This window comes from Quercus robur, chromosome 9 (assembly GCF_932294415.1).
Source record: "Quercus robur chromosome 9, dhQueRobu3.1, whole genome shotgun sequence".
Classification (NCBI taxonomy): domain Eukaryota; kingdom Viridiplantae; phylum Streptophyta; class Magnoliopsida; order Fagales; family Fagaceae; genus Quercus; species Quercus robur.
In genome coordinates, this window is record NC_065542.1 from 15876611 (window position 1) to 15948191 (window position 71581).

Genomic DNA, 71581 nt, shown 5'->3' on the forward strand with positions numbered 1-71581 from the left:
ACATAAAAACAAACATAAAACACATACCCAAAAAATTAAAATAAAACCAGCACAACATAACACTTCCACGGTGTCCAAGTCCATTATTTGTCTTTGTTTTTCTTCCAACACAACATAACATTTCCAGATCTTTCTTTTCAGATCCATGACTCTCTCTTTCTCTCTCAAATATCAACACCTTAATGTTCAGCATATGGTACGAGGGGATTTCGTGTCGCCGACGACTGCAACGGTGCCGGAATCTGAAGCTTCTCTTCAAGTCGCCTTGGTGAAACTTGGGTTTCTCGGTGAGTTGGATGGGGACCACCCAAGGACCGATGGGTGTACTATGACTCACTTTTCTTCGGCGGGAAGCCAGTTTAGTGAAGGATCAGACCCCCACGGTTCATCCGAGAAGCCTTTGATGGTGTTTCCGGGCACCGACGAGATGGGTGGTGTCCTTACAAGGTTCGATGGGTGCGGTGGTCAGGGTGGGGCTGTCGATGGTCTTTCAGTGGACCCTAAATCAAGCGGGGCTGAGGTGGGTTGTATGGGTTTTAGTGTGATGGTCGCTGATGATCCAGTGGAGGACTTCTCAAACTTCGGGGATGTCTTTTCCTCCGGTGGGCAACCTGTCAATGGCAAACCCTCTTCTTCCCCATCTTTATTGGTTTCTGGATTTTCCGATATGTTCCGATACCACCAGTTGCTAGGTAAAAATTGTGTTCTTGTGTTCTGGGTTTGTGTACTTAAATCTGGGTTAGTGTTCTTGTTGTTCTTGCTCAAGACACAAACCCAGAACACAAACCCAGATTTAATTAAATTTAAAAATAAATGTGATTTTTTTTTTCTGTTTTTTATTTTTTTTATTTAGTTAAATTTAATAAATTATTTTTTTAAATTTAAATGCTGACTTGGCATTTTTTAATGACAAAATAAATTTTTTATTATTATTTTAATAATTCCGTTTGCCACGTAGGTCAGTGCCCTAACGGCACTGACGGAAAGGACTAAAACAGAAGGCGTTTTTCTAAACAGGGACTAAAAGCGGTAAAAATAAAACTTAGGGACCAAAGTAGGAATCGTGCAAAAATATAGGGACCAAAATGTGTTTTTCGCCATAAATTAAAAAGATTCTATATGTCCATGCTGAATAATTGAAGGTGTGTTTGAAATAAATAAGAACCCATTCCGCACAAAAAATTGTAGAAGTACTGGAGGGTGAACTTTGCCACCTCCATGACCCATGTTATCATTGCCTCCACGTATGAAATGACAAACCAATAATTAAGATTGTATTCTTCTAAATTTTATTATTATTATTATTATTTTAAATTTGAAAGTAATAATGAGAAGGAAAGATTTGAATTCTGAATATTTTGCAAATATTAAAAAGTATTAACTAGTTGAGCTACATAGCTCTTGGCTAAATTAATTATTTGAATTGGCATTTTGATTCTTTGAATCCTCCATATATTTGCCAATTTGATGAAAATTCAATATTCAGAGCATTAGCATTGAAAAATGCTAATGCTATATCTAAGCCTTTTTTAGCATTTTATGGCTTAAAATGTGCTGCATCAAAGGATGCTAAACACAACTATTGTAAAAATTTTTACAATAGTGCTACAGTACAATTCTATCTTTAGAATTGTACTGTAGCACAATGGTATAAAAAATATATATATTTTAATCCACGCCATTTCTCTCTCTTCAGTCTCTCTCTTCAGTCTCTCTTTCTCATTTGCTCTCTCCGCTCTCTTCACATTCTCTCTGCTCTTTCCTCTTCCAAACCCAAACATCATCTGCTCTCTCCGCTCTCTTCAATCTCTCTGCTCTTTCCTCTTTCAAACCCAAACATCATCATCTCTTTCTCATCTGCTTTGTGATGTTGGGCTGTGACCGGTGCTTAAAGGACGTGGTGGGTTTCAAACCCAAACATTTTTTGGCAGTGACCGGTGCTTAAAGGAAGTGGTGGATATGGCTGAGGTGAGTTGTGGGTCACGGAGATCGGAGTGGGTCATGGCGTGGGTCACGGAGATCGGAGATCGGAGTGGCTGATGAGGGTCACGGCGCGGGTCACGGCATGGGTCGCGGAGTCGGAGATCGGAGTGGGCTGAAGTGGGTTGTGGGTATGGCTAATTGGTCACGGCGTGGGTCGCGGAGATCGGAGATTGGAGATCGGGTTCTGTTGTGATGCTGGTTTTTTTTTTTTTTTTTTTTTTTTTTTTTAATTGGGATTTTTGTTCCGGTGGGATTTTAGAGAAACTCATTTGTACATGTCGCCGGAATCAGTTAATCGAATCGCCGGCGGATATTTGGATTATGTGTGTTTGTTGCTCTGTTTAAGGTTTGATGGTTGTGTTTGTGCGTGTGTTTGTGCGTGATGGTTCTGTTGTGATGCTGGTTTTTTTTTTTTTTTTTTTTTTTTTTTTTTTTTTTTTTTTTTTTTTCTGGCTATGACCGGTGCTTAAAGGGGTTGTGGGTGGTGGTTGGGTCCGGGGTTTGGGTCGTGTTTGGGTAGTGGTTGGGTTGTGGGTTGATCGGTGGTGGGTTGATCGGTGATGGGTCTGTGTGGTTTTGTGAGAGGAGCTGGTGCTAGAGGTTGAGGGAGGCTGAGGAAAAAAAAAAAGAAACGGTTGGAAAGCCTAGGAAAGTAGGAAAGTAGAACTGAAAAAAAAAAATTGGTTAAAAAGAAATAATAAAAAAAGATTAAAGAATAATATTTTAATAAGAATAGAGTTTTAGGATGTGGGAGGTATTGTAAAATGGGATGGTATAAGTAATAAAGTGACTTTTTGGGATGGTATAATAGTATAGGATAGCATTTTTCAATGCTAGTGAAGCTGGTTAAATGAGCAAGAGCGGTCCAAATTGAATCTATTAATTTGATAAGTTAATCAATTAAATGACTATGACTTTTGAGTGAAATTTGTGATGCTATTGCTAACCACAACCCCTGAGAGAGAATTATAAACAAATAATGGTACAAACTGGAAACATGCAGTGGTGGTCATTACAATTTCAGCCCCATGATCAAACACAAATTTAAGAGTACATAATAGAAGCTGTAATTTCCAGACAAAAGATATGTCCCTTGTAAAACAAAAGAATTGTTATTAAACTATAACATTCTAGTCATGGCCCACATGTACATATCAAAAAAATTTATTGGTAAGCTCCGTATATATGTAAGAACTTTACCTTATAATATATGATGATACACTTGGTATGTTACTCACATAGCTCATGTCTTGCTTAAAAGATGCTAGATTTCAATGCTTGCATGCTTTTGTTTGCAGAGAGAGGAATGCCATGCATGGTGATGATGATGAATTTTTTTTTTTCACGTACTTGGAATAATTTTAGAAGCCATCTAATCTAATCATTTGTATGCTAAAATAGAAATCAACATGTAGTTGACATAAAAAGAAGAAGAAGAAGAATCAACATGTAAACTGTAGAAATGTTTACGGTACATCGGCCATATGTATTTACCATAAGATTAAAAATCCAATACAGGATTATCCAAATACTTGAAATGCACGAGTTATTTAGAAATGTTGTAGATATATATATATGTAAGGGCGGTTTTTGGGGCCCAGGCCCAGCAGGCAAGCGATTCTGACCCAAAAGACCCTCAACAATGAATTTATAGAGAGTAGGTCACAGAATTAGGTCTTGACAGAGTAAACGTAGTTATAAGCAAGCCATGCAACCATTTGAACGTGGGGATATTCCATTAAGCTTTTTGGGATAACAGTTCGTGGGGCTGTATCTTATGCTTTGTTTGCAGAACTCCTTTCTCTTTCTCTCTCTTTTTTCCTTTTTTCCCTCCTCCTCCGATCCCCAGGCCATGGGGATTTTCTTCTCTTATATAGCATCCTTCGAACGATAATGACCCTACACCTGTTAATCATTTGGGCCTCTACTTGAGTGCCTGTCCCATAGGACATCCTCCTTCTTTTCTGTGAGTTGCACTGACCAAGATAATTCTGTTCTCCTGTCCTTTCCACATTAATGCGGCTGGAAAAGTAGCTTCCTTGCATTTAATGCGGCAGTTGTGGTTGCCCCCTGAACGTCCTGCACTTTCCCTTGATTTTGGATGACCTTTCACCATGTAAAGGGTGTGAATCGGACTCCCATTTGGTGCGTCCGACGCGTAGGGTGTCATAGAACTAGATTCCGTGGGGAGGACCTTAGTTTTGAGCTCCCCTCCCCCCTTTTTTTATTTTATTTTAAACTTGTTGGTTTGGTTGCATGCCTCTTCGGATTAACGTAAACCCTTTAACAACCTTTGCAGACAAGGAGCGAACATCCCCTCGGCTGAGCTTGGTCAACGTCCCGGCTCTAAATTACCTCCTGAGGTCTGAGATTTTCGTAAGCGAGGACGGACAACTACGGTCGGCTCCTTTGATTTTGGACTACGTTCCCCTCACTCGATCCTTGGTAGACGCTGGCCAAGCTATAAGGGCTGGCAGTCCAAGATTGGCACGCATTGACGTATCCATACCAAGGTTCCTCGCTGCAACAGACTTACCTCCTATTCAACTGCCTCCCCAACATGCCTTTCCCCCAGTGGTTATCCCGGAGGAGGAGGCTGGTTCTTCGCATTCATCCTTAGAGGAACAAATAGACCAGTTCCAATTTACCGAGGAAGGAGAGGTGTCGGTCAGAGTAGTAGAGCTCTCGGACTCCGACGCCGATTTAGACCATGCCTCAGCGGCTCCTGATACTGGTTTAGTCATCGCACAAGCTGATATCAGCGAAGAGACTGAAGAAGAAGGAATGGATTTGCAGCCAAGGACTGGCCTCAGGGGCCTTCTATCTAACAGGAGCAAGGGGCAGTCCTCCAAGGACGTCTCGAAGGAACAAACTGCCCCTAAGGCTCCTGCCCCTCCTCTCCCTCTCTCATCGGATGCGGTGCTACAGCCTATGCCTAACTTAAGGCGAAAAAGGCCTGTAGAAGAAACGGAGGAGGGAGAGATTGGCCGTGAAAAGGCCGAGCTTAAAAAGAAGGGCAAGGAGACGAAAGAGCCCCGAGAGAAGAGGACTAGGTTCACTGATAGCCGAGACGAGGCAGCCATTCGTAGGGAACAACGAACATGGTCGCCTCGGATCGAATTAGACGGCGCCCCGATCCCCTGGGATGCGACCCTATGGGAATCCCAACGAGGGCAGGCATCATTCTTGGCCGAGGCCCTGTAGTAGCCTCTTCTCTTGCCTCGTGATATGGAGGGCCTCAGAAAGACTCGTCAGCCAGACCTTTACATGTCATTGAAGAGGGACATGGCCATGGTAAGTGGGATCTTCTATCTCGTCTCTATATTGTGTACCCTCTTATCGTCATGTTTTAATAGGGTTTTTATTTCCTTCTGAGTGCAGGTCACTCAACAAATTTTGTTGCTGAGGAATGGGCCAAGAAGGCTCGTGAGGATTTGCATAGGGAGGCTCAGTCCCGCTCTGCCGCCGAGAAGGCCGCTGGCGATCTCAAACTGGATTTTGATCGCCAGAATAATGAAATAAAGGAGGTGAAGAAGGCTCATGCGAGTGCAGAAGCTGGCCTTAAGAATGCCAAAAAGTAAGCTGACGATCTGCGCATACAGCTCCGCTAATCTGAGGAGAAACTTACAGCGGAGTAGCAGGCGGTTTCAAAGCTCAAGGCTGAGCTTGCAAGGACCAAGGAAGAGGCCCGCTTGGCCAGGGAAGCTGCCAAGAAGGCTGTGGCGGCTTCATATGAACGTGGAGTCCATGATACTGAGGTTAGGCTGGCCGAGGAAGTTGCCACCGTCTGCAGAGAATACATCACCACGTCCTGGGGTGTAGCCCTAGATCGGGCAGCCGTCCCAGCAGATTCTGATCTCAGGAAGGTTGAGAACATCTTTTTCCCGGAGGACATACGCGAGGTTCCTGACGAGGTTGCCTCCACCGAGCCTCTTCCAACAGACTCCTCTATTCCCGAGGTTGGGGGTACAGAGCAAGCCGCACAGGGCAAGTCACCCGAGGACAGCCTTCGTATCAGCGAGATCCTTGCACAGGCCAAGGAGATTGCCTCAGAGAACCAAGCAGCAGATGATCAGCCTGCTCCGACTCAGGGCTCTTAGGAAAGTAGTATAGGAATTTATTTGTTTTACTTTTCGTGTTTTGTTCTATTTTGCGTTGTTTATGTTTGTGAACAGAACCGCTTTTGAGCTTGAATGATAAAGGTTATTTCCTTTCAGATATCGTTGTTTTATTCTCTTTTGTTTTCATCATGAATGGATATCAGTTCTGTCATTTACTGTTGAAAGTTAAGTATAAATGAATGAATACGTGAAAATAACGATAGTTCATAATTAGACAAAAACGGCTGCGAAGTTAATTTCCCCCAAGTCTGTGGTCCGAGGAGCCATGCAGGACTTGGGTTCTGTTTAACACTTATTGAGAATCGTGGCGTGGTTAATTTCCCCCAAGTCTATGGTCCGAGGAGCCATGCAGGACTTGGGTTCTGTTTAACACTTATTGAGAATCGTATCACGATTAATTTCCCCCAAGTCTGTGGTCCGAGGAGCCAGCAGGACTTGAGTTCTATTTAACACTTATTGAGAATCATATCATGGTTAATTTCCCCCAAGTCTTTGGTCCGAGGAGCCATGCAGGACTTGGGTTCTGTTTAACACTTATTGAGAATCGTATCACGGTTAATTTCCCCCAAGTCTGTGGTCCGAGGAGCCATGCAGGATTTGGGTTCTGTTTAACACTTATTGAGAATCGTATCACGGTTAATTTCCCCGAAGTCTGTGGTCCGAGGAGCCATGCAGGACTTGGGTTTTGTTTAACACTTATTGAGAATCGTGGCGTGGTTAATTTCCCCCAAGTCTGTGATTCGAGGAGCCATGCAGGACTTGGGTTCTGTTTAACACTTATCCCAAATAGCTGTATAGTAACACGATAGCAAGCGTGGTGTCTTTCATTAATAACAGTACCTTTTCAGGTTATTTACATTCCACGGACGTGGCACTACATGTTCGTCCAAGTCTTCCAAAAAGTACGCCCCAATGCCGGCTACGGATGTGATACGGTATGGGCCCTCCCAGTTTGGTCCAAACTTTCCCCATGCAGGGTTCCTTGCGGTGCCCAGGACTTTCCTCAGCACTAGATCCCCGGGCGTTAAGGGCCTTGACTTCACCTTGGCGTCGTAGCCCCGCTTGAGCTTTTGCTGATAATAAGCTAGGTGCACCATCGCACTTTCCCTTCTCTCTTCGAGGAGGTCCAGGCTTTTCTCTAGAAGGCCGTTGTTAGCAATAGGGTTGAATGTAGTAGTCCTCTAGGTGGGAAAGTTTATCTCTAGTGGGATGACGGCCTCGGCTCCGTAGGTCAATGAAAAGGGGGTTTCTCCCGTGGACCTGCGAGGCGTGGTGCGGTACGTCCACAAGACGTGGGCTAACTCTTCAACCCACCTCCCTTTCGCGTCGTCCAACCTCTTCTTCAGTCCATTCACTATGGTTTTGTTGGTGGCTTCCGCCTATCCGTTACCCTGCGGGTAGGCTGGTGTGGAGTATCAGTTGACAATCCCCAGTTCATTGTAATATTCTCTAAAAGCCTTGCTGTCAAATTGGAGGCCGTTGTCCGAGTCAGGGTGTGCGGGGTCCCGAACCTAGTGATAATATTTTTCCAGATAAATTTTTTGACATCGACGTCCCTAATGTTTGCCAGTGCCTCAGCTTCGACCCATTTCGTGAAGTAATCGGTGCCGACGAGAAGAAACTTCTTGTTCCCGGCAGTTTTGGGGAACGACCCCAGTATGTCTAAGCCCCATTATGCGAATGGCCAAGGGCTGGACAACGGGTTAAGTACTTCGCCTGGCTGATGTATGTTCGGGGCGAACCTTTGGCATTGGTCACATTTCTTCACATATTCCAGAGCCTCTTTATGCATGCTCGGCCACCAGTAACCCAGCGTCATGGCCTTGTGGGAGAGGGACCGACCCCCCGTATGGCTTCCACAAATCCCTTCATGTAACTCCTCCAGGATGAGTTCCGTAGCCCTTGGGTGCACACACAGCAAGTATGGCCCTGAGAACGAGCGTCTGTAGAGTTTGGAGTCCTCGGACAGCCAGAATCGAGAAGCTCTCCTCCTGATTTTGTCAGCCTCAACCTTATCGTCCGGCAAGGAGTCGTGCTTTAAGAACAGCACCAGAGGGTCCATCCAACTAGGTCTTGCCCCGATGTTGTGTACCCGAATACCATTGGGCTCCTCTTCCGTTGGGCGGCAGAGGTCTTCAACTAAAATAACCCGCGGAAGGGGCTGAGCCGAGGAGGTGGCCAGTGTTGCAAGAGAATCAGCATGGGTGTTCCCACTTCTGGGTATATGCGTTAAACGGAAGTTGTCGAAATGGGTCTGCAGGTGTTTAGTCCGGGCAAGGTACCCTCGCATTCTTTCATCCTTCGCCTCTAATTCCCCATTTACTTGTCCCACTATGAGTCTCGAATCCGAGAATATGCTCGCGCATTTCCCACCCAATTTCCGGATCATAGACATCCCCTCCAACAGTGCCTCATACTCGGCTTCGTTATTCGTTGCCGAGAATCCGAGCCTCAACGACTTTTCTACGGTTATCCCTTCGGGAGAGACTAGAACGAGTCCCACCCCGGAGCCTCTTTGGTTTGCTGCACCATCGATGTGTGCTTTCCACCTATCGTGCTCTTGGTGAGACACCGTGCCGACCAGTTTCCCATCGGCACTTGGTGATCCCAACACTTCCACCCTCTCTAGGGTGGGCTTCGCAAATTCAGCTACCAGATCGGCAAGGACCTGACCCTTTATGGCGGTGCGAGGCATGTATTTAATGTCGAAGGCGCTCAGAATTGTTCCCCACTTAGCTATTCTTCCTGTGTAGTCGGCGCTACGGAGGACTGATTTCAGTGGAAGTTGGGTTAGCACAACTACTGTATGTGCCTGAAAATAGTAGGGGAGCTTCCGCGTGGCTTGTACGACGGCCAATATTGCCTTTTCGAGGGGGAGGTACCGGGTCTCTGCCTCCTGCAGCGATTTGCTTACGTAATACACGGGCCGCTGCGTGCCGTTGTCCTCTCGGATTAGCACTAGGCTCACCACATGGGGGGCGACTACAATGTATGCGTACAACACCTCATCGGCGTCGGGACTGGACATGATCGGTGGTCTGGTGAGGTATTCCTTGAGTTGTTGGAAGGCTAAAGCACACTCTTCAGTCCACTCGAAACCCTTCCACTTGTGTAATAGGAGGAAAAAAGGCCTGCATCTGTCCGCTGAGCGGGAGATGAAACGGTTTAAAGCAGCTATCATGCCGGTAAGCTTCTGGACCTCTTTGGGATTCTGAGGAGGCTGCATGCTATGAATGGCTCTTATTTAGTCAGGGTTAACCTCGATTCCTCGGTGGGTTACCATATAGCCCAAGAATTTTCCTAATCCCACCCCAAATGAACATTTGGATGCGTTCAATCGCAGCTTGTACCTTCTCAGGATTTGAAATACTTCGCCGAGGTCTCTGATGTGGTCGGCCACCAATTTGCTCTTTACTACCATGTCGTCTATATACACTTCAACGGTTTTACCCATCTGCTGTTCAAACATCCTAGTCATCATCCTCTGATAGGTTGACCTAGCATTCTTCAGGCCAAAGGGCATCACCTTATAATGATAGTTGCCAACTGGGGTGACGAAAGCAGTTTTTTCTTGGTCTTCGGCAGCCAGGGATATCTGATGGTAGCCCTAGAAAGCGTCCAAAAAACTCATTTGGGGATGTCTGACAGTCGCATCTACCAGTCGGTCTATCCGCGGCATTAGGAAAGGATCCTTCAGGCAGGCCTTATTTAAGTCCATGAAGTCCACGCAGACCCGCCATTTCCCGCTCTTCTTCTTTACCACGATTGTGTTTGCCAACCATTCGGGGTAGAATACTTCCTTGATAGCCCCAGCTCTTTTCAATTTTACGACCTCTTCTCTCACAACGTCTGCATGTTCCTTTGACGGGCGCCGAGGAGGTTGCTTCTTCGGTGTTATAGCCGGATTAACATTAAGGTGATGGCGTATGAGATCTGAGTCAACCCCGGGGGCTTCGTAAGGATCCCAAGCGAATACATCCTCATTCCGGCGAAGAAAATTAATTAACACTGACTTCTCCTGTGCTGGTAATTCCGAGCCGATCTGGAAAAACCTCTTAGGGTCTGATCTGACGAGCACTTTCTCCAGCTCCTCACAGCTCACCTCCATGGCCGGTCCTCCACTACCCGCAGTTGGGACCGGGGTCATTGATTGCTATAAGCTGTTCCCGGCTGAAGTGGAAGGTTCGCTGCTTGATCGTCGTGAAATTGCCGACACCATGCATTGTCTGGCCATTCCTTGGTTCCTTACTATCTCTTTGATTCGACCTTCTGACGGATACTTTCACTTTTTGGTGCAAGGTTGACGACACAGCCCCTAGTGCATGAAGCCATGGCCGGGTCACAATAGCTGTGTAGGGGGAGTACGCATCTACGACGATGAAGTCCACTTCCACTACGTCTGAGTAAGTTTGCACAGGCAGCCTAATCATGCCTTTCGGGATGACGATTTTTCCTTCAAAGCTAAGCAGGGGTGAATCGTATGGCGACAGGTCTTCCTGCTTCAAGTTCAGCCCCTTATACAAATCTGGGTACATTACCTCCACGGCGCTACCTTGATCAACCAACATCCTTTTCACGTCATAACCTCCTATTCTGAGCATCACGACTAGGGCATCTTCATGGGGTTGAATAGTTCCTTGCTTATCCTTCTCCATGAACCCGATTAATGGCGGGGCACTCACTCTGGCTCTCTTGGATTCCCTTTCGCCTGGCTCTGTCGGGAACCTACCCACTAACATTACTCTGAACGGGCCAGAACCGGTTCTCCCAGGTGCGGCAAGAATGACATTTATTGTGCTTATGGGTGGCCTCAATGCGCCTTGTCTGGTTTCGACATTTGACTGCTCAGGGCGGTGCAATAAATGCCTCAGCTTTCCTTCTCGGACAAGCCAATCCAAATAGTTTTTCAGGTTCCTGCAATCGTCGGTGGTGTGATCGGGCTCTTGATGGTACGCGCAGTATAGATTCTAATTGCGTTTTGAGGGGTCGCCTGCCATCTTGTTCGGCCACTGAAAGAAAGGTTCGCACTTCACTTTCTCCAGGATCTCGTGCAATGGTTCTCGGAACACAGCGTGGACTACCTGAGCCTCAGTAGGTCCGGACTGTTCCATGTAATCTCTTCTCGGCTTGTTACTGCTGCTAAAACGGTCCGACCTGAAGTCCCTCATCTCCTGAGGGAAAACCTTCGCCTTTCCCTTCCCAATCTGCTGGTCCTCCTCGACCCTTTTGTACTTGTCTATTATGTCCATGAGTTGTCGCATGTTGGTGACTGGCTTCCCAGTGAGAGACTTTCTTAAGCCATGCTCTGTCGGCAGGCCCCTTTTGAATGTACTAATGGCGACGTCATCGTAGTTTCCTTCTATCTCGTTGTATGTTTCCCAATATCTGTCCGAGTAGGCCTTCAGCGTTTCTCATTCCCGCATGGATAAGGATAAGAGGGAGTCGAGAGGCCGAGGGACTCTAGTACTAGTGATGAAGCGGGAACCAAAAGCCTGCGTCAGCTGTTTAAAGGAATCTATGGAATTCGGCGGGAGGGCATCAAACCATCTCATTGCCAGGGGTCCCAAGCTGGATGGAAACACCTTACATATTAACGCCTCGTCCCTGGAGTGGACAGCCATCCTCTGGTTGAATTGGCTTATGTGCTCCACTGGGTCAGTTCGACCATTGTATATGGCAAACGTTGGCTGATTGAACCGTCGAGGAAGCACTGCCCTTTCTATTCTACGTATGAATGGCGACTGGGAGATGCGATCCAGGGCCTTGCTCATGGCGTCATTGGCCAGACCCTGGTAAGACGGGCTTTTGCAGCCGCGTTTGCGAGGCCGTTTTTCCTCATAGGAAAACGTCTCGCTCGGAGGGGTTCTTGACCTTCGTCTGTATTCGCCATCCTCACCACTGCTAGTGTCCGAGCCGGGTGAAGGACTTTTTCGCTGGGCTCAACGCAGCTTCTTCTTCAAATCGTCAATTTCCTGCTGTAGAGCCTTTCGCTCGTTGTGCTTGTGGGACGCGTGATCCTTTCCTTTTGAGCGGCTTCTATTCGTGTGAGAGGTGTTCACACTGCCCTCTCGTTGATTATCCTGGTCCTTCGCTCGTTCGGGATTTAGAAAGTTGTCATGTCGTTGAGATTCTGCACGTCCGGTTTGGCGCAGACCTGATCCTTCCATCCCTTATTGTTTCACTTGTCGAGACACAAGTTCTCCCCACAGACGGCGCCAATTGTAAGGGCGGTTTTTGGGGCCCAGGCCCAGCAGGCAAGCAATTCTGGCCTAAAAGACCCTCAACAATGAATTTATAGAGAATAGGTCACAGAACTAGGTCTTGACAGAGTAAACGTAGTTATAAGCAAGTCATGCAACCATTTGAACGTGGGGATATTCCATTAAGCTTCCTGGGATAACAGTTCGTGGGGCTGTATCTTATGCTTTGTTTGCAGAACTCCTTTCTCTTTCTCTCTCTTTTTTCCTTTTTTCCCTCCTCCTCCGATCCCCTGGCCATGGGGATTTTCTTCTCTTATATAGCATCCTTCGAACGATAATGACCCTACACCTGTTAATCATCTGGGCCTCTACTTGAGTGCCTGTCCTATAGGACATCCTCCTTCTTTTCTATGAGTTGCACTGGCCAAGATAATTATGTTCTCCTGTCCTTTCCACATTAATGCGGCTGGAAAAGTAGTTTCCTTGCATTTAATGCGGCAGTTGTGGTTGCCCCTTGAACGTCCTACATTTTCCCTTGATTTTGGATAACCTTTCACCATGTAAAGGGTGTGAATCGGACTCCCATTTGGTGCGTCCGAGGAGGTACTCCTCCTCGGACGCCCCTTAAGCAAGCCCGGCCCAACATGATTGAGCTGGGGGGTCCTCTGCCCGTGTCTTCGCTTCCTATTATGGTTGGGCTTAGTACGAGTACCATGGCCCAACGTTGACTGGCGAATTTTACCCCCACAATATATATACACACACTAGCCTCATTACATGCGCTTCGCGTGTGCAATGAGGTTTTTTTTTTTTTTTTTTTTTTTAATGGTCTTATTTTGTAGAAAAAAAAGCTATGTTTTTATTATATATATAATTTTTATTTTGAGAATCTAATTTATCTAAATTATAATTGAAATAAAGCAATTTGAAATCAAAAGGAGAGTGGCTCTAATTTTTAGGCCATGTTTTAGTGGAAGTTAGAGTTGTATTTTTACCAAATTGTCATATAGTTTTGTCTCTACTTAAACATAATGGTGTAGGGGTATTTTTGAACTAAAAAAAATGAGAATTCCAAATAGGTGAAGCCTATTAAATAGTATAAATATATATAATTTCTTTATTTCCTATTGTTGAAAATTGGAAATTAGTATATAGTTTAAGGTATATGAAAGTCACCCTATTTCCTATTTCCTTCAAATAATGCCTGAATACTGGCTCGGCCGTTCGGGTGGGATGTTGGTATGTACAGTTTGACAAAATGTAACCAATAATAGGCCTATAAGGAAAACTAGCTGAAAATGTCAAGCCCATTACTGTTGGGCCTATATGGAAAACTAGCTGAAAATCTCAAGCCCATTACTGTTGGGCCTTTGTTCAAATTAGTGAACTCAAAAGTGGGCCAACCCCGGCGGGGCCTTTATAGACTTATAGCTATGGTTTGTTGCTTCTTAATGCAACGAGACTTATTAGATAAGCGACTAGTAAATCCAATGCACAATAACACAACTGACATCAATTTTTCAAGTTTTCCAAAGATTAATAATTTAATAACACAATTGACATAAAAAATTTGGGGTGTTTGGTAATATTGTTCTTGTTTGTATTTTTTGGAAATATGTGTGAGTGAAAAAAGTGTGTGAAAATACGTGTAATGTTGTTTAAACACTGAAAACTGTTGTCCTGGTTACACTACCAAACAACCCTTCTTCTTTTTTAGAGTTTCAAACTATGACTTCCCTTCCTGATGATAACTCTTGTATTATCAGTCTGAGACACCAATCTAGTAAGTAGACATTTTATTATGAGACCAAGATATCAATCTAGTAACAGTTTTAAACTAAGTAACAAAATCCAATTTACAATAATACAACAGACGTAAATGTTATAAGTTTTCCAAAGATTAACAACACATATGGCTGACGCCAAATCTCTTATTTAATTCAACTATCAGAGACTCTACCAGTTGAGCTAACTAGAACCCACACAACTGACATCAATTTGATAAGTTTTATGTAATAAAAATTTGTAATACTCCTATTGCTACTCTTTTAACTTATGTCGGAAGTCTATCGTCTTTGCTCCAAAAAAAAAAAAAAAACTTATGTCGGAAGAAATTTTCTGCTACCAAAAAAGATAGGAATACAAAGGGATAAAAACTGAAAAAAATAAAAAAAATAAAAAAGTAGCTGTCAGTATTGGTAGAGAATGATCATCTTGGTGGGTAAATGTTACTTCATAAAACTTGATCGGGAATTGGCAACAGGTGATTGGTATTTGATGTTAACATGCCGATCAGATTTTATTTTAAATTATTATTATCTCTATTATTTTATTATCATAGGTCAATCCAGTCTTCGCCTCGTCAACACCCAACAGAAATATTCTTTACAAGCTAAAAAAAAAAAAAAAAAAAAAAAAAACAGAAATATTCTTTACATTAAAAGAAAAAAAGGAAGGCATACCCCACTAGTTCAAAGCTGACCATGTCTTAAAAAAAAATACTCCAATAATAAATTTAAAAAATCAAATACCTACTCTTGAACATTTATAATCTTCCTAGGCTAAAAAGGCCTAAATTTGCAAAAACCTCAATTTTATGGTTGATTATTACAATTCAACTTGCACTTCTTAGTATTTTTAACGGAGAGGTTTGAGATTTATATTACCTTTTATCTATCAATAAAGGAAAAAAAAAATTGTAGTTGATCTTTGAGCTTCTTTTTAATATTTTTTGGTCGATTAGTTTTTGTTTTGTTCTGTTACTTATATAAATTTACCATCTTACAATCGCATAGACTCCCATCAAATTTTGAATTAATTGGATACAACATAGAAGTATTATACAAAGTTTGGACTATGGAGTTTGGATAGATGAATTGAAAATTTTTATTTAAGAGAAGAAAGTAAGTGACATCTACCATCATTTAAAAGCCTCAAAAGTCTAATAAACTACTTGAAATTATAACTATTTATTAATTATCAACAATTGTTTTATATTTATAGTAACAAATTAAGTTTTTTTTTTTTAATAAACAAAAAAATATGCATTTGTCATCTAAAAGAAAAAGCATTTTTCCTAAACCCATTTAGGCATGCCATACAATATAATTCCCAAATCAAGATTAAAAAAAAAAAAAAAAAGGATTTCCACACTTGATTGTACTGGCTTAAATTGCTCATATTATGAAATTCAAGCATCTGGTACACCATATATACTATAGATGCACCAAATTTTTACATTGGAAAAGTGAATCCTACCATAGAAGAATTCTAAATAAAAGTTTCTAATGCATTGTGGAGGATTTTCTCCCAATCAAGGTGATCTCATTCCTGTTAAAAAGAAAAAGAAAAAGAAAAAAAAGGCATTATTAGGATGACAATGGAGGTCGGTGACAACTAACAGTAATGCCACGTGGCAAGATAACGGAGTGCCTTGTAAGCAACAGAACCAATTAACCAACCAACGAACTCAAACGTGACAGGTAAGTCAAGAAAAGTTTATGATGATGAATTTTGAGTTAGGCTTAACTACTATTCCACTTGATTGCCATTCAAGCCCACCTAATACTGTCATGCTCAATTTCTCTTTTTATTTCAACTTCTCTTTTCCTTTCATAGAATCATGATTTTTTTTTTTTTTTTTTTTTTTAAATTTTAGAAAAAGAATCATGGAGCTTAATCAGTGATTGAAGGGGATGCTGAGACAGTGATCAGGGCACTTCAGTATGGCGGCTGGGAGAGAGCTCAAGGGGGTCACCTAATAAAAGATATTTCTGCTTTAAAAAACTCTTTTCAGAGTAGTTCCTTCTCTCATGTTGGTCGGCAAGGCAATGCAGTCGCTCATGCCTTAACCCAGAGAGCAAGACATTCATTTTCTTTTTCTGTCTGGATGGAGCATGTTTCACGTGACATTGTTTCTTTTCTTTCATCTGATTTTCATATTCCTTAATTAATAAAGCAGCAGCACGTTTCCTTCTCAAAAAAAAAAAGAAAAAAGTGAAGGCTCAAATTCTTTATTTATCCTAGTTTAGATTCTTTTGTATTATATTATGACTGACTTGCATGCAAAAAAAAGTAATTAAAATGTTATCTGTGATAACCCTATTTATGGTACAAGTGAATATAACTATAGGAAAATTTGAATTATAAATGTCTTAGCTGTAAATACCATGATGTGCTAATTAGTTGAGCTACATGGCTCCTATAGCAACTCTAGAATTAGTCTAAAGTTTAGTTTATTATTATACTTTTTAATTAATTTATTGTACGACATTGATTTTAATAGTAAAAATGTAGTCGTTAAGAGTTTTCCATTGAAAATATAGGTCTCTACGATTGAACCTCTCTCACGCCCAATTCTAAAATAAATTATAGGGAAATTTACGATTAAATAGTATAATAAATTAAAACTTGTAGTTTAAAAAAAAAAAATTATCCAATGAAGTTTCGAAAAGAAACAAATCTAACACTATTGTATTAAAAGTAACAAATCAAATTCTAATTTTAAAAACAACAAATTAAATTATCAATTTATATTAAATCTCAAACATAATTTTGTTCCACTTAAATTGATTGAAATTTAATTTGTTATATTTTGAAACCTCTGGATTTAATTACTTTTTTAAAAAAACCTTATGATTTTATTTGTCACTTTTAAAATTGTATGATTTAGTTACACTCCTAATATAGAGGATTTAGACTTTTTTTTTTCTTGACGAACTTTAAGGCCAAAACACAAGTAAGACAATTTTGTATGACACACAACAACGCTATGTATACTAATGTAAACTACATTAGTAGTTACACAAGAAATTTCATGTAAATAGTAAAATAAAAGCACTCAATTTGTGTAGGTTGATATATGCCTTACTAGGGATGGCAATGGGGCAAGATGGGGTCGAAGGATGCGTTCTTCACCTCCCTCATATGATTTTGTCTTATCACATCCCTACCCCACCTTGCATGATGGGACATATTGCTTACCCTATCCCTGCGCTGCCCTTGCTCCATCCTCAATCTTCTTACCAAAACTCTACGTTTTAATTTGTCACACCCTACCCCACACCTATTACATTTTTATTTTTATAAAAACTGTTTCATTAATATAAATATACCATTAAATTTATTACATCAAACCAAACCGAATAATATTATCCAAAGAGTTTGACAAGATAATATCATAATAAAATAAAAGGTCTTAATGTTCATGTTCTTAAATACTTAGTAAAAACTAAGTTTACAACACTAATAGTGAGGGTGAGGCAGGACTAAAAAACCTAGCCCATCCTTGCCTCGGCCTAAGGTGCAAGGAAAAAATTGTCATCCCTATGCCTTATATGAAGTTCTATGTCCTTATTGACATGGAAGTCTAGACTCTACAGTGGAGCCAAGTTTTGATTCAGGGTGGGAGACAAAATTTATATATGCACATGCACTCAAACACACATGCACATGATGTACTTCTATAAAAGTCATTTATGAGCAGTGTATTGATGTAAAAAAACTTACAAAGATATAGTATTTATCATATTTTATTTATTTATTAATGATTATTTTTTCCCTATAAGTTAACCTTTTGAAGATTAAACAAATAAAATAAAACTTCACTTATAATTAAAAGGATTTTAATAGTTAGATAAACACTAAGTACAAGTAATTCTGTATAATTATGTAACTATCCCAAAATTTTATTGCTTATACACAATTTTTATGAAGAAGAATACATTATTTCATAAAGAATTTAAGTTCCTATAAGTTTCTTCCCCCCACTTTTCAATGGTTTCAATAATGTTTTTCCCCTAACATCTTTGGTGCCCTTTTTTTTCTCTATCTTTGTTTTCCTTTAATAGATCTTGAAGTTTAAAAGAAATTGATAAAATAAGAAATTTTTTTTTCCCAAATGAATTTGATATATAAACGAGATGATAATGTATTGATTATAAATTTATAATTATGATATAAAGAAGTATATCATCAAAAACACATAAAATAAATTCAACAAAAAGAAAAGAAAGAACAAAAATAATCAAATTACATTTAAGTGGAGTTAGGGAGAGGGGGCAAAGTTGAAACTCTCAAACATAACATTTATGTATAAGAGCATCAAAAGAGTGTATGGGGGTAATAACCTGACTTGGAGAAAGATTTGGCTAAAAGAAAATTGAGGATTAAGAGCCTTAAGATTGCGAAGGACAATATTAAATTGCTCAATAAATTTCTGACTAATTCTTATGGTCCGTTTGAATTGAGGGGGAGGGAGGGAGAATAGAGTAGAGTAAATTTGGGTCAAAATTTATTTATTTATTTTAGCTAATTGTACTTTACTCCCTTCCACTCTCCCTCTTTCTCCCTCAATCCATATGGGCCCTTAAGACAGAGAGGTGTAGCATTTCTTTTCCCTGTATAGTAAGCGTGTACTAAAAAGAAGAAGAAGAAGCAGAAGAAGAAGAAGAAAACTCTATGCTTTATGAGTAGTCATTTGTCAACAATATAAAAGGAGAAGCATCAGCTAAATTAAAAGACTAAAGGTAGGGAATAAAGCTAAATATAGAATCAGCAGTGACTTTGATGAGACCAGTTTATGACTTTGAGAACGTGTATAAAACTGTTCTACAAATAAGTCTTATTCAGCTATTATTACAATGAACGATGGAACAAACAGAATCAAGTCTGGGTTTTCATTTTATGTGATTTGTGGAGCATATGCTGATGTTTTAATGCATTAGAAAGGCATCAAGAAAGAGCAACTCTGATGCTTTGTTATCTTAATTGTGTGATTCAATATAGTAAGCAATAAATATATAGAAAGTACTTTTACAAGCTACTGGTTTAGGACAAACCCAATGTAAAACTGTACCAGGAATTTCTAAGAGAAATCGGAAAGCATTGTATTCTTTGAGAATAGAATTGACATCCACATTGGGGAACAAGTTTGTTCCTGAAAAAGAACTCCATTAATTAATAGCATAATATCACTTTGCATATGTTGTCACCAACTTTTTGACAATTATTAAATGAGCCAGCTCCACTCGATTGATCTTGCAATTTTATTATAACCAAATCTAAGAATCAAAGCATATACTAGTAATTTTTTTTATCTTCAATTTTACTAATTAATCTTGTGCCAAAAACCAAATCAAAGTGTTTTAACTTTTAACCATGACCACTTTATCATATGATGCTTTGTTTTATACCGCAACAAGTATATATTTGAGAGAGAGAGAGAGAGAGAGATTTGTCCCCTCTTCCGTGTAGAAAAAACTTGCATGAAAAGAAAATTAATGGCATGTTTGGAATGAGGAGGAGGGATGGGAGCAGAACATTTTTGGCAAACTGTATTTTACTCCCATTCCTTCCCCCTTAATCCAAACGGATCATAAATAATATAGATGAGAGCTAAAAAAGAAGAACAATTGTAAGAGCATTCACATCAGGCAAAAAATTCCGTTTATTTTAAGAACCTACTTTTTCTATTTTACATACTCACTTTTTAAAACATTACATATTAGGTTATTTATTTTACACTACATTATATTAAAAATATCAATTTTATTTTTTATTTTTTTTAGTTGTTTTTCTTTCTTCACACACACAATAACCATTATCTATTCTCTTCTTTTAATCTCGAGATAAGTAAATAAAGAATAAAAATTTATATGCAAAGCGAATAAGTTAGTGTAAATTTACACCGTTACTATCTTACTGTAGCAATTTTGCAAATTTACACATTTTAAACTTGATTAATGAGTAATTTTGAGGATTGCATGTTTAAAATTAATAATTTTTTCTATTTTGCATTAATTGATGCAAATGCTTAAGCGCCAAAGATTGAAAAAAATATATATATTTTGAAGATAATAATAGTAAATTTATTAGAATAAATAAATTATAAATATATATATATATATATATACACACACACACACAACATCTTTCCAATCTATCTTCTCATGGGAAAACTTGTGGGGGATGGTGCAGGACAGGTAAGGATATCGTGGCCATTTCATTCCTATAAAAGGTTTGGGCAGCATTTTGGATTAGTGTTAAACCCTCCTGATTAAAAATAAGGGTCCGATTAATGTGTGCCCTTAGGGCACATATTAAACTTTCTGTTTTTGGAAATATTTTCTCGAAAATTGAAAAAGCTGTCATTACTTTTTCAATCCTCAAAAAAATATTTCCAAAAACAAAAAACTTAAAATAACCCTATTCCCACGTATCAAAAAGGCAGTGTCAGTTAAAATGACCGCGAAACCGAAACTTCCAGTTAGCTTCACAAAAATAGCGAAGCTTCGAGTACAGAAAGCACCAATCCACTGTCCCCACTTCACCGCACCCCTAAACCAACTAAACCAATAAACACCCACCACATCAATAAAATCACACAAACCCAACTCATTTCCCCTCTTGGCAAGCCACGATTGGCTGGTTTCTGAAAGTTGTAGCAGTAGTTTCCTATTCTGAACACACCAAATGTTACACACACTTCCCTTTCTAAACAGTTGCAGTTAGAAACCTGAAATTCCTCGCCCACTCTCTCTCTCTCTGACACAAACACGCACACTCCATTAAACCCTTCACCAACTCCATTTACCATAATCTTCCTCTCGAACACACATTCTCTTCTAAGAATTCTAGAGAGAGAGAGAGAGAGAGAGAGAAAATGCGTGGTGAAGATCTTGAAAACAGAGGAGGAGGAACAGGGGAAGTGAAAAGCAGAGCAAACAATGGGAGCTACTCGCTCTCTTCTTCTTCCTATATGATTGATGATTCTGAGACCCGTTGGACTTCTTGGTTGGTTCCCGTGTTCGTGGTGGCCAACGTAGCTATGTTCCTTGTTTCCATGTACTTCAACAACTGTCCCAAGCACAATCCTGGGAACTGTGTGGCAAGGTTTCTTGGTCGGTTCTCCTTTGAGCCTCTCAAGCTCAATCCTTTGTTTGGTCCTTCTTCTTCAACGTGAGCAACTCGTTTCTAATTCTAAAGACACCCCATATCTTGGGTTTTATTATTATTATTATTATTATTATTTTCTGTTTTTTGGGTAACTGTTATAATTGGTGTGTGTATGTGTGTGTGATTGTTTGAATTTCTTTTGTCAATTTCTGGTTCTTGTTTCCTTTCTTTTTCTTTTTAAATTTAGAATTTGCTATTTTGGTTCGAATTTGGGACTGTGATCAAATAGGGGCGCTTTGATTATATTATTGTTTTGAGGTTACAGTTCTATGACATGGTGTCTCCTGCTTGTACCTTTAACTGATGATAGATTTCACAGATTAATGAAATTAGTATTGTTGGTGTAGGTTAATTTTTATTATTTTATTTTTGACTGATAAAATGATTTGAGGTGAAATATGGGTGGATCTTGAGAACTGAGTCTGTTCTTTGAGGCAGCTTTTAAGTTTTAATAGATATTTGCTCCTTCAGATTTTTTTTAGCTGAAAAGTGTTATTGAGTGGCATGATTTCGATTACTTGGACTTTGGAGTGCTTTTTTTAAAGGTTTTTGACTGGTTCGACTTTTGGGGCTGAAAGTGTGGAACTTTGTTGGATTGGTTAAACATGATTTACTTTTGGTAATTAGATTGCTATCCAAATTCTCATCTTTTGCAAATCATTGCTGTATTTGCTGTTTTTCAATAAATTTTCAGAATTTGGATTGGCTTGTGATGAATAAGTGATTTATAGCCCTTTACCTGCGTGGAATTGTAGTTCTGGGAGTTTGGTGACTACTGCAATGCCTCTCCTTCACTCTGTTGTGGAATCAAATTTAACTATGCCATTTCTTAGTTCCTGGCTCACAAAATTTTCTTGGAAATTTGTTAAATTAATTCTGGATTGTGGAGTGTGATTAGCGGTTGCATTGGTAAAATTTGTTAGATCTTGTGAAATGGTTCTTTTATTAACATATTCGATTCAGTAGTATGCTTTGGTTGTTATTGATCTGGCATGTCATGGGATCTGGGTTAGTGATTTAAGATGGAATTGGGTTCACTTGGATTTAATTTGAAGTTCTTATCAAGGACAACACTATCTAAAAGTCCAGCTTGGTTGTCCATGGCAAAGATTTTATAAATAGTAAAACGAGTCCTTTTGTGGGCTTGCAGGAAGTTTTGGTTTATATTGAATAGAATTTCTGATCAAAATAATTTTTTTGGTAAGAAACCTTTTTGATGATTGATCACTGGGTTTTTCTGTATTTTCAAGTGGCAAATCATATTCTTGTGAGTGATGAGATGGAAAGTTTCAGTCTTTTTTTTTTTTGAGCTAAATGATAGAAAAAGTTTCAGTCTTGAAAGGAGATCCACGAATGAATTTTGGTTTATACAGTAGATAGAATGTCTGATCAAAGTACAAGCATTTCAATTATTTGGGTGTCTTTTTCTGTCATTTGTGAAGTAAATGATTCAATTAAAAGCATTTGTGGTAATTCTTGAAGATTGGAGAGGTTGGGAGCGCTTGAGTGGACTAAAGTTGTTCAGAAGCATCAAGGATGGAGACTTGTCACTTGCATTTGGTTGCATGCTGGTGTTATTCATCTGGTTGCAAACATGCTGAGCCTGGTCTTCATTGGCATACGCCTTGAGCAGCAATTTGGGTTTGGTATGTTGCTCATTCTTTTAAATATTTTAATATAAATAATATAATGCTGACTAATGAATATAAGTCAGATTTGGTAAACATTGTGTAATTGTTTATAGCTTTTCACCAAATCCTTGAAAAACCATGCGTGAGAACCCATGCTAAAGTTGCCCATCTTTTCCTGTTATAATCTCCATAAATAACTTGTAGTAAAGTAAAAAAAAAGCATTTGAACTTGACTCATATATATATTAATGATAAAGAGCTAATCCAACCTTTTAAGTATTTATTGTCTTCTAATTTGATTATGATGTTGTGACCTGATATATTTCTTGGAATTTGGCAGTTCGTATTGGAGTCATTTACTTGTTGTCAGGATTTGGTGGGAGTGTACTTTCCTCTTTATTTATTAGAAACAACATCTCTGTTGGTGCCTCTGGCGCTCTCTTTGGGCTTCTTGGAGCAATGCTTTCAGAACTTATCACAAACTGGACTATTTATACTAACAAGGTTAGTCATGCTATCTGATTGCTGCTGCGTCTTACAGAGCTTGTTACAAAACATTTTATGTTAGTCATGGTTGTAATTTCAATTTTGTTTCCATACCATTGTGTGTCTGCTATCTGTTACTGCGTGTACTTTTAGACTTCACTTCAAAAACGTAATGGTTGCAAATCTTTGTTCATGTTATTATGTTGATTCTTTTTCTTTCTAATTCTCTCTCCTCAATTTCTTCCATAGGGTGCAGCTATGATCACACTCCTGGTCATCATTGTCATCAACCTTGGACTTGGAATTTTGCCACATGTTAATAATTATGCCCACATCGGTGGATTTTTGACTGGTTTCCTCCTTGGCTTTGTTTTGCTTCCCCGTCCTCAATTTGGGTGGTTAGACCAGCGGAATCTCCCTGCAGGCATTCCTGTCAAAACCAAATACAAGGCTTACCAATACGTGTTATGGTTTATTTCCATTGTTCTGCTGATTGTTGGGTAAGTTACTCTTCCAATAATTAAAACTAAGATTTTTTTTTGTCAATTGATTAGATTTTATTACTTATTGTTGAGATTTAGTTCATGTGTTTTAGGAATTGTCAAACACTAAATTGTTTTTTCTGTGCTTAAAATGATGCAGGTTTATAGTTGCATTGGTGATGCTTTTCCGAGGAGAGAATGGGAATGATCATTGCCCCTGGTGTCACTATGTGACCTGTGTACCCACTTCCAGATGGAACTGTGATAAAAATTAAGCCTCCTAGAAGGGTCTTCTACTCCTCTAGTGTCTTTTTCCCTCGTATGTAAATGCACATGGTTGTTTTTGAAATTGATCTTTGCTCTATTGTATTGTATATGCTTTTACTCTTTTAAGATTGGTGCCATAGTTTCTAAAATTGTCATATGTATGCGTAAATTGTAGTCATTCTTCCATTGTATCTGCTTGTTTGGTGCATTATTGTATTACGAATCAATACAATCTAATGTTGATCAACTTTAAGGTAAGGTAATAAAGGAAAAAAAAAAAATGTGGCGTCGCCCGGGTTCGAACCGGAGACCTTCAGTGTGTTAGACTGACGTGATAACCAACTACACCACGACACCTTGTTGTTTGCAAAATCGGAATTTTTTAATTGTAAGTAACACGTGCAAGATTTGTGTAGAATTGTGGATACACATGCACGCTTTGCATGCATAAAACTCACACAAACTTGATGAAGGACACACGATCCTCATTTTACACCAACCCAACATCTTTCCAACCATAAATTTTTTTCTTCTATATTATACTTGAATCCTTAGCAACTAGTGTTATAATAGTAGAAGAAGGAAATGGGAACCAATCAAATGGTTAGCGAAAATGTACCAAAGATTATTGGGTTATTGATGTTACTATCAATTGCCTCATTAGTATCTGCTGCTGATGAGTGCTCAGCTGTGACAACACTAGTCTCAACTTGCTCTACATTTATCACGTATGGTTCGCCAGATCCTTTTCCAGGATCACCATGTTGTGATGCCATGATGAGCTTGGACCTTATTTCCAACTCTATCGACAGTCGAAGATATGTTTGTAGATGCCTGATGAATGTCATTACCACCTATAATCCCAATGGCACAGCTATTGCTACCTTGCCGGGCTTTTGTGGAGTCTCTTTCGGCTTCACCGTTGATCCAAACACCGATTGCAACTTGTAATTAACTCTCTCTCTCTCTCTCTCATAGAACACACATGCACTCCTGAATTATTGTCCAGTGTTAATAATTACCTCATGTATTAAATATATGGACATTTTATTTCAAAACAGGAGGATATATTCACAGCCCGGCCCGTCTATCATCAATAATTCCTTTTTATATATATATATATATATATATATATATATATATATTATGAGATATATAGATTTTCTTTCCTACAATATATAGAACTTAAATACTAGTATGCAACAATTGCTGCATAATGATGTAGGAGCAAAAAGAAAGCAACATGTAGCAAAGCATTTTCCTATATATAAAAAAAGAGAAGATATATCTAATGCAAAATATATTTTCTTGTCCAACATTGATGGTTTATTAAGAGTCTTATCCAACTCTTTAGGCCTACATTTCTAGACCAATGAGTAGGCTAACCTTAGAGCATTCGCATCAGTCTGTTTAAAGTTTTCCGTCTTTTTTTGCGTAACAACCTATGTTTTTTATTTTACATAGTCACTTTTACAGAACACCCACATCAGTTTATCTATTATACACTCTCTTTTATTTAAATAATATTTTTTTATATATTTTTTATTATTGTTTTATTAAAATATCTCTCAAACTCACACGTTCCTTCTCTCATTCTCTCATCCCAAACTAGCAAAACCCTTCTCTCAAACTCTCTGCCTCACTCTCATTGCAATCTTTTCAACCTCTCTCTCTCTCTCTCTCTCTCTCTCTCTCTCTCAAATTTCCCCTTTTCTTAGATTTCTTTCATGGCAATGGCTATGGAGGCTAGTCCATATTTGTCAGCGATAGCATACACGGGACTGTGATGATTTGGGTTTGGGTTGATAGTTTTCCGTTGATGGTTTATTTTGGGTTTTTCATTTGATATGTTGGGGTTGATTTTCCATTAATTTCAGGTTTGATTTCCATTGATTTTGGGTTTGATTTTTTGTTGATTTTGGTTTTGATTTTCTATTGAAATTGTGGTTGGATTTTTATGTGTTTTAAAATGGTGGTGGTGGGTTGCAATGGTTGGGTGGTGGTGGGTTGTACTGGTTGGGTGGTGGTGGGTGGATGGTTGATCGGCTGTGCAGATGAAGAGAGACAGAAAATAAAATAAAAAAATATAATGATTTACATAGCTACGATAACCGTGTAAATATATAAGGTTACTGTAGAAAGTTTGGATATTTACACAATAATACAGTGTCATGCATGTGAGATATAAGCTATATTGTGTAAATTTTTGTACTTTTTCCCTAATGTGAGTATTCTTAGAAGTTTCTCTAATAGGCTAATCCATATTTGGCCCCATTCTAACCGTAAAGCAAGCACCACAATGAAAATGATTTTTGAATATGGGCCAGCTTTAGGAGTGGAAAGTTTTGACATAAGAGTGCCTAGTCCAGATAAAGTACAAACTTTCCTAGCCCATTTATGTTATTCTCATCTCAGGGTTTCTAACACTTACTAATCTCACATGAATCTTGCAGCATAGTTTGACTTGGGATGATAAGAATGAAGTTCGATCAAAGATATGGAAGGAAGACCAAATAAGAAGCCTGTCTTCAGCTAGAGAGGGTTTCAGGTTATCTTCAATGATGCAAATAAGTGATGCTTTTAGCATTAAGTACCTATGTCAATCTTGTATAAATGGGGAACTTTATCTTGTTAAATATATGCATTGCTTGCTTACTAAATACAGATCCATCAGGATCTTAAAAAGTTAAAATGTGTAGATGCATGCATGCAACCAAGATACATACCTTTGTGCTGCAAGTGTCTCACTGGATGCCCATAAATTTGATCGACTAAGTTGCCAAATCACAAATTCACACAGCAATTGCATTTGCAAATTCATTATCACAAATTGGGTCTTCGAAAAAATCCTAAACAAGCTTGTTTTAGATTTTGTGAAACGAAATCCATTATAAATTGTAATGAAGTATGCACATCTAATCTATCTTTATAATATATAAAAGTTGAATCATAACATCTAATGTTATCACCCTCCTATTGAGTCACATCATCGACATCGACCATATCACAATTTTTTTGTTGATTTATTTCTCTAATTTTTTTATAATATAAATAATAAATATATTAAACTGTCCAATATATTATTAGAAAAAAAAATTGAGATGAATGTGTAAATTCAATTGGTTAATATATTTAATATGATCAAAGAATTAGAAGAACAAATCAAAAAAAAAAATGGTGATGTGGCCAATGATTTGGTTTAGTTTGGTCCAATTCGGTTCAATTTGGTTCCATTTCAGTCAAATTTGGTTCTTTCGGTGTACATCAGTCCATTCGGTCACTTCTAAGTTCTATCCACTTGATCTAATTCGGTCCAATACAGTCTATTTTGGTCCAGTTTTGTCCAATTCGGTCCACTTTGGTTGATTCTACCCATTTCAATTCACTTACTTAAAAATGGAAAAATACAAGTTTGGGTTGAGAGCACCTATTCTAAAATTGAATTTATTAGTGGATTCCAATTAGCTCAATTGGTAAAGTCTCTAATGGTTGAATAAGAGATTTTGAGTTCAATCCCCGTCGACACTAAGAATCGATTGATATTTTGGTTTGATGATAAAGAACTATCATCAGAAGCGGATGTCATTGATTGAAACTCTCTAAAAAAATGAATTTATTAAAAATATAGATGACAAAAGGCAATATTATTATTCTTAATTTTTATTTAATTTAATGATTTTTGGTATTATCTTTCTTTGTATTCTTCCCACCCCCCGACCAATATTAGTATTTTAATTTTGAGTGAATTACACAATTTTATTGTTTTGATATGATATAATTTGAATTGAAAGACTAATTTTTAAGTCAAATGAAAATTAGGAGATTGCTATAACTATTGTTTTCTTAAGCTTTTAAATAATTAACCTGAGTACATGACAGCCTTTTTATGTTGACATTTGAAGCTCATCTTGCAATGTATAAGTTATTTAACATACCATGGTAGAAATTTCTTTATATAAATAAATTTATTGTCCTCTCCATTCTCTGACAAGAATGATCATATATATTTTCATACAAGCACATAAAATATTTAATATGACAAAACAAAGCCATTCTCTGACACGAATGATCATATATATTTCATTCAAACACACAAAATATTTAATATGACAAAACAAGGCCGCATGAAGCAAGTTCTTTATGTTGATGATTCTATTGTGTGGTTGGAAGAAGCATCAAATTTTTTACTAAAAGAAAAAGAGAGACAAAAATTGTAATTATTCCACACATAATTTTTATTTTTGGTTATGTAGCGTGAGCAATTGTTTTATTGTTTATAAAGATATTGAGTTGTCCCTTTACTTTTTACAAAGATCCACAATACTTCTAACATAACTGTCAAGATTCACTGCACTGAATCAAATTTGTTTAAGATTTAAACCTTGGTTTGATCCATTGACCGATGCAACCAATTGCCTCCTGATGTTCTAATTCAAACAATCAATCATAAAAGATTTTGAGTAATTAAGGGTCTATTTGGTACATGCATTTAAACAATAGTTTTCAATTTTTAAACAATATTACACGTATTTTTATACACTTTTTCACCCACACATATTTCCAAAAAAATACAAACAATATTACTATAATAACATTAGCAAATGGACCCTAACTATACTAACATGCTTCAAGCTAAAATAATACTGTAGCAGTTCAAGTCCATTGGTGCATGCCCCAATCACTCACACTGCACAACATATTGGTCTTATTTTATTTCTGCGTACCAAACCAATTCAAATGCTGCTTTGCAAGAAATGATGGAGAACAGTTCACAAGTCTAGTAATTCCATTCATTATGATTGATAAGTGAAATGATTTTGGACATATTACTAGCTATCATGCTAAATCACATTTCAGTTTATATAAAGATTTTGCTTTCACGTGATGCAACCACTAATAAAAAGGTTTTTGTGTGTGCCCTCTTTTATAATTACTAGGGGCCAAAATTGGAGTCAGAAAGGTCCAAAAAGAGAATATAATGCACAATCCAACAACTTTTTTTTTTCCGGTTATGTGCTGCTCCCACATTACTCTTTCAACATCACTTTCATAATAAGTCATAACCAGTGTCATATCATACCCTCAATATTTACTGTATGGCTTGTGATGGGTATCCAAGGTTGCATTTGTTTCCTTGCGGGTACTAGAAATATTGCTAGTTTGCTCTATTTAATGCAAGGAACTGATGAGATTTCTTGTCACTGTTATTTAGTTGATTAGGACAAACTAGTTATGGGACAAATGCCCATGTGTAGGCCACCGAAAGTTAATGAGTGAGAGGAATCTGTGAAATCCAACTCAAATGGGCGAGTACAATGTAACATTGGATTAAAATTTTAAACTTTCTTTGTATGTAAAAGCAAAAATCAGTGACTCCAATTCAGGGCAAAAAGACTGGTATTGTGTACTAAACTTTACTATCTGTTGGTTATAAAATGAGATATATTTATACTATCGAATGAAAAGACCTGGTACTCAGCCTAACCAGTAAGAAAAAGATTTGCATTTTTATTCCAACGCACACTTAACTAAGGAATCATGTAATGAAGGGGATTCTTATTTGTACAAATGGTAGTTCAAACTTGGGAAGGGCATAAAGAAATCAACGATACTTATTAAAGTAACCGTGGCCAGCCAAAGGCCAAGATCAACATGGCATCAAGTTCTGTATTCATGAAGCAAGAAGGCATGCATGTGAAGAAACTCATTAGTCATAAGAGATTTATGATTCATTTTTGTGCAACACACAAATTGCAAACTAAACCGATGTGGAACTTTTACCTATCAATAATACACATGAACAATCACATTGCACATTTGTCCTATGGAACAATTGGCTTTGACAACAGTTGTTTCAGATTTGGGTTTGAACTGATAACCAATACCTTGGGGAGTCTTCATGTAAGGTTTAACATATCATGTGTGGGATACTATCTTAAGCTTAAAACATAAGCCAATGAATTTGGCAATAATGTCTTCTCAACCGTTCATTTTTGTGACCACTGTCTGATGTGGAACTCAACCATATTCACAGATGAATAGTCCCATACCAGTGCATGTGAATTCCAAAAAAAATTGGTTTTGTCAGCTCTATGGTACATTTCCCCAAATAATCTACATGGAGTGCGTAGGGTTGGAGGAATGATTGCACTAGTGAAACACGACACATTGTGCAAGGGGGTCTATAAAAAGGACACTGATAGCAATATACTCAATTATGCTTTTTCTATTTGGACTTAAAAGGAAAAGAAAACTGCAAAGTGAACTTTAGCTTGGAGCTAAAAGTAATGATGATATCACAACCATTTGTAGGAAGGTGGTAGACAGATCCATGAGCAATGAACCAATCAACATTAGATTTTAGTTAGAACCATGATGAGATATATATATAAGCACAACTATGATTATGTTTGAACATACAGTTTAAAACATTAAGTTTCTGGCAACTTTTGATTGTGCATGGACAGGTACAAAAATCATGATCACATAATTACAACTCTAGCATTGCTGCCATACATAGAAGAAAAAAAATTACAACAAGTGGAATCACCTTAAATTAGCACTCCCAACTCTATTCAATTGACCAGAGGCTGAATAAGCTTTGTACCTGTACTCAGCTTGTTCAGCAAACCTCTTATCTGAATCAATCCCCGCATCCCACAACCCCTGAACAGATCTCCTTGTTGAACCGAATTTCTCAAACTCTAGCCTTTGCCTTGGGGCACTCTGTGACCTAACCTTAGCCCGAAAGGACTCCGTGTTAGCCATGTAGTTTGGGTGACCTGAGTACCCACCAAAATAGCCCCACGCATACTCACTTCTTGTGGGTGTGAATGGACCTCTTCTGGCACTACTTCCAGGCCTGGATGACAAAGAATGCACTTGTGGGCTGTTGTCAGCAGTCCTTAAAGCTGTTTCATCTCTTCCTAGTTTGAAGGAGCCAAGAGATAAAACTCCCCCAGAAGATGGTGTAGCCTGACTAGGAATTGGATTTGGAGCTTTTGTTGAGTGTTTTGACGGAGAGTTGTATGTCATAAAGCTCTCCTTATTATAATCAGAAGCAAAAACATTCGGTGATGTCTGAAAGGTTCTCTTACTTTCTTGGGAGTTCAAATGCGGTTTCCAAGTGTCTACTTCGAGAATCTTGTCACACTTCTCATCATCAGCATGTCCATTTCTTAATGAAATGTCACGGCGGTTGTTCCATAAACTTTCTTCCATCCAATGGTCTAACCACTTTGAACTACCATGTGCTTTGTCTAGGTTGATGATGTCCCTGAGGTTTGAATTTGAACCACATCTCTATGTGTGTGCGAACAAAGAGTGCAGTGAAAATGATTAGTGCAATGAAGACTTATGAGGCATTTGGATTATCATTCAAAAGCCAAATGAAGTTGGAGATTACAATTCAAAACATTAAAAAAATGGTAAATTGTTAAAAAGTTTAGAAGAGAAGTAATTCCTTGAGCAATTCAACATATTTTCTTCACCTTCCTTCACCACTTCCAAGATACAATCATATGAAGTCCAAAAAAGGGTCATGGCTGGAATATTGGAACATAAGCATTTTGTTGAAACTACATTGGCCTTTTTATCTTCAGTTTAAAAGATCCCAATTTACAGAAATTAAATAATTCAAAAAAAGAAGAAGAAAACTAGAGGTCATTCTGACTTCAAATCGCTTTTTAATTGCTAAACCACAATTCTAAGGAGAGCATCAAATAAATACCTTCAAAATTGAGGGGCCCTCAAATTTGGAACTATATGCTCGAAGTTGGCAATCATTTATGTCAGGAGTTGCAGGGACCTGCAAGAAGATGTAATAGAAAATGTACATCACCTAAATGCACAAACACATGACATTTTCTAGTACGTCAATCAGTCATTTTAGGCGACAGAATTATAGGATTGTATCATTACTTTGAATCTTTTTCGTTCTAACAATAGCGAGGATTTAATATGCTCAATTTTGGCTTGAGCAAGCTGCCAACAACTGAATTTCCCCCAAGAAAAATTTCTTTTTTTAATCAATCCCAACCTATCTCAAGACATTTCATAGTGCATGAGCATTAGTATTTGCTCAATTTGACTTCCCCTTGTTCCCTTTCTTCTCCTTTGGGCCACTCACTTATTTTCATTATATAAAAAAAACACCACATATAAATCAAATTTCTCCACGTATAGGATAACTAACAACTGAACTAAAAGAAGAAAAGAAACTTTACTTACAGGGTGACGTGACAGAGAGGACTTGCTGCTAGAATGGAAGGATTCTGACAATTGTGCGCGATTTGCACGTGCCCGTGCCTGCAATCGGACTAATGTTTGCATTCGCCTCAGCATGTTGGCAGTTTGCTTTCTCACCATGTGCCCTCTCACCAATGCTTGAAGTTTCACCAATGCTTTTAGTGCCTTTAGCGCCCTCCTTGCCTTTCAAATTCCCCAAAGTCAAAAAAGGTTAGGTTAATCCCTTCCCAAGTTAATAAAATAAAATAAAATATTTTTAAAAAAGCCTTAGATGCACAGTACTAAAAGTTAGGTTAAAAGTGCTACAGTTTAATATTAATTAGAAAACTTCAAAGTTAAAAGCAAAGATGGGTTGGGAGAGCAGAAACTTACAAAATACTTGAACCAGACTAGCATGGATATTTAAAAGGGTATAGGGTTGTGGATGAAATCATTATCTTTCTCTCTCTCTCTCTCCCACTTGCACACATACCCTCAATAAAATAAGCATTTATTACAAATTAGCTCTGTTTGATATGTGACATAAACAGCAAGAAAAAGTAAACTAAAGTGAAGAATCTAGTGGAAATAGTAGCTGAAATTGTGGTGCAAACCATGAAAATAGCACCAAAAATATTCAGGGACATGGGTCATTTCTTTGATCTGCTAATGTCATTCGAGTACAGCTAGTACCTACCAAGACTCTTGATTCTGGACAAATTATGGCAAGAAATAAAAAAGTATGGTGGCCATTTACAACATATGCAAAGCCATGATTAATTACTTCTATTAATGGATACATAGGATTTTAAAACTAATGATGTTTGCTCTATAATAATCACTCTTTAGAATCTGAACTTAGTTTCTTTATTCGAGAACAACAAATTTTACTGGATGAGGCAATTGGTTTTCTAATGAAAGCTAAGCATAAAATCTCAATTACTCACTTTATTAGTGGCTTTGTGCCAACCTTTTGTTATAAAATGATTCACATGCCCTCCCACAATCATAATCCAACATGCATGGAACCATGGATAATTTTTTTTTTATTAAATATTAAATAAAGGACATCTTAATTATGAATTTTTACAGACAAAATGGCGCGTGTGATGCGCACACACAAGATTTAGTCTAAAACCACATGAAAAACACTCCGACCGAGAATTTGAAAATTTAGCAGCGACCAGTCCACACACCAAAGTACACGAAACAAACATTACAGTGAAACACCTTGTACAACAGGGAATCTATACTTGAATAAATAAAAGAAGTCTGATAATGAAATGACTCTCAGCCATTCCTGTCGGTGCAATAGAATTAGAGAGTACCAACCCAATGACTCACGTTTTACTTTCATTTTTTTTCAATTTATATTTTTCCACAAATGCCCATGAAATTTTCAGAACTACTTTTTGACCCATGTTCTCCGTTTGGTTTACCTTGACTAAGACTTAAATGACCATCCAAATTTACCTGCACCTTACGTCTCAGACTAATGAGTCCATTACTTCGGAATTTACGTCATTACCTTATGTCTCAGGCCAATAAGTCCACCGCCTCGGTAAACTCGATGCGGTAAATTTGACAAAAGTAATTTTATTTACTCACGTAATTCTAGGAACATTTGAAGGGCAGTTCTGGAAAAAAAAAACAGAAAAAAAGAAACTGAATTCCAACTAACAAAACAACGGAATATGAAAGAGACTAACCAGATAGCCACGAAAAGCAGACTGTATTTTAACGGCAGCTAACTCCGCCGTCAAAAGCCGGTGCGCCACGTTGGTATTTCTCCCGACGTTACTGGTAAGTCTGACAACCTCAGCCGCCGCATGAGCCGCCGCGAGAGCAGCCTCCGCCACCGCAGCGGTGGCAGCAGCAACCGCTATGGCGTGCTTGTTGGGGTCATCCACTTGGTGCCGAGACGGCGTCCCTTTGTGGGAGTTGCTGTTTAGCGAAGCGATGAAGCTCCTCCGCTTCTGCTTCTCCTTTTGCGGCTGCGGATTCTTGGGCTTCTTGGACCCGAATCCGAAGAGCCGGCTGAGAAAGCCCATGAGCAGCTTAATGGGTCCGAGGGTTAAGTAAAGAAAACATGGTTTTTTGGTTTTGGAAATAGACACAGAGTATCGGAACTTTTTAGGAACTTTGGAACTATGAAAGAAGCTGAGAACTGAGCACAGAACTTGGTTTGTTTTTTTAGTTTTGGAGTGGGGATTATATGTAGAGAGATATGTGCGGGGGGATTGAGTAGTCGGTAAACGCGCTATTGAGGAGGTTTGGTTACACGCGCGCCCTTTGTAGTAAAGAATGGGGTGTTTAAAATTTCGAAATGCCTCCCTCTCTCTAGTCACTACTATTTATATCATAAAGTTCAACACTGTGATTTCTTTCTGTCTCTTCACTGGCAATCAGTCTCACGTGTTGCGTTCGTCACTCGCTCTCAATGCTCGTTAAAAATTGTTTTAGTACAAATGTACTATGTCAAATTTCACTATTTATTTGGTGGAATTATTGTTGACATCAGGTGTTTTTTTTTTTAGTTGGAGAATAGAAACATTTTGGAAATACAAAAGAAAGTGTTATTAAAGTTGAATGATACGTGTAGGGTAAAGTTGAATGATACGTGTAGGGATAAGGGCCAGATCATATATTGGGTCTTGAGATTTGTCCGAGGATGTTGAATGGTTCAAGGAGAAACAAATAATTATTAGGAGTTTTAATTTTAAGTCTCATGAATAAGGAACAAATGGAATGTGGTCCAAGAAGGAACTCCTCGGATATGATGAATGCAGTTCAAGTATCTATTCCAGCAATTAGAATGACCATCTAGGAAGCTCTAATGATAGGGACGTGCCTCATGAACATACGAGAGAAGGAAGGAAACCCAAAAATATCTAAGGAAAAGCTGCTACCATCGCATTAAATGTACTGCAGCTACTTTTCTGGCCGCATTTATGTGAAGAAGACCTTGCTGACTCGGCTACCACAGCTCACAGAAAGTCAAAGAGGATGTCTGATGGGACAAGTATTCAAGTAAGAGCTCAGATGATCAACAAGTGTAGGATCAAGATGATTCAAATTGAGCTATATAACGTGAGAGACCCTCCATGATAAATGGGTCGGAAAAATAGAGAGAGAACACTGTAGGAATCTAAATTGTCTTTGTATCCAATTGTGATTAATTTATACAAGTGTGACCTCCTCAGACTGAAAGTCCATTGATATCAAAACCTCTTATTTGTATTTGATTATCATTTAATTCAGTACTAGTAGTTGTCCAACTCATTAGGGGCTAGTTCTTTGACTCACTCTTTACAAATTTATTGTACTGGGCTCATTGGACCAAGATCCCATACATCCTGGGTTTGGGCTGTAAATCGTGTCCTTACAATACGACTCTTGATGAAATTAGTTTTTATTAAAAACTAATCACAATCTCTATGAAAAAGAAATTGTAAAATCTGTTGTATAGTAAAAAATGGTTTCAATTTGATTAAAAATATATATTTTACTTTTTTTTTCTTCTCTTAATTGTTAGTTAGTTTGGAATGTTATGTTAATGTTGTTAAGTTTGGATGATCATGGCTTGTATTATGAAAGACAAGTAATTATAATAATTCTAATTAGCTCTGAATGAGTTTTCTTATTAGAGCATTAGCACAACCCTAAATTGTTATTTTAGAACCTAAAAACACTAAAATTCATCTTTACTCGGGTGTCTAAACTTAAAATATTTTACAAATGTGCTACAATGATTTGTTACATATAGGAATTACTGTTCACTGAGGCTAAACTTAAACACTGGTAGTGGTGCACAACGGTGAAGCTACCATTGGTGGTTTCCGATCTTTCTCCTCTCCTTCTCTATCTCTAATTCCTTTTCTTCTTCTTCTTCTTCTTCTTTTTTTTTGTTTTTTTTGTTGTTTTTTTTTTTTTTTTTTTTGTTTTCTTTTGGATCATATATGGGTTTGGGGATTGGGTTTCTTTAAAAATGGGTATATGGGTTTCGAGTTGTGGAAATTTGGAGGCTTTGGTTGCTTTCAATTTTGGTGGTTATGGCTTTGGGGATTCAATGGTTGCTTTCAATTATGGTGGCTGTGGCTTGTGTTTGAATCGGTGGTGTTGGCTTGGTTTCGATGGTGTTGGAGAGAGAAAATGATGGAGAGGCAGAGAGAGAAGAGAGAGATTGGTGTTGATTTATAATATTTTATTGGATAATTTATATTATTGTAATGAGTTGTATTGAAAAATAAGAAATGGGATGTAGTGTGTGTGTTGTAAATTGGTTTGCTAAAGTAGATAGAGTAACTTTATGTGTGTTAAAATAGGCATATTTTTAGAAACCTAGATGCTAATGCTCTTAGTGAAAAAAGAATGTAATTAACCTAATGATATGTGTAAACACTAAATTTCAAGTTTACAAATCAAACAATCGAAATAGCTTCACAAATGTATATTTGTATTAATGAATTAGTAGGTACAATTATTTGCAATTAAATTCTATAACAACAGAATACTCCTTTGATTTGATCTCCTTGAAAAATCTTTGATTCAAATGCAACCTTGATTCTAACATCAAATGCTCCTCAATTTGATTGGGAAATGGATTGAGAGATCTTTGAAGTTAAATTATGATGAATCTCTCACTATGTGTTTGTTAGAAATTCTTTGTTATTCGTGTTCTTTGTGTGTTTATCACATGTTTTGTGCGTTCGAATATTGTAGTGGAAGTTTTTCAAGGCTTTGAAGGGTCGAATCCATTGATCTTCACCAACTTATAATTTCTTGAAGTTTCTGAAAGTTTCTAAACTTGATTTCAGTGAACTTTGGGATTTAAGAGGATGACTTAAAAGATTTCGCTTTGAATGTTCCTCGTCTTTGAAGGTTGAAGTTCTTTAAAGGGTTTGGGGCTTGATTTCAGCAGAGTTTCAAGACATCTGAATGTTTCTGAATTTGTCATCCTACAAGATTGATGAGAGTTTTTATTTATAGGAATCTTAGGGAGGGTAATTGACTATCATTGATGATATGTATCATATTTTAAATAGAGAAATTTTATTTGATTAGCCAATATATTTTAATTTAAAATAACGCATGATAGCTTTTAATTAGACTACTTATATCATTTTAAATTAAATATCAACATATATCAATAAGCATTGACCTTTAAGTATTTTTTTATAATTTTTATTTAAAAATACTTGAATATTTTCATAAGTTCCGAAGACACTGACAATAAAACCTACTAAACAGCACGGGGCGTTATGTAGTAAATGGTTTCAAAATTTCTACCTCTACACTGTATGAGTATGGTAGGGGTATAATTCTTTGTGTCAGACTGATGATGGTTTGCGTGACGGTAGTGTGAGGCTGTAAAGACTATACTACTGTGTTGGAGTTTCTTAGTTGGGGCAGTACATCAGAGTAGAGCCCACGCATTTGAATGCGAAACCTACATTTGGTGCTTGACGCAACCGAACGAATACGGAGTTGACGTGTAGTTCTATTTCAAGTAGATGCAGAGTTCAGTGATGGACTCATGGTTGACTCCTGTGTAAAGTAATACGGATCAACGCGTCTAAGAGCATTCACACATGACACACCACACCGCCCTGAAAAGATTCCAATTCTTTTTTCTTAATTAATATATTTTATTATTTTTTTGAGAAAGTATGGATAATTTGGTATTTGTGTTTAAACAATAGTTTTCAGTTTTTTTGAAAATACGTATTGACGAAAAGGTATGTGAATATACGTGTAATATTGTTTAAAAACTGAAAATATGTGTTTAAACACATATGCTAAACAGACCCTATATATTTTATTATTTGGATATATTATTTAGTCTCAATATTCTATTTTTATTCGATTTAAACTTAGGAAGCATGAACACTTCATTTAAGATGTTATATTGATATCGCATTTTGTATTGTAATGATATCTTATCTGTCGCATCATGTTATAATTTTTCAAAAATTGCTCATGTCATGGTGTTATACCTATATCTATATCCTTGCATCATAAATTTAGACCCAACATGAATGGGAGTTCAAAGACCCCATAATAGAAGGCAAAAGAGAGGAACATAATTACGAGTGTGAATAAAAGGCAGAAGAGATTTAAAATTCTTCGACAAACAATACTAGAGGAGGGACACAACATATTTCACTACTTATGATTGGTGAGCATATAGACCAATCACTATCCTAACTTTTTTACTCACAAATCATAATTTGTCACCTTAACAAGTGAAGTTATGAAGAGTGTATAAAATATGTTGTATGCATAGATTTATTATCCGTCAGCCCCATCTTAGGCAAGCAGAAGTGAACAGTTACATAAAAATACCTAACCTCAAGGATTGAGCCGATCACTTGCAGCCTGCTCTAGTTCTAAGTTTTCAACTCAAGCTCAAGCTGAATTGGTCAGGACTTGTTTGCTCACGTTGGACTAGAGGGCTATTAATTATTTACAAAATTATGCCTTGGACCATGGCACGTTGTTGAAAAATCTCCCCAACATCCTGCAGCCATTCTAGAGCAGGATCTGAGGCCACTTGAGAAACAGCACTCCCTCACATGGTACAAAAGGCTCACTGCAACCAAGAACTTGAAAGTATATCAGGATCCAGTATTCTAAAAATTGAATAGCAATGAAGGAACAGGGCGACCAATGGATCCCGCTGGCCTTTGCAGATCAATTCGATATGTTGTGTCATTAAGCAAATCATCCAAACAATTTGTTTTGCAAGAGTCCCCTTAATTCCCCAGTCTTTCCAATGTCATGGCAAGTGCAGCTGCAGTGGAAACTAAAAGAGGGGTTGTCTTCTTGACAAGTGGGATTTTACGATGTGACTGAAGAAAAGGGGAAAAACAAGCAGCAACATAAAATGATGGGAGAGATCAATGAATAAAATTTTGTATTGATTAAGCAGTTACCTTCATAGGAAGTAAGAAAGTAAATAAAATTGACAAAAGGAAGAAATGAAAGAAGAAAAAGGAGCGAAATGGCATTGGTGGATTTACATCATCTTTTGGTATATGAAGTTAGACTGCCCTTCTATCATTTAAAGTAGGCTAAGTGGTATGCTGAAATACAATGTTTAGATTAAAAATGCAAGCATTTGGACGGTACAGCACACAGCAGAAAAGGATGAAAGTGAAGAGTAACTTTCCATATTCTTCACTTAGGCCCAAGATATGTGTTGGAAGCTCTGTATCTATCATCGTAAAGCAAGAATGAAGGTGAATGTGGATGTTGGACATCAAGTTCCATTGCCTACAGTCAATAAAATGAAGCAAATTAATAAAGTTTGCAAAGAGTGGTTTTCTTCAAAAGGAAAAATCTGTCAGCTGACTCATTGGCATTATTTGACCTCTCCATTTACTTACGTGCCTCAGTTGACTGGTGCTTGAGTCAGATTCTTGGTATGGGTTATGGATTAGGGGTTCCTGCATGGCAATTCATATACAGGTCACAAACATGAATACTTCAAAACAAAATCAAGGTGGAAGTGTGGATAAAAAATTACCTGTAATAATTGAGTTTGGACAGGTGAATCATGTTGGTGAGAAAAGAAATTTGGTGAGTGATAGATGTTAGGATTGGGTTGCTGATCCATGACCAGATTAGATTGTGGGTACATGCATTGAACCACTTGGCTTGTATCAAAATTGTACATACCCTGCGTAATGCAATTTGGAAGGATAAACATCAAATAAACTCTACACACTGAACAAGTAGAAGACATGGACAATAGACATTACCATTGTGAACTGTAATTGCATAAAAGATAAGCAAATTTCACCTGCATAATGGGATTTGGTGTTGTGGCTTGCGATGAAATAAAAGCCCTGGGGGAACTTGAAATGCAGTTTACAATATTCGGTGGGGATGCTTCTATATTCTGAACTCCTTTTGTATGAGAAACTTTTCCATTCACATTGGATAGTTGACCTCTATTAGGGATAGCCCTCTCCTTTTCTTTTGCTCCTTTTACTCCATTCTCATCCTGATTATCAATTGTATTTCCATCCAGGAAAATATCTGCATGTTCACTTTCAGAAACATTTGCACCTGTGCTACTTGAGGTAACAGCTTGAGCCTCCTCAGGTTTTAATGTCAAGATTTTCTCCACCCCTTCCATCACTTCATCAAGTTGACTGGCAGCAAATTGAAATGCTTCCTCAGACTCAGAAGCCCTGGCAGATAACTTAAGCATTTTGTGGCACAAATTTTTGTAACGGCTTGCAACAACCAACTTGGGATTATCTTGTATGGTAAATTCGTAACTATCTCTCACACTTCCAGACCTTCCATCTTTTGTCCATCTCTTCAATATATATCGGGATGGGACAATCTTTATATTCCTGTGATCAAGCACTTTCAGTGCATGGCTACATAGAAACCCAACATACTCAAACTTCAGACAACTGCAAGTAACTGTATTATCAGAAGAATCAAATTTAACTGTGTGTTCTCGAGCTTGCCCAAATGTTTTAGCCTTGTACTCCAACAATGATCCATTCTGATTGCATTTGTTAACAACAACATTTAAGCACTTCTCATATCCCCGCTGAAATACTTCAAATGCCCTTGGGGTGTAAACATCACTTGCATGCTTTAACAAAACCACGTTCCCCATTAGTCTTGGCAAACATCTGTTCATGTCATTGTTAGCTTCAGTTTCTTTGTAACATTGCTCTTCTACTACCCTTTCAAAATACTTAAAGAAATGAAGAATGTCAAGGTCAGAATTTAAGTAATTTTTCAAATCATTAAATAAACACTCACCCAGATGCAAGCCATTCATGTCAATGAAAAAAGTATTCCTGCCATATACCACAGCCCATTTCTCTCTCTCCCTAAACATCCATCTTAACCACTCATTCTGCTGAAGACCATATTTTTCCAGCATAGCCTCCCAGGCACGTATGAAATCCTCCTCGTCCTTGTGGTAAAAGATACATCCCTTTAGATCTTTAGCAAAAGAATCAGTCTCTTTGACCACATGGCTTAGGTGTTTGAGAGCATTCTGATATGTTTGCCATACACATATACGATGGCTTGTTTCTGGTAAGACTGAATTGATTGCTTCAACAATTGCTGCATCCTGATCTGTGAGAATGGCCTTTGGCTTCTTCCCAGACATTGCTTCTATGAAAGTTCGAAATAGCCACTTAAAAGATTCTACAGTGTCATCGTATAAAAGTGCAGCCGCAAAAATCAAAACTTGTTTGTGATGGTTCACTCCTATAAACTGTACAAATGGCCGAAAGTGTTTGTTTGTTCTGGAAGTCGTGTCCAAACAGACCACATCGCTGAAATGGTCATAGTCCACTACCATATTATCATTGGTCCAAAACATGTTACTTACCTTGTCATCAATATCTAGCTGTATAGCGTAAAAGAATGATGGGTTTTCAAAGTGCTTCCTTTGAAAATAATGCAATAGACGCCCTGCCTCTCCCTCCTTCATATCTCTTACCCTTTCAGACTGAAGATAAATGTCATAATCAATGGCAAGATCATCAAGGGATTCCTGGATTTCAAATCGTCTATTCATCAATTCAAATGCTGATTTAGAGTGCGACCCTGAATTATCTTCTGAGCTAGCTTCAGCATCTTGAGAACAGCTTAATTCTCTTTGCAATGGTAATGTTTGAGCATTAGTTGGGCTTACATTGTCATGATTGTGTTGCGCTTCAAAATGTGTAACCCGGTATTTACCATCAGGCTGACGAGTAATGATCATATGTGCCAAGCAACCAGTTCTAGTTTCCTTTCGGTGTTTCTTCACATTAACATCTCTTTTGTCTTTCCTTCGGTATCCCTCTTTAGAGCACGTGAACTTCCTAGATACCACCTGACCATGCACCTTACTCCTATTTACCCAGTCTTTACGAACACTAAAACCTACCAATCTCGCATATCTGTTGTAGAATTTGTATGCATGTTCATCTGATTCAAACTCTGTACCAATTTTTAGTACTGCATCTTTGCTGGCTTCATCATTTACGGAAGGATTGGAATGGGTTCCATTACCATGGACAACTTTTGGGCTGCGGCAGTCCTGCTCCACATTCAAGTCCAAGTTATTTGATGCTTGAAGTCTCATATCCATATTCTCTTCAGGAGGACTACTTGAGCTGCCATCATCTCCTTCCATTGACCTTCATTAAATAGGACACATGAGTAGAACATTAAATAACCAAAAGAGAAAAGTATTATCTATAACTTCCTGACCAATAGAAACTGGCAAAAAAAGAAATGATCACAAATCTCCATCCACATTGGCCTTTTAATTTTGAGATAGAAATCCTGTAAAATTATTGGTGTGACAAGAAAATTTCATCATATAGGGGAAAAGAATACAGAATAAGAAGCCTAATATTTGAGTTCCAGCCAAAATTATTATACTCAACACAACATACATGAATGCATGAACAAATACACACACACCACAGGTGAAATTTTGAAATTTTATTTTAAATTATTGGTGGGACAAGAAAATTTCATCATATAGGGGAAAAAAATACAGAATAAGAAGCCTAATGTTTGAGTTCCAGCCACAATTATTATACACAACACAACATGCATAAATGCAGGTAAAAATAAACACACAGAGAGGAGAGATTTTGAAATTTAATTATAAATATTCTCTTTATAATTAACCTAGAATTAATAATGATTTTTTAATCAAACCCTTAAGTGAAATTTAAATAACTTCATGATCAGAGTTCAGAAATTTTTTCATATCATGTCATGCTTTCTGACCCGAAGTTTAGATTGCAATTGATGAATTAATAATAGAATCAAGCTAAAAATGTCTTGCAAACACATAAGCAATCATAAAGGAATTCAAACCATCAATTACACATATGAAATTTTACATTTACAAATTCTGCACCTATTAGCATCCTCTACTATTCACCAATATCAGAATTGATTTAACAATTGATCACATCATCTCAGTCTACCACACAGAGAGAAGAGAACAGAAAGAAAAAAATACACAAACCCAAAAAAAGAAGTAAAGTCACAATAAATCTGGATAGCTTCCATTAAACAAGAGTTTGCACATCTATATTACCTTGTCCCTTTTGTTCAAACAGTGAGCATATCCCCATGTACATATTAAGAACTTAAAAAGAAGAGTGTAAAAGCTAATGATTCTTTTGAGCCTTATCCTCTGTTTTTGTCTAACATGATCAGATTCATTACATATATATATATTTTTCCCTTAACCTAATTATACGCCCTAAGAAACTTCTTTCTGCCGACAGAATGACATTCTATAAATCACATTGATATACTTGTTATGAAGAAGCAAAGAGCTTTATGCTAGCCAAAGTCCAAAATGGGTAAGGTCCAATTAGACAAACTTATAAAAAACAAAAGTATGGAACCTTTCTAAAGAAGAGCCCTTTCGAATTGCCTCTAGCATATAAAACCTACGGGCAACTGACCCCACCCACTAGAATTAGTTGCTAGGTAATCCATGAGCATTCACCCCTAACAAGCTAAGCAGTTTATACTCATGCCAAATGTTGAGTTGTTTCTATGAGGAATGGTACCTTTTCCACAGTCCTAGTAGAGTTGCACCCTCAACAAAAACAAGAAAATATTTTACTAGAATATTCTATGTAATTAACAAATATTGCTATCACTTATTTCAACCAAACTAGGGCCTTTGAAATGCAATACAAAACGTATTGGGACCTACCAACACCTCAACTTCAAACACAACCTGCTTGGTTCTCAACAGGAATAACTTATTTTCATTGGTTTATTTGGCTTAAAAAATAACATGGGCATTAGTCAATTAAGCTGAAAAAAACTGTTTTTTGTTTATGTGTGTGGGCAACCAAGTTAATTCCCCCGGATACACATTTTTTGCGTATTTAACAAAACAACAAACTAGTATGGCTAATTCTCTAAAATCACTTATATTGTAGCTATTTTCACCCTTTCAAGATTTGGGTGTTCGTAATTATCTTTCTAAGAATCCATTTTGGGGCCCCTCAATTTGGCATCTAAATTACACACAACATATAGGAATGCACTACCTTTCAACTTTCAGAACTTTTTTTTTTTTTTTTTTCTCTGGGTCCTATCCTATGTTTACTGATTCAGCTAAACAAAAGTGCAAGTTTGTAACTTTGTGTGCTTAATTAACAAATAACAAAATAAAATTCAGGGGTATGCAAATTAAATCAGTTCAGTTTGGCACACAAATTTCCGAAACCAAAAAAAAAAAAAGCTTTAAGCTTTAAACTTCACACTGAACCATGCCGCATTAAAATCCACATAGCTCAATATGGGCATAGTTTTCATATCTAACATGCAACAAATGATTACATAAAACAGAACCCAAAAGAGAGAGAGAGAGAGAGAGAGAGAGAGAGAGAGAGAGAGAGAACCTGAGGCTTTGATTCTTGGAAGAAGGGTCTGAGCTGAGGGGTTTTGTGTTCTTCGCTGGAAACAGAGATGGGGGTGTCTGGGTGGGTTCGTTTGGGTCCAAATCCAAATGAGCAGGAATTCGAATTCCAGGGGTTTTGTTTGCGGGAAATAGAATTCTCAAATTCCAGTGTTTAGTGCGATAATCTAATTTTTAAAAAGATGCAGGAGTTTCCTAAAATTATCTGAAATTATGTGCATGTCATTATAATTTTTTTAGAGTAAATTACCATTTTAAACCATTTAATTGGTTCTAAATCAAACATTGGATTTTTAAAATCATATTCATTAAATCTTGAATTTTTTAAGACCATTGATATTTATGTTTATTAATTTGACTAAGAATCTTTTCTATTGATATTGAAGGAGACGTAACTCAAATAGTAAAGATTTTAGATTTTAGATGGCATCTCCAATATTATTCTCTCTTTTTCTTTCTTTCTTTTTTTTTTTTGTGATCACTAAAATTGAATAATATATAGATAAATTTTAAAATTTTCTTTTAGGCATTGACAATTTTATATTGAAAATGATAAATAAAAATTTTGCAATATGCCTTGTGAATATTATAAATTCGTTTTATTTTAAGTGGCTAAGCAATTAAGCATATAATCTATGGCTCCCACAAATAATAATAATAATAATAATAATAATAATGTCATGGCTTTTTTATGATTAATTTAGTTGAATTATTTCAAACGTGAGATGTGTGTCATTCTTAGAACTAACTGCCTTGTTTTTTTTTTTTTTTTAGAAGAACTGCCTTTTTTTGGTTGCCTATTTTTTCTAACATGATAGTTACACTAACTTTTGGACTATGCCTTTATTATTATTTTTAATGCAAATTAATTTTCAAATGCCTAAACTAGTTGAAATGGAAGTGCATTATTTTCACCTTACTTCTCAATAATCTCATTTTCTTTTTTGGGTTTTTTTAAATATATATATATATATATATATATATGGAGTTTAATTCGATCTATACTCCCATTGGTCTTTATTAATTCATTGCTAAATATTTATAAACAATTTTCTTTTATAGGATTATTTGTTGACACTGAAAGGAATGTGACTCAAATGTTAGATTATTTATATGGCTTATTAAAGGAATGATGTTCAATACCTTGTATTTAGATTTTTATTATCTTTTTGTGTTATTGCTCGATACCTTACATCTCGATTATTACTCTTTTTGTGTATTTTTTTCTTTTCAAATCTTTTGCTTTGTTGTCGCGGTTCTTAAAATTGAATGGTATATAAATAAATCTTAGATTTTTCCTGTAGCCACTTAAAATTTTATATTGCTTATATGAAAGAAAATACTGTGCAATACCTTGTGAATATTATAGATGAGTTTTATTTTTATTTTATGTGGCTAAGCATACTAATTATGTCTAAGGCTTTTATATGGTTAGTTTTGTTGAATTATTTCGAACTTGATTATGAATTATGATGTATGTTATATTCTCAGGATCAAGTGGATTGATTTTTTTTTTTCTTCCCCTTTTTCGATTGTCTAATTTTTCAAAGATTGATATTTGCCCCTAATTTTGGACTATGGCTTATTTTATACAAATATAGGAGCGCATTTGCATTGGTTAAAAAGCCGTGAGGGCATCGCTTTAATCACTTTTATTTATTTCTTCTTTTTTTTGCGTGTATTTTTTTCATAAGCAAATTATGGACGGAGGTATGATTTAATTGTTCTCTACTTATAGTTGATTTTTACTAATTCGACCTATTGCTAAATATTTTGAATTTTTTTTAATCAATATGTAGCCATTATTGAATATATGGAGATTAATTTAACAACTTTTAGATTGCATTTATTTTTTATTTTATTTTTCTATTCCATGAAGTAGTTAGTGTCTCAAATTTTTGCTTAAACTATTTCACTCCATGCCAATAAGACACCCAGAAAACCTCTAGAGTTGGACAAATAATGTGGTGGATTGCTCGTGAGATTTTTGGGTTTATGTCATATCTCAGATCAAAAAACTTATTACCAGTATACTCCTGTGTGAGGGAGTAATGCATTTTTTAAAAAAAACCCAATTAAAATTTTATTTTGAGTGTAGTGAATAATGATGGAAGATATTGTAATATATAGTGTGAATCTTATATTTGGCCGTGCAATAATGGCAAATGATCAATTTATACAAGCTAATATTGCGGCTTGGAGGTTGGACCATCTTCAGTTTAACACTTGAAGATGTCAATTGTCAGCAATGGTGAAAAACGTTACTGAAAATTTTATATCATTGGATTTATTAATCTGATAAAGCATGCCAGGTAAATTTACTCGAAGCCAAATTTTATTTCCCTCTTCTTTATTCAATTATTATAACACCAAGTTCTCTCTGATCCCTCATAACAGTGTTGGTCAGGGATTGCAGACCAGAAGACATTCAAAGGTGACCCCCATAATTAAAAAAAAAAAAGGCAAAATGATAAAACTTGAACAATATTCGCCGACCAGTCCTGCAGTCACTTCAATCTTTAATTTGAATCTGTTTATGGAAAAAAGCAATCAAAAACAAAAAAGAAAATGTTAGGATGTAGAGTCAAATATTATAAGAATAGAAACAATAATTTCATGCATTTGCACATTTGTGCCTAGTGCCTACGTTAAATCAATACTGCAATCATGAAGAAACACAACAATTATTCACAATGTTGTGCATTGTTTGAAAGCATAGCTATAAATATAACTCTTAAAACTAGCTTAGAATAGTGTGGCAAACTGCGATTAATAGAGCATAGAGTGGAACATATATATAGTGACATAATTTTTTTCTAAGAAAAGTACATAAAATCTTACTACAAGTGAGGGGAGGGAGATTGCATTTAGCCGGAATGCTTTGGGCAATCCTGAGAGCGTTGCAGACGCAATCAGGCTGCACTCCTCGAAGTGCATTACAGCAGGCAGTATTTGGGTTGGCAGCACCGGGGAGTAAAAAGGCCTGGCACGAGGAGAGGTTGTCGAGCCCAGGGCAGCTCTGTGCCTCAGCTGTTTTGGTCTGCATAGCAAGTGCTATAAGCAAAAAGAGCAGTGCAGCTTGAGAGCTGAGAGAGACAAGGGATTTGAGGGCTGCCATGATGACTTTGTTTTCTTTCAAACACTCAATGGTTTTTTGAAGTTATGTTTTAATATTTTAGGCTATTGGGTTTATTTATAGTTAAGAGTTGAGTGATAAGAGGTGAGTGATTGCATGAGTCACCTAACTTGCATATTAGGTTCATCACGTTTATGGGGAGGCTTAGATTGTGTTTAGAAGCGACTTGTTTGCTGGGAAGAACTGGTATGAGTGGAAAAATCTTCAAAGAAATGAAAAGATTGCCTATCCTGTCCACCAATTATATGGAATATTATTCGGAAAACTGATTAGCATAATTATATATATAATTTTGACATGAATCAAATAAATGGAATGAAATTTAGATGTTGATATGGATCTGATCTGATTAACAAAATCAACCCCTATCATACAAACATGAGCTCTTATAACTAGTTCTCCAATTTGGCTAATTCATAATGAAAAAAAGAAAAACATATATAATACCAAAACAAAATGAAGACCACTAAAATAATACATGATGAGATCATAATATTAGGAGTACTGTTAGGTGAGGTTGAATTGGACTAATGGCACCTGATTTGCTGTTTATTGGGTTGCATTTGAATGAAACTATATTAGGAACTAAAATTCTCCAATGCCATTTCCTTTGCACCTTTCTGATTTAGAAAAGAAATTTTGACTTTGTCGTGGAAAATTCCAAAGAAAACAAATTGCAACAATTATTAGAGTTTCCCTCATCACTTGAGTCCCATCCCCATTTTCTTTTTTCTTGTTTGACAGGTCCTTCCTCTGATTGATGATATATATTTGGATGTCACAGATAAAAAAACATAAGAACGACTTTTAATTTCTTGATGTTCAAGGAAAACTTTAATCTTCTTAGTCTTTCCGAGCCAAGAATAACTAAATAAACCTATTTGTCCTTAATGGTGATTGTCAGTGAAAGGCAACATTTAACATCCAAAGTAAGCAAGTAAATAGAATTGCATAATTATAGGATGAAATAGCAAAGCTGGACAAGAGAGATGATTGGCACTTGAGCCCTGTTGTGACTTTAAATACATATTTTTTTAATCACCGGATATTTTATTTTTTGGGTTTTTTATTTTATTTTATTTTATTTTATTTTTTGGGGTGGTAGACAGGTAGAGTAAGCAGATATTTCATTACAGTAGAGTGATTGAAGTAACTTGTAATTTTCAAATAAAAGAGACTATGTTTATATTGGAAAATCACAACTCTAAAAATTAAACAATCAGGGGGTGAAAAGAATCAGTAAATCCAAAAATGAAACATACACATAAGAAAAAAAAAAAAGAGAAGTAAGAATAAAACTGGGCAGAGCTCTAGGTGGTATTTTTGTATTCTTCTTGGTCAGGACTTAGTAGCAGCAGGGGCTGTCCAATATTTCTTCACTGCAAATAAAAGCTTCTCCCTTTGATGAGGCCCATCTTCATGGTCAACAATTTGACTGTCCCAGTCCAATCTATCAATGATATTCTTGATCTTTATCACATTATCTACATCATCCCTAAAGATTACACTTCCTTCTGGTCTCAAAACTCTATCCATTTCCAATAGGATGTCTTCCATTTCACATCTATTAACACAAAAATATGTGTCAACACATTTTACAATTTTCTTGGAAAAGAAACATGATAACTAAAAATAACTAGTGTTTTTTGTTTCAGTTCCATTAGACTGTCAGAATGTCCATGATTCAAAATTGCCTTTTGAAAATCATTGGTAAGATAAATTAAGCTGGTCATTCGGCTTATCTAGTTTATATATAACTCTTTCTACTTTTGCCTCAGTAATTTTTAAGCCAAGTAAGCTAACTTATATTTACCTGTCCTTGTAGAGACTAAATACTGAATCAGCATGAATGAGGTCATAAGTTCTTGGATAAGTAGACATTGCTTCACACCTGCAATCAAAAAATTTATGAGCCACACATGTAGCTTGAAAAAACTAATCAAACAAACAAAAATTAAACAAAATTTTAAGTTTTACCAATTCTGATATGTTCCAATCAATCCCCGTTCGTATATAACTCCAAGCGTGTTAACCTTTGCCTCAGCAGGAACCACATTCATCACCCAAAGTGGATATTCAATTAGAGAAGCGGCAAAACCACCCAAGTAAGCATTCATGTCTAAAACGTTGCGGTACCTCCCAGCTTGTCCTAATTGACTATTCACATTCTTATAGTATGACACCCTCTTACTCCATAGTTCTGCATCTTTTTGGAAAATTTCAGCTGTAACACCTTTCACAGTTCCCCTACTAATCCTAGGCGGTATTGCATATAGCCTCTCAGGCCATTTTTCTAGCTCACCACCTGCTATTTCTTGATTGTTAGAGACTTCAGGTAGAGGAGTTAAACAAGTCTCCATTTCTGTATACCTGAAAATGGTCAAAATAAACAAACATGATCAATTAGCTTCATTGCTTTATTTTATATACAGAGAATTACACAGGCATGCATATGCAGACAGTAAATCTAGTGACACAAACTATTTTCACAACTATCGACGTGACCTGTTTTGATTGGTACATGTTGAAAGTAGTGTTTGTGGTAGTCTCAATTTGACAACTGGATAATATATATTTTAAAATATTTGTTTATTATGTTGTTGAAGTAGCATAAATCACATTCATTGTTACAATAGTTTGTAAATGTTATATAGTAAAATTGATAGTAACTTCAGCATTTTCCTGTGAAAAACTTATGTCTCAAACATTGCAAAACTTAAAAAATAACTAACCAGGCCTTGTCAGGATCTTGAGCAGGGCAGAAAGGTGGGTTTTGGGTGAGTTTACGGTTAACTTTGCAGTTTAAGTGATTGGTGGGTTTTTGCCAAATAGCAATATCATCCTTCTCAACCACCTTATTCCAGCAAAGGCTTTTAGCAACATTCTCAATGTTTGTCTGTTCAGCATTCAAATCCTCCTGTGTTCTCTCCCACCCTTTATGATATTTCTTCCAGTGAATTGGTGGGCCAGACAATATCCAGTACCCACCTGGGCGTAGGACACGATCAACTTCAATCAAGTATAGCCCATCTATAAAAACAAACAAGCAAAAAGATAGAACATAAGTACACTTGAAAATGAAGTCAAAAGAAATATAAGTACAAATGTACAATGAAAATGAAGTCAGCTTTATACAATACTCTTGCGTTAAAAGTCCTAAACTAACAAAAAGAAAGGAAAAACTAAAAGAGCAAATGCTACAAACTCAATAATTTTCATAATAAAATGTGATTTTTGCATACCAGTATGTACTATGTACTTGCACACAAGTGCACAAACAACTAAAATTGTGAGTTGAGCACTCGATTTCAAGTAGGAAATTGTGTTTTCATCTCACGCGCACCAATGTGTCCGCAAGTGTGCAATAAGTATTTACCATTTACAATAATTGAATTTGCAAGCTCTTATTAGTTTTCATTTGAACCCACTATTGACATCATTTTTTTATCAATAAAAAATAACTCGATAATTGTGAAATTTTTTTGGGTCTCTAGGCTTATTGAAACAAAAACGTGAAGCATGATGATTTGTAGTAATATTTATAAAATGTGATGAGATTATTACTATATTGGCCCCATGGAATGAGACAACGAGAGCAATGGGCCATGTCAAAAGCTCTTGATGGGTAAGGAATCCTCTTGGATGCAATAATTCCAATCAATGCAGGAACACCTCTCTCAAGAGCAAATTGCACTTGTGCTTCGTGGGTATCTCTTGGTGCAAACGACATTGTCATGATGTTACGTGATAGAAGATAAGCACCCCAACTCGCAACCTGCACCATTAGATTAGCTATATAGTAAATAATTTGGCAATTTGATTGTACTATTATATCATCTTCATTATCAAGTTGGTAGGTAAAAGACATGGACAATTCTAGTCATTGGAGAATTAAAAAAAGTTTTTTTTTCGAGCCAATTGAATGGAGAAAGGAACTAGGAAAGGGCACATTTGACAAACTGAATTATTAAATAGGATAATAATTTTTTATTAATCGTCTTATTAGGATCTAAATCAAATAATATAATAAAAAATGAAAGTTATTCAATACTTCGGGAACAATGTTTCTTCATCTCACATGAATACTGCATCCTAGTATCTCACTATATACTTAAGTAAGACCAATTGAATTGAGAAAGGAACTAGGAAAATGTACATTTGACAAATGAAATAATTAAATAGGATAATAATTTTTTATTAACAGACTTATTAGGATCTAAATCAAATAGATTCTCAAAAAAAGGATCTAAATCAAATAATATAATAAGAAACGAAAGTTATTCAATACTTCGGGAACAATTTTTCTTCATCTCACAGAATACTGCATCTTAGTATTTCACTATATACTTAAGTAAGACCAATTGAATCAAGAAAGAAACTAAGAAAAGGTACATTTGACAAATGAAATAATAAATTGGATAATAATTTTTTATTAACAAACTTATTAGGATCTAAATCAAATAGATTCTCAAAAAAGGATCTAAATCAAATAATATAATAAGAAACAAAAGTTATTCAATACTTCGGAAACAACACTTTCTTATCTTACATGAAAATTGCATCTTACTATTAAGTGAGATCAAAAAAGATTACTCTCAGTCTATTGAATTATTATTGTAACAGTAATCCAGATCTACCGTATGCATCAAGTGTAATAAATTAGTAGAATTATCCAACAAAATCAAGGTAAAACATGTGATTTGAACATTTTAAACTCTTAATGTTGTCCAAGTTGGCTCTAAGGAGTATAATATAAGTAAGGTTAAGTAGAAAGCAAACCTAAATATAACTGTTTACTCTTTTTTAATTTTATGAAATTCAGCATAGGAGGAAAAATATTGAGTTTTTTTATTTTTTGTGAATTGAGAGATAAAAAAGCACTAAATGAAATTGGCTTTTCAGGAAACATAATTATACGCTAATTGACCAATACATCTAATAAATGCTGCATTTGTACGTAGTCCAATTGGGATAAGGGTAACAGTTGGCCCATTAATTAAGCTACAGAGGATAGCGACTTATGACCAAAGCAAATGGAGTCAATAGCACATATAATATTTAGCAAATTGGGCAATTAAAGAAAGGTTCTTGGTTTCAGTCAAAAAAGAGAAAGGTTCTTGGTACACTAATGAAGTTAATTTCCCAAGAGCCAAATCTTATATTTTTCTCAAAAAAAGAAAAAGAAAAAAAAAGTTTCCCGAGAGCCATAATTATCTCGTACGAATAATATCTCAGTCAGATACCGATGAGGATTCCATTAAATGTAATTTTTTAATTAATTCATCAAATCCCATAAATTTAGCAGACCACTTAAATATTCTTATGAACTTTCCGGACAAATCTGACCAATCATCTTAAATTTATATAATGATTTACTCAAAATAATTGAGCAAGACAAATGATATATATATATGACTTCACATAGATTTAAGAGTTAATTTTTGGAAGAAAATAATTTATTTGTTTTTTGCAGGACAAATGATTTTGTCTTTGTCAAAAAAAATCAAAATCAAAATGTAAACGTTATGCATTCTGAACTCTGTGTGCCGAATGCACGTATATGGACAAGAGAAAACGAGTCAAATCCCCTTTAATTTGGTACCAATAACATAACATCTAAATTTAAAATAAAAAATCATTAAAATATTATATTTCTAGTCAATTGGACTAATTTTTTTTTCTTGTAAATTAAAATAAAAACAAGTGGTCATTTTTTAATCAAACCCTTTGGCCTAGATTATAGACTTCAACAAATACAATACTATATTAAAATAAAATACAAAGAGAAAAGATTAGAAGATCAAGTAAGGGTAAGGATTCAAGAAAATAATAATAATATAATAGATAACAAAGAACGAGATTTAAGAAATTAAAATGAAAGGAAATGGCGTGAGTCTAACACTCCGGTACATCAGACTTGTTAAGATGTATATATCGCACATTCATTTTATGTCCATATTTTAACAAGTATAGTGCATAGGAATAATGGACTCAAGCCTTTACGAAAAACGAAAAGCTTACCCCACAGCCGGTATCAATAGCGGTCCTAATTGAACCATCGTTGAGATTAATTAACTTGGCAATATCATCAATATACGCATCAGCACCATTAGGGAACATGGTACCTCCTCCTGGGAATCTAAACTTTTCCCCTTCGTATCTGATCCAATTCTGCACAGCTTTCTCCACAGTCAACTCCTTGTGTGGCACGTTTGCATACCACGCTAGATCCCTACTCGTTGGCCAAGCAAAAGGGTTCTTGTACCCAAATGGGGCTGGGATGCGACACTTCAACGTTTCACTCTTTTCTGGACAGTGTCTCTCTCTGTATATCAACCTGTCTCTGTTAAACCTAAGTGATCTCTTGGCATCCTCACATGGTGTGTACTCACTGTACCTCACGTTGCATGGTGGGTAGCTTTTGTGGGTGTTGGAGAGTGAAGGGCTTAGGCTTGAATCGTTTAAGTTGTGGTGAGGGTTGAAGTCAAGGGGTGTGTTGTTGTTGTTGATGTTGAGGCAATCTTTTGAGGCTAATTGGTTCTTAGCAGTGGGGATTGTGGGCATGCTATGTTTCCAAGAGCCTAAAAGGTAAGAGATGACGCAAAGGAAGACAACTAGAGAGTATAGATTGGTGGATTTCCATGAGAAGAAGGAAGAGATGGTGTTGGATTTTGAGGGTTTGGAAGTGGGATGGTATGAAGGTGTGTTAGGATTAGCCATGGGGAATGGCTTGTGACTGGTTTTTGTTTTTGTGTGAAAATTGTTTGTTTGTCTCTCTCTCTATGGGGGTTTTATGTATTCATGGTTGAGATGTTTAGGCCATTTGGGGGAGGTGAAATGAGATGGGGGTTGAAGAGAAATAGGTTTTGAATCTAGTCAGTCATGTGGGTGTGACAAGTTTTTGTATTTTAAATCAACATTAAAATATGTATTTATAGTTTTTATGATTCTCTCAAAAACTACAATTTTTTAATATGGTTGTGGTAGTATGGTATGGTTGTATTCTAAATCGGTAAAGGTTAGGAAAGAGCCAAAGAGGCGTGCTTGAGTGAGAGAGAGAGAGAGAGAGAGAGAGAGATTTGGCCATTTGGGTTTAAAAATGGAAGGAAGAGAGATTATAGCTGGATCATGAAGAGGAAGAGGCAATGACAGGAATATGTACCCCCAAAAGAATATGGAAATTTTTGGAATATAATAATATGTTGATTTTGTTTACTAAATTAGAATAGATTTGTTTAATTGAGTTAGAAGTGTGGGCCTGGGCCTGCATATGGGTCCTGTCCGGTAGAACTTGTCCCTAGTTAATGCATTTTTTTTTGTGTGCAGAGAAACCAACCTCAAGTATTAGTTTTACATTTTTTATTTAACCAAAAAAAAAAAAAAGTTTTACATTTTTAATGTTGACTAACGCACTAGGATAGCGTGGGTACTTTCGAAATCGAAGAAGCTGTACCCAGTCAGTACTGTGAGCCTGACTCTATTCATTATTCATAATGCTATTAATTAGACTAATTAAAAAACGAAGAGGTTGGTGTCAACACACAAAAAAGTTTTTGATGGTTAAATAAGAGATTTGATATTCATTTTTTACCTATATTAAAAATCGATTGATACCTTAATTTGATGATAAACAGCTATTATCAAAAGCGAATATCATAAGTTGAAATTCTCTCTAAAATAAAATATTATAAAAATATTGTAAACACAACATTTCACTTAAAAAAACGTAGTCATAAAACCTCTAGAACCAGCTCGGGTTTTCATTGCTGAAACTGCAGATCCTAGACTCAATTCAATATGAAAAATACTCTAGTAAGAAATATAATAGTGTTTTGTTATTGTTCTTTCAAAGAATTATTATGGGATCATAGGACGTAGATACGGAGTTACGGTGGTGTTTATGGTGGCATGTCGTGGAGTCGCTGGCTGGAGAAATAACTATCTGGAAGTCTTCATGTATTTAATAGTGTTGAAGAATATATAGACTATAGTCCTAATTTCAAAAAGAAAAAACAAAAAAGAATACATAGTTCTATACTACCTTGGCACTTGGACCGAAAAACAATCGATTCCTTGTTAGTTTTGTGTCAACGTAGTTGCACACCCCATTAATTGCTTGAATTTTGAATAATAATCATAATGATGAGGGGTTTTTATAATGCCATCTTTGAATTTTCATGTGATAGTCAAATTAATCCTCTTATTTCTACTTTAACTAATCCCTTGTAGATTACGTTCTCTTTTAATTTGGCCTTTGTTTATTATTATTATTATTATTATTATTATTATTATTATTATTGTAGGAAGTAAAAAAAAAAAAAAGAGTTTTTGTTGTAGAGCTTTTGAGATAAAATGCACTCAATGAAAAGAATTTTAGTGTTTTAGAGCATTTGGCAAGCTACAATACTTAAATGCAATAAATTTATTACAAGTGTTTGGTAATCAAATTGATAAACGGTTCAATCGACACTTCTTGATATTTTTAATTAAGAAGTTTAGAGTTTAAATTTCTATTTTTTCTAACTATCAAATTATCAAAAAATTAAATGATAAAAAGCTTTTAATGTGAGAAATGATAATATAGAATACGATAAAAGTGCTTTGTATAAATTAACTTGCTTGATAAAAAGAAAAAAGGTGTTACTAAAGTAGGAGTGTCCAATAAACTGCATTACTCGACCTAAAGTGTCAGTAGTGGGTTTTGACTATCAAATACTTTAGAAACTTTCGATTGTTAGGTGAGTGTCATGTGAGAGCAAAACTCACCTGCAAAACTTAACTTGATTGTACATAAATATATATATATATATGGGATTTTGTGTGTGTGTGCGCGCATGTACATATAACACTTTTTAATTGATTTCCTCAACCTTATATAAACCCCCCCCCTTATTTTTTGATTTTCACAATTCCATATTATTTGTGCCTTCCTTTCATTATAAATAAATAAAAACACTTAAAAATAAAAGTTATATAAAAGAATGGAAAAAAAAAATGTCATGGACCACATTAAGTTATCGATTTTCTTTCCCTTTTTTTTTTTTTTTTGAGAAGAAGTTATCAATTTTTTTAAGTGCACTTATCATTTGAAAAATATGAAACAATGTTAAATTACCTACAAAGATAGGTAAATAAAACATTAACATGTTAGGTAATTTTTTTTTTTTTTTGACAAAACATGTTAGGTAAATGAAAATAAGTATATAATTAATGTGAATTTTACCTCAATCTATTCAATGTTAATTAATAGTAGATTTAGTCATTGAAATATTCATACTTGAGAATTGCACCTAGGTAATGAGTAATTTCATTGATATTTTAAACTACAATATAGATTTTTAATATACAATGAAAATATATGGGTTGATAAATAATTAAAATTTTACAACTATGACTATTAATTGATTTTTTAAAAAACTAAAATAGCTGCGTCAAAGGTTTTTTTTTTTTTGTTTTTTTTTTTAAAGAAAAAAAAGAATAGGGCATCAAGATAGTTTCAAGGATAAAGCTCAAATTTTGGGCTTTTAGCCACGCTAACACTTGTACGCTTGCCCCGGTAAAGGTGGAATATGATCCCTTTCCTGTAAGGCATTTTTAGAAAAATTACAAGACACCGACGTATTTTTCTTAAAGAGTTTTATGAGGTTTAAAGATCTTTACTGGTGTAACATGATCTCTCCTTTTCAAAACATCTATAATTTTTTGGCATTTCATGATTAAATTTTTTAATTTATGAATTTTAAATAAGCTTCAATTGGTCCTTGTGCTTTTATTTTCTTTATATTTTTGTTGATTCAACTTTGAAAATCTAAAATGTGTAACTACAAATGTAAGCCAAAATGGACATTTGCCATTTTCGCCCAAAACAAGTAGTAAAATACCTCTGTTCTGAAACTATATAGCAAAATGCCCTTATTTTGAAACTCGATTTTAAAAAAATCGAATTTTAATGACAAACTCGATTTAATGAAAATCGAGTTAATTGCAAAATGTTATATGGGACTCGAGTTCCTTGAATGGAACTCGAGTTCATGGAACTTGAGTTCCATGTAATTTTTAATTTATTTTTTTTAAGTTTTTTGCCTATAACTCGATTTTCTAAAAGTCAAGTTTTTCATTGAAACTCGATTTTTAGAAAATCGAGTTTAAAACAAGGGCATATGGCTAAATAGTTTCAGAATAAGGGCATTTTGCTACTTGTTTTGGGTGAAATGGGCAAATGCTCATTTTGGCCCTACAAATGTAAGACAATATAGAGTTAAAAACAACCAAAAAAAGAAAAAAGAAAAAATGAGAGAGAGAGAGAGAGAGAGAGAGAGAGATGGATAGAAGCTAGAAGGTTTATTATTACAAAAAAAAAAAAAAACTTTTTAAATAAAATTTTGGGTAAACTACGTGTTTGATCCCTATCCTATACATTATATTTCAATTTAATCCTTAACCTATCAACTGTGTCAAAAACCTTTCAATACTATGTCAATTTAGTCACTTCTGTTATTTTTTGGATGAAAATTGATAGTGCGTCTAATGGCCAAAATAAAAAATTAGCTTCGTTGATGTGACAATACACTAAAATTTTATTTTGATGGTTTGTCATGTCATTAATTTTCATCCAAGATATAACGATATGGACTAAATTGACACGACATTGAAAGGTTAGGAACCAAATTGATACAATTGAAAGGTTAAGGACCAAATTGAAATATGATATAAAGGATAAGAACCAAATATGTAGTTTACCCTAAAATTTTTGTTACAAAAGTAAATATTTTTAATACTTCCGTGCTTTCTTCCTCCCCAAAACCCAATATATGTATATTTATTTATGGGATAATTACACTCCCCCTTTTTGAAGGTTTGAGGGAATGACATTCAACTCCAAACCTAAATGAAAAAAAAAACACTTCCCTTCCTGAAGGTTTAAAAAAAAATTAATACCTCCCTTTTTGTTTATATTACTAACAAAATATTCTAAATTTCTCTAAGAATTTTTTTACAAAAGTTTAACCCTGGTTAATAAAAAAATAGCTGATAAATTTAGAATAAAAATGCAAAATTTATCAAACGCCAAAACGCTTACAATGACAAATCTCTTCATAATCCATTGAAAAAAAAAAAATTATAATTAATATTTTAAAATATACTTCAATTAAAAATTTAATTCAATGAATTTTAATTTTAAAACAAGGATAATTCTTGAAACTTGGTCTTAAACAAATGACAGGCTAGTACATAATATTTTTTATATTAGTTTAAGAAAATTGAGAAATGATATGTTTACAATATTTTTACAACAAATCCTAAGTGACAAGTTGTTACTAATTGTTATTGTTGGGGCAAAAAAGTAATGTTAGCGTTAGTTTGAAATTTGAACAAATAACAACTAACCACCTATGATTTATTGTAAAAATGTTGTAGACGTATTATCTCTCAACAAAATTTGGTTAATCGAATGTCAAGAGGAGAAAATGTTTTTTTCATTGAAATTTGAGAATCAATAATCACAGAAAGTTTGAATTTGAATAAAAAGTTATCATCAGGAGCAGATGCCATAGGTTGAAACTCTCTAATTTTTTTTTTTTTTTTTTTCTGATAAATGAAAAAAATATATATATACACAATAAATAGCTAGCGTATCTTATCATTTGTTGGTGTATTTGTAACGTGATAACCACGCTCTTCCCCTAACTGGGATCCGCCAACCACGTTCCTACGATCGATCACGTAGGAGGCATATGGGCGTATTATAAGCTATCTCTCACTTTTAAATTTTTTTTTGTTTTTTAAGCTAATTAAGTTATGGACGTATTATGCTATAAGCCATTGCCATGCCCCCAAAATATAAAAGGTACATTTATTAATGTGCCATTAAAAAAAGAATAACCAAACGTCAACGGAACGATGATTTAAGATCCATCATAACGGTGGAATTATAAATTCTGCTATTTCCAAGTTGTTCACTCTGTGATTTCGGTTTAATTGCCGACACTATTTGTAATTTTTTTATTGTTAGATTCGATTAAATGACTAGAGGTTGCAGACATGGTGTTTAGTTTACACTTTACAAATAGAATATAGAAGTTAAAAATGTATTACCGTCATGAGCATACTCATATAACTCAATTAGCATTGCCTAATACATGTAGACCATATATAGTTTTATCATTAATTATTGTGGTTTTGTAATATCGCAGACGATCGTGATTTTTTTTTTTTTTTTTGAAATCGTGAGTGTTAACCTACTAAATTTAATGTTGTGTAAGTTTGTCTCAATGTATGATCCAATTTATAGAAAGATGGATTATCAAAAAATTTATAGAAGGATGTAACCATTTTATCATTTTGGGTTTTTTTCTTTTTTTTATTATTTATTGTTGGGTGATTTAAGCCATCAGACTAAACCTAGTGAACCCTCTTGCTTTTACTTTCTCTGTTAACATCATCTTATTTTCTTATTATTATTTTTAACATATTATCTTTTTTTGGTAAATTTTTTTTTTTAACATATTATCAAACCTAGGGTCTTGAAGCATTCTATTTCTCCCTATCATTCTCCTGTTTTATTTTAAAAATTTTGAATTTTGTTATAATTTTTTATGGTATATCTTCCTAGTTCCTGGCAGTGCCTTTGTCCATTGGGATTCGTATAGCCGTTCAAGTATATATATATATATATATATATATATATATATATATATATTTTTTTTTTTTTTTTTCTCTCTCTCTCTCGGAATTCAGCATTTCGAGCATCTTTTTGAGTTTTGGAGCACACTACTCAAAAAAAATTGAAGTCAATTTGCAAAATGCTTTTAAAATTGGCCTAAGATTGTCACACACCCAAATGTGTTGCCTAAGATTTGGCGTTGCTCTCCTTAATATGGCCATTGGTGTCGCATCCTTCGGCCGCCATTAATTTGTGTTGAAAGTCACTACCATTGACTTCTATATCTCATTTATGCCGTCTTCAACAATTGTTATTTGTTAATCTTCCTTAGCCACCAGTAGTGCAGCCATTCTCCGATCATAATAGTCACTTTAGTCATTGGCTTAATTGTTCTCCAGTCCTAATAGCAGCCTTTTAGCCTACATCTATCCTTGAACGTCGTTTTTGTATGTTTCATTCTACATCGTGCCTAGTCCATTCTGCATTTGATCTAGTCATTCATAATCATACTTTCCTTCACAAGTTTACATTCTAAACTCAAGTCACCTTCAAACCTCCACCTTAAATTAGAGATTTTGTTAGTAGGATTTGTTAGGTTACATGTGTGAGTGAAGTCTCACGTTAAATAATAATGAGAAGAATGAATAGTTATTTATTTATTTATTTATTTTTTATACAAGATAGAACTTTTACTCTAACCTAATATCTAAGTGTATATATGTGTAAAACTTCCTCTTGGAGACTTGAACTCCATTCCTTACGCTCACATACCCCACAAGCACTTATACTTATGGAATGATCATTACACCAAGGAAATGTTGTGGTAGAAGAATGAATAGTTAATATAACATAATTGAGCACATACCCATTGGATTTAGGCATTTTAGGTTAAAGTGTGTCTCTATATGTTATATTAATTACTCAAGAAAACTCCCCAAAATGTTTATCTCCCCAACAAGTGGTATCAGAGCCTATGGTGGTGTGGGGCAAAGGTGGCAAGGTTATCGAGATTCCTTTTGCAGTTGGAGCGGGAATGGGGTATGTGTACTTGAAACCCTTTCACAAATGGAGTAGGGTGGGTCCTTTTCGCAGTTGGAGCAGGGATGATATATTGCACCAAGCAAGCCCATAAAGCCCACACAAACAATCTTGAAAAAGGCCCAACAAAGGAGTTGTACGGGGTTCACCCCCACCCCTTTAAAGGCCCATTATCCATGAAATCCGCCACAATGACGCCACGTGTGCAAGGCCCTAGACTTGTTGGGCCTCGGGCCTTGGGACATTGTGCATGGTTGTATGTTCTATTGTGCCTACGAAATTGGCCTAGGCAAGCCTCGATACCTATCCAAAACCTGGGGACCACAATGGAGCCATTGTGGCATACCTGGCAAAGGTAAGACTTTGCCAGTCAACTCTAACCTAGCCAGGGAATGCAATTTCCCGGGGAAGTGAGACCTTGGGTGCCCAGTATTACCTTGGGAAACATCACCGCCGGGCAAATCTTCTAATGTGGGAATTAGTTTTGATGCCACTCTTACCACTCCCCACTCCCAACTAAACACCCACTTAGTGTTGATAACATTGGACCTCCTTTACCACTCACCACAAGGGTAATCATGACTCCTCCACTAATTTTGGGCTATAAATATGAGAAGCTAAGGAATAAATGGTTGTTAAAAGGTTCTGAAGGAAACTGAGAGTAGGAGTGAGAAAATATTAGCCTAGTGCAGTAACAATAGAGGGTGACGGGAATGACGACTCTACATCCCACTGACGAAGATAACATTACTGACGGGAGAATCATCCATGACGAAGTGATCAGAAACAACGAAGGAAGCCATCATCACTGACGAGGCAGAGAGTTATTCAATGCGATCAATCAATGATCCGAGCAGTTACCAAATCAACCAAGAAGACCGTTGGAAGGCCTATTAAAAGTCTCATTACTGGCCAGGTGCGTTACAAAAGAAAGCATTAACAGCCCCAACGGCTAGCCCTTATGGGCTCAGGTATAAAACTCTCACACAACCAACAGAAGGGGATATATGCAAAAATATTCTGAAACTATCTATTATTTCTTTATTGTGTTTAACTGTGATCCTAACTTTGGCATCGGAGACTTTGTGGCAGGCGCCACACCGGTGTCCCTCGACGAGCAAACCTTTACATCCCACAAGTGATTCCATCTGCACATTCACTGACGGATTTGTGTTCCATCAGTTTGGCGCCGTCTGTGGGGACGAGTTTTCAGATTTACATTCGAAAACGTAGTTTCCATCAATTCACCATATTCAGATGGAATCCAACCCAGATTCAACGGCCCTGGCCCAGCAAGTTCAAGTCCTGACAGCCACCATTGAGGAACTCACCAGGCAGAACCAGGAAATGAAGCTGCGGCTCCAGCAGGTTCAACAAGCTCAACAGGAAGAAAACCGGTCCAAGGGTAACATGGAGGGAGAGGGGGATAGCCAACAGAGGGAAACCCCCCGGAGACCAACTACTCCGGACGAACAGAACTCAGATCTTCTTCGGGAAATGAGGAAAGAGATGGACGAATTAAGGAGCGCTATTAAGGAAAAGACAGACCGGAGTGTAGACAAGATGGTAAGGGCTACAGATTCGCCCTTCACTGCAGCGGTACTTGATTGCCCTGTGCCGTCAAAGTTTCGCCTGCCTCAATTAGAACCATTCGATGGACTCAAGGACCTTCAGGATCATCTCAATACCTTTAAGACGACTCTGGGCCTTCAACAACCACCTGACGAGATATTATGCCGTTCCTTCCCTACGACTCTCAAAGGAGCTGCAAGAGAGTGGTTTACTAAGTTGCCAAACTCGTCCATAGACAACTTCGATCAGCTAAGTAGTGCTTTCCTGCGTCACTTCATAGGGGGACAACGCCCAAGGAGACCAGTAGATTACTTACTCACCATAAGACAGGGAGAGAAGGAGACTCTGAGGTCATATGTCAAGCGATTCACCCGGGAAACTCTGGAGGTGGACGAAGCTGATGACAAAGTGCAACTGACGACCTTCAAGGCAGGGTTGAAATCCAGAGACCTTGTAGCCTCTCTTGCCAAAAACCCCCCGAAGACAATGGCAGAGATGCTCCTGAAGGCCCAAAAATACATGAACGCGGAAGACGCTCTAGCTGCCATAAAAGATACCGAGAGGCTAGGAGATAAGTCCAAGAGGGAAGACGACCGCAGAGGGCAAAAGAGAGACAGACCAGAACGTCGGAACAGTGACGGGAATAGAAGGAGAGATGAAAAAAATCCTCGTCAGGTAAAATTTACTCCTTTGGTTATGCCTGTTGACAAGATTTTCACGCAGATCAAGGACGAGCATTATCTCAAATGGCCCAGGCCATTACACTCGTCCCCCAACGTACGTGACAAGAACAAGTATTGCCGGTTCCACAGAGACCACGGCCACAACACAGAAGATTGCAGAGACCTGAGGGAACAAATAGAGGAGTTAATACGGAAAGGAAAGTTGCAGAAATTTGTAAAGAAAGGAGAATATAGCAAGTTCAGAGACGACAACAGGACCCAAAAGGAATCCTTCAATCGGGATGACGACCATACATCCCAACCTCCACGCAAGGTGATCGGGGAGATAAACACGATCACGGGAGGACCATTCTCAGGAGGGTCATTCAGATCGCTTAGAAAAGCATACTACAGACAGGTAAACAGCGTCCACACCATTCCTCCGTCCAAGTACCAACGAACGTACCAAGATATGTCCTTTAATGAAGGAGACGCCAGGGGAATGAAACAGCCTCACAACGATCCCCTGGTCATAGTACTGAATATAGAAGGGTTCAATACCAGAAGGATCCTTGTTGATAACGGAAGCTCAGCGGATATCATCTACCTCCCAGCCTTCCAGCAGTTGAAGTTAGATCCAAAAAGGCTCCGTCCTTTTGACTCTCCGCTGGTCAGTTTCAGTGGAGACAGGGTCTACCCTAGGGGTATAGTGACTCTGACGGTGACAGCAGGAACCTACCCGTTGCAGCTGACCAAACAAGTAGATTTCCTGGTTGTAGATTGCCCCTCATCTTACAATGTCATCATTGGGAGGCCTACCCTAAACAAGTGGAAGGCAGCAACGTCCACATATTGTTTGAAGGTGAAATTCCCAACAGACGATGGTGTAGGTGAGGTGAAGGGTGATCAGGTCCTGGCAAGGGAGTGCTACCGGGCCGTACTGGCAAGAAAGGAGAACCACACGTGGACGATAGAAGAAAAAGAGGAAGACGGAGTGGAGACCCTGGAAGCAGTGGAGTTGGTAGAAGGAAATGCGGACAGGACAACCAGGATAGGGACGACGCTAAGCCCTGAGATGAGAACGAGACTTATAAAGTTCCTTAAAGGGAATCTTGATGTCTTTGCATGGAGTCACGAGGACATGCCAGGCATTTCTCCAGAGATCATCCAGCATAGACTGAATGTGGACGCCAACAGGAAGCCCGTTCAGCAACGACGAAGAACTTTCGCTCCAGAGCGAGATCAGGCAGTATCAGAAGAGGTAACCAAACTCTTGACGGCTGGATTCATCCGGGAGGTATACTACCCAGAATGGCTCGCCAACGTCGTCCTGGTGAAGAAACCAAATGGAAAGTGGAGAATGTGTGTAGACTTCACTGACTTGAATAAAGCATGCCCAAAGGACAGCTTCCCTCTACCAAGGATAGACCAGCTCGTGGACTCTACCGCTGGACACAAGTTGTTGACGTTCATGGACGCCTTTTCAGGGTACAACCAGATAAAGATGGCTGAAGAAGACCAGGAGAAGACCGCCTTCATCACCAGCCAGGGACTCTATTGTTATAAGGTGATGCCTTTTGGGTTGAAAAATGCTGGAGCTACATATCAGAGGTTGGTAAACAAAATGTTCAACCAACAAATTGGCAGAAACATGGAGGTATACGTAGACGATATGCTCGTCAAAAGTAAGGAAGAGCTCTCTCATCTGGACGACCTGGAGGAGACTTTTGCAACCCTGAGAAAACACCAGATGAAGCTGAATCCTAGCAAATGTGTTTTTGGGGTAGCCTCGGGAAAATTCCTGGGATTCATGGTGTCCCAGAGGGGAATAGAAGCCAATCCAGAAAAAGTACAAGCTATCATTGACATGGCTCCACCCAAGACCGTCAAGGATGTACAAAAACTTACGGGAAGAATAGCAGCTCTAAACAGGTTCGTCTCTAGGGCCACAGACAAATGCTTGCCCTTTTTCAAAACTCTCAAGCAGGCCTTTGCTTGGACTGACGAGTGCGAGGCAGCGTTCCAAGAGTTGAAGCGATATCTGAGCAGTCCACCTCTCCTAAGCCCGTCCAAAGGAGGGGAGAACCTATATTTGTACCTGGCAGTATCAGCCTCGGCAGTCAGCGCAGCCTTGATTAGAGAAGAAGGCAAGAAGCAACTCCCGGTGTACTACGTCAGCCAGGCCTTTCAAGGAGCTGAGTTCAGGTACCCAAGAATTGAAAAGATTGCGTTCGCGCTTATAGTAGCCTCGCGCAAGCTCAGACCGTATTTCCAGTCAAATCCTATCCTTGTAATGACGGACCAGCCCATCAAGAAATCAATGAACAAACCGGAAGCAGCAGGGAGAATGGTCCAATGGGCAATCGAACTCAGCCAATTTGACATCGAGTACCATCCAAGAGTGGCCATCAAGGCACAAGTTCTGGCTGACTTCATCGCCGAATTCACTCTTCCAGACGAAGAAGGAACTACAGACGAAGTTGATAAATGGACAATACAGACAGATGGTTCGTCGGCCCAAAAAAGGGGGGGAGTAGGGGTCGTCATAACTACCCCCGACGGAAAAGTGATGAAATATGGAGTTCAACTGGAATTCCCAGCCACCAATAATGAAGCCGAATATGAAGGAATATTGACGGCCTTGAGGCTTGGAAAAGCCCTTGGTGCCAAAAATTTGCTGGTCCAGAGTGATTCAAAGCTGGTGATCGGGCAGATCAGTGGAGAGTACGAGGCCAAGGAGGAAAGGATGCAGAAATACCTTAAACTGACGAGGCAATTAACTCAGGAGTTCGACACAGTGGATTTCGTCCAGATACCAAGAAACCAGAATATTGAAGCTGACGTAGTGTCGAAACTAGCGTCGTCAGAAGCAGGAATGACAAGCGCGGACGTGGCAATAGAAATTCAGAAATGCCCAAGTATTGAGGAGGTGGCAGTGCTCACCACCCAGAACACAAACACCTGGATGACGCCCTTGATATCCTTCCTCCGAGACGGACACTTACCTCAGAATACTGACGAAGCCAGAAAGGTCAGAAAGAGAGCGGCTAGGTTCACGATCCTAAATGACATCTTGTACAAGAGAGGCTTCTCTATGCCCTACCTGAAGTGCGTCGACGAGGACGAGGCCAAATACATCCTAGAAGAAGTACACGGAGGAGTCTGTGGCGACCATGCCGGCCCCAGGTCCCTGGTAAACAAGGTGATAAGAGCGGGGTACTTTTGGCCAACCATGCAGGGGGATGCTGCTAACCTCGTCAGAAGATGCAACAGATGCCAGCGGTACGGGAATGTACAACGGCTTCCAGCAGAGAAGATGACGACCATATCCTCCCCATGGCCATTCGCGCAATGGGGAGTCGACATCGTCGGTCCTCTGCCCCAAGGTAAAGGTCAGGTAAAATTCCTTCTAGTTGCTATTGACTATTTCACAAAATGGGTTGAAGCAGAGGCCCTAGCAACCATCACTGAGGCTCGGATCCGGAGCTTCGTGTGGAAAAACATTATCTGCAGGTTCGGGATCCCTTTGGCGATCATATCCGATAATGGGAAGCAGTTCGATAGCCAAGGCTTCAGAGAGTTCTGCTCGAACCTCGGGATCAAGAATCAATTCTCATCCCCGGGACACCCCCAGGCAAATGGACAGACGGAAGTAACAAACAGGACGTTGCTCAAGATAATCAAAACCAAGCTGGGCGAAGCAAAAGGTGCATGGCCGGAAGAACTGCCTAATGTCTTGTGGGCATACAGGACTACAGCCAGAACCCCGACAGGAGAGACACCCTTCAGGCTTACCTACGGCTCAGAAGCAGTGATCCCAGTAGAAGTTGGAGTAACAAGCATCAGGCGAGGAGCTTTCAGAGAGGGACTCAATGACGAGGGACTGCGGTTCGACCTGGATTGCTTGGATGAAATAAGAGACAATACGTCCAGTAGAATGACAAAGTATCAAAAGAAAATGGCCGAGTATTACAATAAGAGGGTCAAACTCAGGCGTCTGGCCATAGGGGACCTCGTCCTTCGTAAAGTCACTATAGCTACTAAAGACCAGACTCAAGGGAAGCTGGGCCCTACATGGGAAGGACCATATCGCGTCGTTCATTACTCTAGGCAAGGGAGTTACCATCTGGAAACTATGGACGGACGAAAACTCCCTCGCCCTTGGAACATTGAGCATTTAAAGAAATACCATGAGTAAATGTAACACACGAATGCACTCGTTATTGAAGTTAATAAAAGTATTATTCATTCAATGTTTTTGCGCAGGCAGTACAGGTCAACCATGAGGCCTATAAATCATTAAGTAACAAGATTCCGCCTTGACGGATGTAAGTTACAGACGACCATAATACTATGGTTAAAAGACTAAGTAACAAGATTCCGCCTTGACGGATGTAAGTTACAGACGACCATAATACTATGGTTAAAAGACTATGTAACAAGATTCCGCCTTGACGGATGTAAGTTACAGACGACCATAATATTATGGTTAAAAGACTAAGTAACAAGATTCCGCCTTGACGGATGTAAGTTACCGACGACCAAAATACGATGGTTAAAGGACTAAGTAATAAGATTCCGCCTTGACGGATGTAAATTACTGACGACCATAATACTATGGTTAAAATACTAAGTAATAAGATTCCGCCTTGACGGATGTAAATTACTGACGACCCTAATAATGAGGTTAAAAGAACAAGGAACAAGAGTCCGCCTGGACGGACGCAAGTCTAATGGCAGGAATCAGTTCACAGAAGAGCACAGTGCATTAAATCAACAACTAATTAACAAAGCACAAAAAGTACGGACGGATGTAAACCAGCCAGAAGAAAAGTAAGTACGCTTCATTCCAGCCCATAAACACTGGGCCAATATCATTGTTTTCAAAATAAAGTAAATTGTTTTGAAATTAGATTTACAAAAAGAAAGGCCCAAAACAAGACGGGCACCCACAAAAAAAAAAAAAAAAAAAAAAAAAAAAAAAAAATTTCCTAAGTATGTAAAGTCAAGCATCAGCTGTGCCTTCACTGGCCGGCACGTCAGCAACAGGTTCGGGGGCGTCATCACCAGGGGCAGAAGACGAAGCCGCCTCCTCCAGGGCCATTTCCTTGTCCACTTCCTCCAAATCCAGGCTCTCCAAGCTGACTCCAGAAGGATGCTTGATCATGTACCTCCGGAGAAGCTCAAATCCTTTAAAATACCAGCTGAAGAGCACGGTATTGTACTCGTCAGTGGTCTGGAAAGCCTCCACGGATCGAGCAGCGATGGTCACTAGCTTCTCCTTGGCCGCCATAAGTTGCTCGTCCTTCTCCTGAGTCAACCCGCGCTCAACTCTGAGGTCGTCCTCCAGCATCTTGACCTTCTCCTTCAATGTCGTGGCCTCGTCCATGGAAGTGATCAGGTTCGTCCTCAGGTCAGAGTTCTCCTTCTCCTGAGCCTCCATCCGGGTTGCCAGAGACGCCACCTTGGCCCCTTGAGTGAGGTACTCAGCAGTGATATGGATACTCTCTCCCAACACCTGAAGGAAGTTATGAAGTCGTCTATAAAAATAAAAAATAAAAAAAAAAAAAAAAAAAAGAGAAAAAATGAAATGATGAAGAGGGAAGAACACACACCTGGACCAGTTTGTGGACATGACGAGAAGCCACATCGTTTAAGGACAAGTCAGATAGAGCCTTCAAGTCCGCTGAAGTAACAACCTCGTGAGCCCTTTCCACGGCCAATGACTCGTCATCCCATATTGTGGATGAACGAGTATCAGTCTTCTCCTTTCCTTTGCCAACCACGCGCGGCCTTTTAGAGCCAGGAGTAGGAATCTCTTCTATTGAAACGGCCGGGGAGGCAGTCCTCGTCGTTTCGGAGGCTATGGAAGGAACAATGCTGAGCGGGATGGAGGCAGAACCCTTCCCGGTAACTCGCACGGTCTTCTTCCCCAAGTTGGACAGGGGTTCGTCCTTCTTTGACCTCATCTTTGCATACATGTCCTTGTTAAACTTGGTCGTCATCTCTGCAAGAAGAAAGTGTGTAAAAAAAAAAAAAAAAAAAAAAAAAATTGCTTAAGTGTACACAAGAGGAATCAGCATTGACGAAGTTAAAACTTACTCTTTTTTCCTTCAATGCCAAGCTGACGAAGAACGAAAGGAGATGGGTCAGGACCGAGGTTGTAAAACGCAAGAGATCGAGGGTCAACCAGCTCGTCCCAACTCTCAATCGTCTCAGCGTACCCGATGGCGGTCTCTATGCGTTCCTTATATCGTCTCTTCAGCCCAGGCCGTCTCTTAACTGTACCAAACAAAGATACAAAGAAGTCAGCAAGATCAGAACTTGAAAATTGGCAAGATTGAAACAACGGGGAGAAATACTGACGCACCTAAGGTCGGGGTTCCCCACCGACGGAGCAACCTCGGGATATCACCCCAATCACTGCTAGATTGGGTCTCGAAGTCGTCCCCAAACACAAAGAAAAAGCGCGACTTCCAATACCTGAATGACGAGGGCAATCCCTTGACGATCCTAATCCTTCTCTCCCAAGGGACTAATTCGTAATATCCCCACTCTTTAGACTCTTTCAAACGATACAGGTAGGTAAGCTCACCTATCCTGATCATATCCCCGTTGGAGGCCAACCATATTTGCATACAGTTAATGACGATCCTCCACGAGTTTGGCATGAGCTGGCCAGGGGCTATACCAAAATGATCTAAAAGTTCCATCAGGAACGGGTGGACGGGGAACCTAAGCCCACAGGTGAAGGCTGACTCATAAAAACATATTTCGCCTGGAAAGAAGTGACAAGCCCTATCTTCTTCCCTGGGACGACGAACACGAACCCTAGACGGAAATTGAAACCTATCCTTAAATCTATTCACGGTCTCGTCATCCAGACCACAAATCTCCCTAAGGGCATAAAAAGCCCTAACCTCTCGAGAACCAGAGACGGCGGTATCTCCTTCAGCCGGGCCACCACTGGACGATAGCCCAGTCTCGAGGTCACTAGACCTAACCTCAGACATTAATCTTCTCCCTCCTAAACCCTCAAACCAATTTAGCGATTGACGGAGCAACGGCAACAACTCACTCAAAACGACGCTCAGACTATTGCCTTCGTACACAAAATTTTCTAAAAAAGGGTAAGTACCCAAAGACCCCCCTAGACGCGCAAAAAGGAAGGAGATCGACGGGCAAGCTATCCTAACCTCTAAGCTATCAACCATGGAAAATACAGAAATCACAAGGAAAACAAGGTACGAAACTGAAACCCCAAAAGAAAAACAAAAGCCAACACCAGAATAGAAGCGAAAAGGGAATAGCAAATCAGAAATTATACAGTAAAAGAAGAAAAAGAAGAAAGAAAAAGGAAAGAAGAACATACCTCCAATGGCGGAACGGCAGAAGCAGCGCAAGGCAAATCGGAGAAGAAGGAAGCCACAAAATATTCAGGGTATCTCTAAAAAACTGGTTTGCTTTTGCTCTCTGAGAAACAAACGAAAAGTTGAAAAGGAGAAGTTTTAAATGTGGGCCAAAAACGATTGAAAAAACCAGCGGGAAACCCAAGGGTCATGCCATTAATTCCACAGACCATCAAGCGCCACGTGGCCATGATTGCGTGTAACGCCGCCACCAAGCATTAAAGGCGGAACAGAACCCCAAGAGTCACAAAAAGAACTTTTCAGCTTCTGAGATCGTCATGACAGGTCACCGACGACCCCAGAGCCTGGGGGG

The 71581-nt window shown here is 37.5% G+C and overlaps 5 protein-coding genes and 1 non-coding gene across 7 annotated transcripts; 2 read left to right on the forward strand and 4 right to left on the reverse strand.

Annotated features, from left to right (window-relative positions):
• The first annotated feature begins 20740 nt into the window (after positions 1–20740).
• LOC126699465 (RHOMBOID-like protein 3) lies at positions 20741–24316 on the forward strand. Its single transcript, XM_050397301.1, has 5 exons — positions 20741–21262; positions 22742–22905; positions 23231–23394; positions 23626–23876; positions 24019–24316. The coding sequence occupies exons 1-5, from the start codon at positions 20967–20969 to the stop codon at positions 24131–24133; spliced, it is 990 nt and encodes a 329-aa protein (XP_050253258.1). The 5' UTR covers positions 20741–20966; the 3' UTR covers positions 24134–24316.
• A 92-nt stretch (positions 24317–24408) lies between these two features.
• On the reverse strand, positions 24409–24482 carry TRNAV-AAC (transfer RNA valine (anticodon AAC)). Its single transcript has one exon. It is a non-coding gene; the product is annotated as a tRNA-Val (tRNA).
• A 228-nt stretch (positions 24483–24710) lies between these two features.
• Positions 24711–25099, forward strand: LOC126699466 (putative non-specific lipid-transfer protein 14). Its single transcript, XM_050397302.1, has one exon. It carries the CDS (start codon positions 24711–24713, stop codon positions 25074–25076), a length of 366 nt encoding a protein of 121 aa, XP_050253259.1. The 3' UTR covers positions 25077–25099.
• A 5384-nt stretch (positions 25100–30483) lies between these two features.
• Positions 30484–34631, reverse strand: LOC126698313 (protein IQ-DOMAIN 23-like). Of its 2 annotated transcripts, XM_050395459.1 has the most exons (4): positions 34061–34621; positions 32355–32555; positions 31855–31932; positions 30484–31427 (listed from the first exon to the last, which is right to left on the reverse strand). In XM_050395459.1, exons 1-4 carry the CDS (start codon positions 34400–34402, stop codon positions 30672–30674), a joined length of 1377 nt encoding a protein of 458 aa, XP_050251416.1. In that variant the 5' UTR covers positions 34403–34621; the 3' UTR covers positions 30484–30671. The 2 variants fall into 2 exon arrangements, with proteins under 2 accessions (XP_050251416.1, XP_050251417.1); XM_050395460.1 differs by lacking the exon at positions 31855–31932 and having other exon boundaries at positions 34061–34631.
• A 3981-nt stretch (positions 34632–38612) lies between these two features.
• LOC126698263 (protein FAR1-RELATED SEQUENCE 5-like) lies at positions 38613–44998 on the reverse strand. Its single transcript, XM_050395372.1, has 5 exons — positions 44771–44998; positions 40156–42520; positions 39880–40032; positions 39740–39799; positions 38613–39626 (listed from the first exon to the last, which is right to left on the reverse strand). The coding sequence occupies exons 2-5, from the start codon at positions 42514–42516 to the stop codon at positions 39531–39533; spliced, it is 2670 nt and encodes an 889-aa protein (XP_050251329.1). The 5' UTR covers positions 42517–42520; positions 44771–44998; the 3' UTR covers positions 38613–39530.
• Positions 44999–49067: 4069 nt separating this feature from the next.
• On the reverse strand, positions 49068–54993 carry LOC126698264 (probable methyltransferase PMT16). The gene is made up of 6 exons (XM_050395373.1): positions 53945–54993; positions 51488–51698; positions 50656–50953; positions 49901–50293; positions 49737–49814; positions 49068–49487 (listed from the first exon to the last, which is right to left on the reverse strand). The coding sequence occupies exons 1-6, from the start codon at positions 54641–54643 to the stop codon at positions 49262–49264; spliced, it is 1905 nt and encodes a 634-aa protein (XP_050251330.1). The 5' UTR covers positions 54644–54993; the 3' UTR covers positions 49068–49261.
• Positions 54994–71581: the final 16588 nt, after the last annotated feature.

Excerpts from the sequence above, each read along its gene's own strand:
- LOC126698263 (XM_050395372.1), bottom strand. The coding sequence starts at position 42,516 with ATGGAAGGAGATGATGGCAGCTCAAGTAGTCCTCCTGAAGAGAATATG. Across the intron at positions 39,800-39,879 it reads TCCAAACTCAATTATTACAG|GAACCCCTAATCCATAACCC; the intron begins GTAATTTTTTAT and ends ATTGCCATGCAG. Across the intron at positions 39,627-39,739 it reads GCACCAGTCAACTGAGGCAC|GCAATGGAACTTGATGTCCA; the intron begins GTAAGTAAATGG and ends TATTGACTGTAG.
- LOC126698264 (XM_050395373.1), bottom strand. The coding sequence starts at position 54,643 with ATGGCTAATCCTAACACACCTTCATACCATCCCACTTCCAAACCCTCA. Across the intron at positions 51,699-53,944 it reads CTATTGATACCGGCTGTGGG|GTTGCGAGTTGGGGTGCTTA; the intron begins GTAAGCTTTTCG and ends CTAATGGTGCAG. Across the intron at positions 50,954-51,487 it reads CATTCCATGGGGCCAATATA|ATGGGCTATACTTGATTGAA; the intron begins GTAATAATCTCA and ends TTGTTTTTATAG.
- LOC126699466 (XM_050397302.1), top strand. The coding sequence starts at position 24,711 with ATGGGAACCAATCAAATGGTTAGCGAAAATGTACCAAAGATTATTGGG.
- LOC126698313 (XM_050395459.1), bottom strand. The coding sequence starts at position 34,402 with ATGGGCTTTCTCAGCCGGCTCTTCGGATTCGGGTCCAAGAAGCCCAAG. Across the intron at positions 32,556-34,060 it reads CTGCTTTTCGTGGCTATCTG|GCAAGGAGGGCGCTAAAGGC; the intron begins GTTAGTCTCTTT and ends GGAATTTGAAAG. Across the intron at positions 31,428-31,854 it reads AGGGCCCCTCAATTTTGAAG|AGATGTGGTTCAAATTCAAA; the intron begins GTATTTATTTGA and ends GCACACACATAG.
- LOC126699465 (XM_050397301.1), top strand. The coding sequence starts at position 20,967 with ATGCGTGGTGAAGATCTTGAAAACAGAGGAGGAGGAACAGGGGAAGTG. Across the intron at positions 21,263-22,741 it reads TTTGGTCCTTCTTCTTCAAC|ATTGGAGAGGTTGGGAGCGC; the intron begins GTGAGCAACTCG and ends TAATTCTTGAAG. Across the intron at positions 23,877-24,018 it reads ATTGTTCTGCTGATTGTTGG|GTTTATAGTTGCATTGGTGA; the intron begins GTAAGTTACTCT and ends AAAATGATGCAG.